The sequence below is a fragment of the Cucurbita pepo genome, chromosome LG01, assembly GCF_002806865.2.
Source record: "Cucurbita pepo subsp. pepo cultivar mu-cu-16 chromosome LG01, ASM280686v2, whole genome shotgun sequence".
Lineage (NCBI taxonomy): Eukaryota > Viridiplantae > Streptophyta > Magnoliopsida > Cucurbitales > Cucurbitaceae > Cucurbita > Cucurbita pepo.
The window spans coordinates 11066092-11138180 of record NC_036638.1 but is presented as its reverse complement, the minus strand read 5'-3'; the positions used below and the strand labels follow the sequence as shown (position 1 = coordinate 11138180).

At 37.9% G+C, this 72089-nt stretch overlaps 3 protein-coding genes and 1 pseudogene across 4 annotated transcripts in view; 2 read left to right on the top strand and 2 right to left on the bottom strand.

The window, feature by feature from the left end:
- The window catches only part of LOC111793006 (protein ABC transporter 1, mitochondrial), a 14308-nt gene extending 13998 nt beyond the window's left edge, over positions 1-310 (bottom strand). The window contains exon 1 of one of the 2 annotated variants that reach the window (XM_023674672.1): positions 120-310. The gene's annotated coding sequence lies outside the window, so the exon portion shown is untranslated. The remainder of the gene's footprint in view (positions 1-119) is intronic. The other variant, XM_023674680.1, reaches the window with a different exon arrangement.
- Positions 311-6764: 6454 nt separating this feature from the next.
- LOC111778118 lies at positions 6765-10667 on the top strand (annotated as a pseudogene).
- An 11292-nt stretch (positions 10668-21959) lies between these two features.
- LOC111792853 (putative potassium transporter 12) lies at positions 21960-28004 on the top strand. The gene is made up of 10 exons (XM_023674457.1): positions 21960-22271; positions 22398-22721; positions 23074-23302; positions 23373-23621; positions 24699-24749; positions 24969-25229; positions 25435-25487; positions 25631-25745; positions 25867-26121; positions 26738-28004. Exons 2-10 carry the CDS (start codon positions 22461-22463, stop codon positions 27781-27783), a joined length of 2520 nt encoding a protein of 839 aa, XP_023530225.1. The 5' UTR covers positions 21960-22271; positions 22398-22460; the 3' UTR covers positions 27784-28004.
- A 22190-nt stretch (positions 28005-50194) lies between these two features.
- LOC111793173 (calmodulin-2/4-like) lies at positions 50195-50674 on the bottom strand. The gene has a single exon (XM_023674949.1). It carries the CDS (start codon positions 50654-50656, stop codon positions 50198-50200), a length of 459 nt encoding a protein of 152 aa, XP_023530717.1. The 5' UTR covers positions 50657-50674; the 3' UTR covers positions 50195-50197.
- Between the last annotated feature and the right edge of the window lie 21415 nt (positions 50675-72089).

The following is a 72089-nucleotide window of genomic DNA, read 5'->3' as shown; positions in this document are numbered from 1 at the left end:
CAAAACATTTCGTTCCAAAAATGAAAAGAATGTATGAATGAATACATTAAAATTAAAATACTCGTAATTTAATTGAAATAAAATTTGGAAACTAAAATTTCTAAGATCTTGCTTGTTACCTTACGTGTAGTAATTTCGTGTTTCTTCAAGAAAACATTGATTTCTGATGGAAAAAGAGAGGTAATATATATAGTTCATGAGAATTATGAACTCTCATATTTTTGTTTGAATTTCAATTGATGCATTTTATTCCAAAGATATGATCTTTGAAAATATTGGAACATGGGTTTTTTGTTCCTGCCGAACACCATGTGGTCGTTTTTTTACCATAAATTCTTGTGGCTAATGCATCAGGGAAAACAAAAAAGAAAAAAAAAAATTAGGGTTTTCTTCACACCAAAATTGGTGATAATAAATGCAAAAAAAAAAAAAAAAAAAAAAAAAAAAAAAAAANTACATGGAGTTCTTTTAATGTGTTGTCATGAATCCAATCCAATCGTTCTTGGCTCAATAGAGGTCGATATCTTCACTTTTTTTTTCTTTTTTTTTACCTTAAATTTGGATTCCATGATTGTTCCCGAAGATCATCATTGTTTGAAGATCAACGATCACCATTTATTTTGTTGCTCGTTCCTTTGTCAATTCGTCTTCCATCTTGAGCCTCACCACTCATGTTCTTAGGGATAGTTTTATCTCATAAATGTAATATGAGATCAATTGCCTTGAATCGCTAATAAACCCTCAATTAGACACACGAAGAAGAAATAGTCCAAGTCGGTTTGATCTAGGTTCAAGCGCAATTCAACGTGTTGGCTCTAGTTCATTTAAGTTTAAGGTTATTTTAGAGTTGATTCAACAGTTAAGACTAGTTGAGGGCATTTTAGACGAGTTCAAGCTTCAAGTCGATTCAGACTTGTTTAATTAAGGCATTCTTGGTCCAATTCAAGATATTCAGGTTAGTTCACCATTTTTTAGCCAGTTTATGAGTTCGTTCTAGGATTAATTAGGTGTTTGTAGGAAGCTAGATAAATTTTAAGATGAATTCGAAGGTGATTGATGCTATTGAACTGAAACTACTATTAACTAATAAGGATTAAGATGATGAAGCTTGGTTGGATGCATATGTTAATATATAAATAACACATACCTTTGATCCACCGTCTCCATTTTGCGTTGTTTCTAGCACGATGATTGTGAGTCTGAGATAGGTTGATCTTTATCTCTTTTCTGCCAACTAAAATCGATGTGCTTGCTTGGCCAATGCCTCAAATGAAGAAAATACCTCAAACATCATCACTTTTGAGCATCAAAAACGAAAATGGAGGAACTCTAATTCATCTTATTTCAGCTCGTCCCATGCTGTGGAATAAAAGAGAAATGGTAATGTGTAAATGCTAATTATTAAACAACACACCTTACTCATACTTAACTTTTAGTTCTCAAGAGTTAGAGAATTCATTAGAACTCTACGTGGAACCGATAATTTACTTGTTACTTTGTGGTTGTGTAGTGAATTTTTACTTCATTTTTGTCACAACTCAATGTTTAACCTCAAGTCGTGACTCAAAATGACTATGACGTGTAGTGTGTATGCATAAAATTCAAAGGAAAACATCACTTCAAAAAATCAATCATATATTTCATAAGAAAAGCGTTTCAACACAAAGAATCCATATATGACTAGTTTTATTTTGACAATGGAAGAAAACATGAAGGACAAAATATACTAATAGGTAAGAACGGACTGACGCCCTGAGACATGCTTTCCTATGTGACAATCCACATCCCTCAATGCACCCTCTCTTGACCCAACACCTCATGTACCTGAAAGAAGATATAACAAGGATGAGTATAAAATTATACTCAATAAGTCACCTACTTGTAGGCTCTTATCACATCCTAATCTTATCTTAACAAACTTCCACTATTTTTTCTTTGGCTCTAGAGAATCTAGTTCTCGTCTTAGCTCTTTTGGGCTTCTTTGGTTCTTTGTCCTTTCATTTAATTCTTAAGAGTTCCCTTACACCAACTTGTGTTTGACTGGTACCCTGCGAGTAACTATCTCACATTGGCTATGAGACTACCCGGTGTCTTACCTAGGAAGTGAGCTGTAATCCCCTACTCCCATGGTAATCTCCCTATTTTGGGGAGGGCTACCTCCCCCTGTCCCATCCAGCTAAATGGTCAGTTACGACATAGGTCTCCCATTCCCCAAGCTAAAATGGCTGGTCTCCCATGAAGCTATAACACCAATCACACACAAGTAACCTAAGGGTACTCTAGAGGTGATTTGTATGTCGTGGTAGTTTCTTAGGCTCCTAGGGGAGGGTTAGGTCTATACTTAGTAACTTGTCACTCTAATCACAGAACCCTAGACTTATCGTTACATTGGTTCATGAAAACTAACTCAGTGTGCAAGCAGCTATATCTAGTATCATCATACATAATTCATGCAAAAATAAACGAACATGCTCAACGGGGTGATAACATCTATCAAGCTCCCGGAGCGCAGAGTTCACAAGTTCTCATCTTCATTTCAGCATAATTACACATATACATATACATAGCGGAAGCCTAAAAAAGAATTGCAATACTCAAATAATTCTCATAATACTTTACATAATACATCCAATACTAAGATAATTCTCATAATATTTGACATAATACATCCATACTCTTAACAGTCAAATTACCTACATCCAATCGTAGAAAGCTGCCACTTAAGGTAATTAAACTAGCATGCATGCATAACCAAGCGACTCCTACAAGTATAAGTTCCATGTGGCAACATACTTGGACGACGCGTGCCCTTACATTAGCGTTTCTACACAATAAACGTGTCCAAAAATACTAATTTTCCTCAATTAGATCCTATTTCATATAAAAATAGGGTTAGAATTGGATTCGGAAGGAAAAGAGGGAAAACAGGAGTCGAACAGACGAAAACGAGCTTACACGCGCTAGCCACGCGCGGGGACAAGCTCACTCGCAAGTTCCACGTTTCTGTAACCACGATCGTCGGTTCAGTTCGGGTGTGGTGGTTCGGGTGGACCGTGGGTACCGGGTTGACTGAGGACGCGGATCGGGTTGATGCTACCATGGACGCGTGTCACTAGAAGGTTGGAATTGCGTCGCTCCAGGCGACGTTCGACGCGTGTCTGGTGGTTATCAGAGCACGAGAGACCTCTCGCTGGTTGACACGTGGCACGTCGTCACCTTATCTCTCCTCCTAACAAAAAAGTGGGTTTCCGATTAGTTTTCTAACGTACTTCTTATTTTTTTATCTCCCGATTTCTAATCTAAACTGAAATGATTTCTTCATCAAAGTTTTAGATCGTTCTACAAACTATGTGCTAGTATTTTTTTTCTTGATTTTTGCTTAAACATACGACGAGTTATGAGCGTCTGAAGGAGGTTCGTTAACATCCTTACCGTTCTTGGAAAAATTCTCAAATCTCAATGTTCCGTTCGATTTTCTTCACGAAATCAGCCGCGAATCTTCTCTCGATGAAGATAACAAATTTTAGCACTCTATTTCCAAAGGAAGATTTCAGATCTGAAGAGGAACGTTCAAGATCTTATCTTGCAGATTTCTCTTGGATCTTAACGGAAGATGGAACCTCAACTACACGAGTCCTCCTTTTCTTCAAGAAGACGTTCCACTAGGTAAGTCTTGGTCGAGAGTGAACTTTGATGATGGTTCTCCGATGAGAAGTCTGGCGGTTTACTTTTTCCTCTCAAGTTAACTTTCCTTCTCACATTTTTCTCTTTTGCAATTTCTTTGTGTAAAATCCTCAAGACCCCTATAATAGGCTGAGGAGAAAAATGTCCCTTCTGCCCCTTTGACTTTGACCAACTTTTTTAATTTTATTTTTATAGCGTTACAAACTCTCCCCTCCTTATAAACTTTCGTCTCCGAAAGTTAGTATCTCTTGGAAGAGTTCGGGATAGGCTCTCCTTACCTCATCTTCCTATTCCCAGGTCGCCTCCTCATCTCGATGGTTACCCCATGCAACCTTCACCAAGAGAATGACTTTGTTGCTCAGTCGCCTCCTCATCTCGATGGTTACCCCATGCAACCTTCACCAAGGGAATGACTTTGTTGCTCAGTCGCCTAGTGTCTCGAGCCAAAATTCTACTAAGTCTTTCCTCGTAGGACAGATCTTCTCGAAGAGGAAGCATTTCGTGTTCGATCACATGAGTAGGGTATGGGGTGTACTTTTGCAGCATAGACACATGGAACACATTGTGAACAACGGTGAGGTTTGGTGGTAGAGCAATCCTATAAGCCACGGCCTCAACTCTCTCTAAATTCTCGAAAGGGCCTATAAACCTTGGGCTTAACTTTTCTTCTTTCCAAACCTCATCACCCCCTCATAGGGGCTACCTTCAGGAACACATGGTCACCCACCTCAAACTCGAGGTTCCTTCTACGCAAATTTGCATAGCTCTTTTGTCGGCTCTGTGCGGTGAGAATTCTTTGCTTAATTTTCTGTACTGCTGCATCGGTGACCTAAACCAACTCTGGTCCCAATAGTTGTTGCGTGCCTACTTCTTCCCAAAATATTGGTCGCCCATATAGTGCCTCAAAAGGGGTCATCTAGATAGTCACTTGATAACTGTTATGGTAAGCAAATTCTATCAGAGGTAGATGTTCATCCCAGCACCCAGCAAAATCCATGACACAGGCTCGCAACATATTTTCTAAGATTTGGTTCAGTTTTTCAGTCTGTCCTTCCGTCTGAGGATGAAATGTTGTACTAAACCTTAACTAAGTTCCCAATGTTTTTTGAAGGCTTTCCCAAAACTGAGAGGTGAACCTGGTGTCCCGATCAGATACTATGGACATCGGTACACCATGCAGGCGTACTATCTCTCTGATATACAGTTGAGCCCACCAATCCACACGATATGTGGATTTTCCTAGGATGAAGTGAGCCGTCCTGGTAAGCTTGTCAACAACTACCCAGATTACGTTGAAATTCTGTTTGATTTTGGGCAAACCTGAGATAAAATCCATACAAACTGCTTCCCATTTCCACTAAGGAACCTTCAAGGGCTGTAGCAATCCTGCTGGGCGCTGTCTCGGGGCCTTCACTTACTAGCAGGTCAAGCATCGACTTACGAAATCTGTTATGTCCTTCTTCATCCCTAGCCACCAATAACATCCCTTAAGATTCTTATACATCTTTCTACTTCCAGGGTGGAACTTGTAAGAAGTATCATGGGCTTCCGTCATAATATCCTTTAGGATTTTCTTGTCATGGGGAACACACCGGCGGTTTTTCACAGTAGGCCCCCGTCTGAGGAGATAGAGTACCCTACTGGTCTTTTTGTCTCTGTCTGACTCCACACTTTCCTAACGTGTTCATCAGACTTCTGGGTGTTAATAACTCATTTTCACAGTGTGGGTTGCATAGTCATCTGTGTTATCTGGGTAGTACCACCTCTAATTACAATATCGATTCCAACCCTCTTCATCTGATCTTGTATTTTTTCCTGCTTGATGATCATCGCGGAAGTATGAACAACCTTTCTACTCAATGCGTCCGCTACAACATTGGCCTTGCCTGGATGATACAGGATCTCGATGTCCTAATTCTTTACTAGTTCCAACCATCTCCTCTGTCTCATATTAAGCTCCTTCTGCGTAAATAGGTACTTGAGGCTCTTGTGATCAGTGAATACTTGAATTTTCTCTCCATACAGATAATGCCACCATGTTTTTAATGCAAACACCACTGCTGCTAACTCGAGATCATGAGTGGGATAGTTTCGTTCATATTCCTTCAGTTGTCTAGAAGTGTAAGCTATCACCTTACCCTTCTGCATGAGCACGCACTGATATGAACCACGACCAAGGAATTTCCATACCTCAAGGTCCAATTACAAGAAAGAGAGCCAAGAAGCTACAACAAACCTTATCAAAGAAAATTCTAGAAGACGTTGGAGACCTTTCTTATATGTTGTGCAAAGTTGAGCTTCAAGAAAATGATGAATTAAATGCACTTTAAGTTGCATTTAATGAACTCCGCTGAATTTATGAAACTAGTCCAAGGATGACTAATAAGCACATTTCATTCATTGCACTATTTAATTATAACTATTTGCTTGTCATATTTAAGCTAGTTTTAAATATAGGAGTTGGTTATATTGTAACCCACATAGGTTACCATATTCCATCATTAACTAGTCATTTTAATATGGAGGTTATGGGTATTTCTCATTTACTAGCCCATTTAATTTGGGAGTTGTGTATCACATCCTTTAAGGTTGTAAAGGCTATATAAAACCTTCTTTTCTTTGATTAGACATCAGATTTTGGAATTAAGAATAGAATTTCTATTTTAGCTTACTTCTTGGAGTGTAATTTGTGTGTGCTCAATTGTGAGGGTGCGTTTGTAAGGAAGTGATACATTGATTCGAATGTTGAGTGCTAAACACGAGTGAACTACATTTACGAGTGAACACACGTGAGGGAGCGCTTGTGAGGTCCTTTTTTTTTTCTTTTAACTTTCTTTTGTAGCATGGCAAATCCAGACGACAATCCTAACATTATTGATGCACGATTGAGAGAAGCACAACAACGAACCATGGAAAGACTAATCCGAGGAATAGAAGAGTTGATCGATTGAATAGGAAGATTGGAGATTCAAAATCAAGCTCGACAGAGGATTCCACTACATGCGCCCTCAACCGATAAATATGAGGGCGACAATTCTAATCACCACGAGCATAATCCACATACGGTTGGTTGTGGCTTGATGCGAGGGAGAGACCATGGAAGAAGGTATCATAATTTACAACAACGCGTTCCTTATGATGATAGAATTGATCGTAACGTGGGGAGCATCAAATTAAAACTTCTCAAGTTTTATGGCAAAACCGATCCAGAGGAGTACCTTGAATGGGAGAAAACGGTGGAGTCGGTGTTCAACTGTCATAATTTTAGTGATGAAAAGAAGGTACTGTTATGCATTGCTCAATTCAAACAATATGCTCAAATTTTGTGGGATAAATTGATGTCAAGTAGGAGAAGAAACCTTGAAGCACCAATTGATTCATGGTACGAATTCAAAGAGTCCATGAGGAAGCGTTTTGTTCCACAATATTTTGGACGGGACATGGCGCAAAAGCTTCAAGCATTGAAACAAGGACGCAAATCTGTGGAGGATTATTACAAGGAGATGGATACATTGATGGATCGACTTGATCTTGATGAGGACATGGAGGCTTTTATGGCGCAGTTTCTTAATGGGTTAAACACAGAGATTGCAGACAAGACTGATTTACAGCCTTATTCTAATATCGAGGAGTTTTTGCACATTGCAATTAAGATCGAGAGACAAATCCAACGAAGGTCTCAATGGTATTCTTCTAAAACTTTTCCCAATTCTACTTCTACATAGAAAAAGGAAAGTAAGAACATTGATTATAAGCATAGAAATCAAGAGATTAATGAGAAGCCTCAAGCTAAATTTGAGAAAGGTGAGAGTTCTAGAACAGGGAAAGAAAAAGTAGAAAAGTCAAATGTTCGAAATAGGGATTTAAAGTGTTGGAGATGTAAGGGGTAGGACACTATAGTAGAGATTGCCCAAATGCAAAAATTATGACCATCAAGGAGGGCAAGATTGTTACGGAAGATGAGGCACATGACGACATAAATGAGGAAACTAATGAGAGTGGGGAGTTTAGTAAAGAGGACCCTACACATATATCTTTGGTTACCCGATGAGCTCTAAACACCCATATTAAGGAGGACAGTCTAGACCAACGGGAGAACTTATTTCAAACTCAATGTCTTGTTCAATCTGTACCTTGTAGTGTTGTCATTGATAGCGGTAGTTGCAACAATGTTATGAGTTCCATTCTGGTCAAAAGACTTGATTTAAAGACAACCACATCCACGACCCTACAAGCTTCAATGGTTGAATGATCATGGGGAAGTACGGGTAACTCAACAAGCTCTTGTTTCTTTTACTATTGGAAAATATGTTGACGATGTTTTATGTGATGTTGTATCCATGCATGTTGGAGATTTACTACTGGGGAGACCTTGACAATTTGATCGTCGAGTAATGTATGATGGGTATGCAAATCGATACTCTTTTACTCACAATGGTAGAAAAACTACTCTTGTTCCATTGTCTCCAAAAGATGTATTTATTGATCATTGCAAACTTGAAAAGAAAAGGCAAGAGGCTGATGCAAAAGCAGAGATTGAAAAAGAATCAAGTGAAAAAATGAGCTTGAGTGAAAAGCAAGAGAGTAACACTCAGCCTAGAGAAAAAAAAGAGAGAAAAGCCAAATCAGTAAGCTTGTATGTTAGATCAAGTGAGGCTAGGAATGTTTTGCTCTCTAACCAGACTATTCTTGTACTTATGTGCAAGGGGTCTTGTTACTTTACTAACATGCTTAACCCTTCTTTGCCTAGTGATTTTGTTGTGCTTTTGCAAGAGTTTGAAGATTTATTTTCTGAGGAGATGCCTAGTAGTTTGCCACCACTTAGAGGGATTGAACACAAGATTGACTTCATTCCTGGCGCGCCCATTCCAAACCGACCAGCATATAGGACTAATCCAAAGGAGGCTGAAGAGATACAAAGGCAAGTAAGTGAACTCCTTGCTAAAGGGTATGTACGTGAAAGTTTGAGTCCTTGTTCTGTTCCAGTTATTCTTGTACCTAAGAAAGATGGTTCTTGGCGTATGTGTGTTGATTGTAGGGCTATAAACAAGATAACTATAAAGTATAGGCATCCAATTCCTAGATTAGATGATATGCTTGATGAATTGCATGGATGTAGTCTTTTTACTAAGATTGATTTAAAATCGGGTTATCATCAAATTCACATGCATATTGGGGATGAGTGGAAAACAGCTTTTAAAACCAAGTATGGTCTTTATGAATGGTTGGTTATGCCTTTTGGATTAACTAATGCACCTAGTACATTCATGAGACTAATGAATCATGTCTTACGAGAATACTTTGGTAAGTTTGTGGTTGTTTATTTTGATGACATCCTTGTTTACTCTAAATCTTTAGATGATCATATTACCCATGTACGCAATTTTTTTGACTACTTTAAGAAACGAATGTTTAAATGTAAATTTAAAGAAATGTAGCTTTTGCATGGACAAAGTTAACTTTCTTGGGTCTGTAGTTTCATCTAATGGTGTTGAGGTTGATGAGGAGAAAGTGAAGGCTATAAAAGATTGGCCTACACCTAAAAATGTAAATGAGGTAAGAAGTTTTCATGATCTTGCAAGTTTCTACCGTAGGTTCATTAAGAATTTTAGTACAACTGCTTCACCCTTGAATGAACTTTTTAAGAAGAATGTATCCTTTATATGGGAAAAATATCAAGATCTTGCTTTTAATACTTTGAAAGAAAAATTGAGTTCTGCTCTCTTGCTTGCATTACCTAATTTTGAGTCAACTTTTGAAATTGAATGTGATGCTAGTGGAGTAGGGATAGGTGCTGTATTAATGCAAATTCAAAAACCTTTAATGTTCTTTAGTGAGAAGTTGACTAGTGCATCTTTNTAAAAGATCTTTAATGTTCTTTAGTAAGAAGTTGACTGGTGCATCTTTGATGTATCCAACTTATGACAAAGAGCTCTATGCTTTGGTTCGTGCATTGCAAACCTGGCAACATTATCTTTGGCATAAGGAGTTCGTTATTCATATGGATCATGAAAGTTTAAAGCATTTTAGAGTACAAAATAAACTCAACATAGGACATGCTAAGTGGTTANTGTTGCAGATGCTTTATCATAAAGGTATGTTCTCCTCAATACTTTGAATGCTAAGTTGTTGGGTTTTGAACACATAAAGGATTTGTATCAACATGACATATTCTTAGCTCCTTTTGTTGAATCTTNACATAAAGGATTTGTATCAACATGACATGTTCTTTGCTCCTTTTGTTGAATCTTGTGAAAAAGGACTCATTGTGGATAATTACTTGTTGTTAGAATGGGTTTTGTTCCGAAAATGCAAACTTTGCATACCATCTTGTTCCATACGTGAGCTACTTGTGAGGGAAGCTCATGGAGGTGGTTTAATGGCACACCATGGAGTTTCTAAAACTTATGAAATGCTCTCTGAACATTTTTTTTNCAACCACATGGTTTATACTCCTCATTACCGGTTCCTAATAGTCCTTGGATTGATATATCAATGGATTTTGTTTTAGGTTTACCTAGGACTAGTAAAGGTTATGATAGCATCTTTGTTGTGATTGATCGATTTAATAAAATGACTCATTTTATTCCTTGTCACAAAATTGATGATACAAAACATATTGCTGACTTGTTCTTTAGGGAAGTTGTACAATTGCATGGCATTCTTAAAAGCATCGTTAGTGATCGTGATGTAAAATTTTTAAGCCACTTTTGGCGTGTTTTATGGGGTAAGTTAGGAACTAAGCTAGTATATTCAACTATTTGTCATCCTCAAACGGATGGACAAATTGAAGTTGTTAACAGAACCATGACTGTTATGCTTAGGGCTATTATTGATAAGAATCTTAAGACTTGGGAGGATTGCTTGCCATTATAGAATTTGCATATAATAGGGTTGTTCATAGCACTACTAAATGCACATCTTTTGAAATTGTTTATGGCTTTAATCCTTTAACCCCCATTGACTTGTTACCTATACCGTAGTTTGTGAATTTTGATGTAAATGCTAAGGTTGAGTTTGTTCATAAACTGCACAAGCAAGTGAAATAACAAATTGAGAAATAAAATTCCAAGGTTGTCACCCGAATTAATAAAGGACGTAAGATTGTCATCTTCAAGCCAGGAGATTGGGTTTGGGTGCATTTCCGAAAAGAAAGATTTCCTACTCAAAGAAAATCTAATCCGAAAAAATTTCGTACTTCTGTGACTATGGTCGGCCTTGGCCACTTCATCACTGCCTCTATCTTAGTTGGGTCTACTGTGATTCCTCTTCTTGACACCACATGACCCAAAAACGCTACCTCAGATAGCCAAAACTCGCACTTGGAAAACTTGGCGTACAGTCGCTGCATTCTAAATACGGTCAAAACTTTCCTCAAATGCTCTTCGTGCTCTGCCTCTGACTTAGAGTACACCTGAATGTCGTCAATAAACACTATAACAAAAGTGTCTAAGAATTCCTTAAACACCCTGTTCATTAGTTCCATGAAGACGGCTGGGGCATTGGTAAGGCCAAAGGACATGACGAGAAACTCGTAATGTCCATAGCAACTTTTGAAGATCGTTTTGGGTATATCTTCTTCTCTTATTCTCAATAGATGATAACCTGACCTCAAGTCAATTTTGGAGAAAATCGTTGCTCCCTGTAATTGATCAAACAAGTCGTCAATTCTTGGGAGAGGTATTTATTCTTTATGGTGACCTTGTTCAACTCTCTATAGTCTATACACAAACATAGGGATCTATTCTTCTTCTTGACAAACAGAACAAGAGCTCCCCAGGGCGATACACTAGGTCGTATGAAACCCTTATCCAATAGCTCCTGTAATTGTTCCTTCAATTCCTTGAGTTCTACAGGTGCCATTTTGTAGGGTGCCTTGGAGATCGGTGCAGTTCTTGGTTCTAGGTCGATCCTGAAGTCAACTTCCCTAACTAGGGGCAAACTTGGTAAATCCTCTGGGAAAACATCAACGAACTCCCTAACAATGTGTACTGACGAGATTATCTATTCATTACTGCTGTCTAGGGTCAAACTAGTTAAAAATGCACTTGCACCATTGCGGATATCTTCCTAGCCGTTAGTGCGGTTATGACGCTTGAGGTTCTTTTGGGAGTGACTCCCTTATATGTAAAACTATCCCTTGACGTGAGTTTGAGAGTAACTATTCAAGTTTCACAATCTATTAGAGCNTCGTGGATGATTTGAATCACTAGTTTAGAAACGAGATTTCTTGTAATAGCCCAAAAATAAATAAACAAATAAACAAATAAAAATAATTAGAAAAATAGTTAAAATAATAATAATCATCATTAATTAATTAATTAATTAATTAATTAAAAAAACAACAACCTTCCCAAACAACAATGGTCAGATTTGAGAAGTAAAATGGTTTTCAAACATAGGCAGACGTCAGATTTAGAGATTTTGGTCCATTATTACAGTAAAATCCTATTTCTTTATAGTTATGGTTATAANCACCTAGCCAATCTATACCCAAAATGACATCAAAGTCTTGCATACTTAACACTATTAAAGAAGCTTCTATGACACGTCCTATCACTGCCACACTACCTCCCTTAACCCTATGAGTAGCCATCAATAGCTTGTGAGCCAGGATGTTCTCTAACAGTTCTTTTTCTAGGTGCGCTAACTCAACGAATTCCTAAGACACAAACGAGTGTGTAGAACCCGAATCAAATAATACAAAAGTCAAATGACCAAAGACGGGTAGTGTACCTATAACAACTACATCAGGCATGTCGACTTGCCTGCCTGTGGTTGCATGGGCTACAGCTCGCCCCTGCTACTGTTGGGCACCCCGACCCCTTTGATTCTTTATTGTAGATCAGTTAGTGTTATCATCTCTCCTTTGAGGACAGTTTGCTGCAAAGTGTCTTGTTTGGCCACAAGTGTAGCATACATCAGTTCCTAGTCGACATTCCCCCAGGTGAGAGCACTGACACTTAGAACATAGATTCCTGTTCAGTCTTGGGGCTCTTCCTCAATTAATAATTCCAACACGGGGCAACCTGCCAATTCTGGGAAGGTTCCAGTTTATCTTTTTTCCTTGGGCTACGGTGTGGGGTGTTTGGGCTGATCCTAACTGTAATTTGTCAATACAAGGCATATCAATTAGGGTCGACATTTTGAGGGCTTCTGTATAATTTGTGGATGCTTGAGATGCCACATAACCTCTAATGTCTCCCTTAAACAGCGATAAAATGTTCAGCCTTCAGCTCTTTAGTGCTGACAAATATTGGGGAAAATCTTGCCAATCTATTGAAGTTCAAATCATAATCCTCCAGGGATTTGCACCCTGCTTGAGTTCCAGGAACGCTGACTTCGATTTCATTCTGTAACCGGATAGTATTTGCAGAGGTAGGCTTCTTTGAACAGACACCGAGTGATAGACTCTCCCTGCGGTGCAATAATTCTTTGAGCGCCCTTTTATCAGATATGCGCCTCTCACTTTAACATATAAGTTCCGTAATGGACCTGATAGTCCAGCGGATAGTTCATGAAAAAGAAGGTTGTTTCCATAGCCTCGAGCCACGTTTCTGCTGCGACGGGATCTATTTTACCATCATCAAAGGAAGGCCAGAGTCTTTGACCCCTTGCAAAGTTGTCTATTGCGTTGTTCTCTATTGTATTGTCTATTGCATTGTTGTTTGGTTAGCCACCAATTTAGCATCATCTAAGTCATCTAAGTCTGATTTTCCATAGAGGTTAACATAAATGTCTGTCGCACATCAGTAGTGAGATTAATTGTTGGCTCGCTAAGTGGAACCTCTATATTATTGGTGGGCACCGGTGGAACCGCCTAAGGAAAAGGAGTAGTAGAGTTTGCGTAAGGTAAGTATTGAGTCATCGCTCTCCTTCGACTCATTCCTGATCTTGATGCCCATGGTATAGAACTCTTGTACCATTGGGGCATTTCACCAACCTCCAATTGAGGTTCAGGTTCAGGTTGTTCCACCTCAGGTGATGGAACAGCAGTGTCCTGAGCAACTCTTCTTCTTCCCCTTTTGGGTCAAAGCCCGAGATAGGGTCCACGTCTCATTGGTGCCATTAGCTACCCCAATAGAAAAATTGCAGTTACAATTCATTCAAAGCACATCCTCTAGTAAATGTGCAATTATAACACAACAAACAGCCATGGTAAATTCTCTACACAACAACAACTTAGCTCTTGACTTCGAAATTCAAATCCTTGAGATTGTCTAGTCATGAGTGACACGTAATTGATGGGCGTGTCACAGACAATACGACTCTCTAATTTAAGTGTCTACGGGACCTATGCCCTGGTGCTCTGATACCAAATTTGTTAAGACTCAATATTTAACCTCAAGTCGTTACTCAAAATGACAATGACGTGTAGTGTGTATGCATGAAATTCAAAGGAAAACATCACTTCAAAAAATCAATCATATATTTCACAAGAAAAGCGTTTCAACACAAAGAATCCATATATGACTAGTTTTATTTTGACAATGGAAGAAAACATGAAGGACAAAATGTATTAACAGGTAAGACCGACTGACGCCCTGGGACATGCTTTCCTCTGTGAAAATCCACATCCCTCAACGTTACATTGGTTCATTGGTTCATGAAAACTACAAAACCCTATAATGACTTGTCACTCTAATCACGTAACCCTAGACTTATCGTTGCATTGGTTCATGAAAACTAATTGAGTGTGCAAGCAGCTATATCTAGCATCATCATACATAATTTATACAAAAATAAACGAACATGCTCAACGGGGCGATAACATCCATCAACCTCCCGGAGCGCAGAGTTCACAAGTTCCCATCCTCCTTTCAGCATGAATTAAACAGATACATATACATAGCGGAAGCTTAAAATAGAATTGCAATACTCAGATAATTCTCATAATACTTGACATAATACATTCAATACTAAGATAATTCCCATAATATTTGACATAATACATCCGTACTCTTAACAATCAAATTACCTACATTCAATCGTGGAAAGCTACCACTTAAGGTAATTAAACTAGCATGCATAACCAAGCGACTCTTACAAGTATTTCTTCCTAAAGTTCCATGTGGTGACTTACTTAGATGACGTGTGCCCTTACGTTAGCGTTTCTACACAATAAGCGTGTCCAAAAAAATGATTTTCACCAATTAAATCCTATTTGATATAAAAATATGGTTAAAATTGGATTTAGAAGGAAAATAGGGAAAACAATAGTCGAACAGGACGAAAACGAGCTTACACACGCTTTCCACGCACTAGCCACGCGCCAGGACAAGCTCACTTGCAGGTTCCATGTGCGAGTGCCACGCGTGCGCACTTTTATGCAGTCGCAGTCGTCGGTTCGGTTCGGGTGCGGTGGTTTGGGTGGACTGTGGGTACCAGGTTGGCTGAGGACGCGGATCAGGGTGATGCTGTCGTGGACACGTGTCGCTAGAAGAAGGCTGGAATTGCATCGCTCTAGGCGGTGTTTGACGTGTGTCCGGTGGTTATGGGCCCACGGGAGACCTCTCGCCGGTTGACACGTGGAACGTCGTTGCCTTATCTCTCCTCCTATAGAAAAGTGGGTTTTCGATTAGTTTTTTTGATGTTCTTATCATTTTTTATCTCCCGATTTCTAATCCAAACTGAAATGATTTATTCATCAAAGTTTTAGATCGTTCTACAAAATCTGTGCTAGTATTTTTTTTTTCTTTATTTTTGTTGAACCATATGACGAGTTATGAGCGTCGGAAGGATGTTCATTAACATCCTTACCGTTCTTGGAAAAATTCTCAGATCTCAACGTTCCATCCGATTTTCTTCACGAAATTAGCCGCAGATCTTTCTAGATGTAGATAACAAACTTTAGCACTCTATTTCCAAAGGAAGATCTCAGATCTGAATAGGAACGTTCGAGATCTTACCTTGCAGATTTCTCTCGGATCTTGATGGAAGATGGACCCTTAACTACACGAGTCTTCCTTTTCTTCAAGAAGACGTTCCAGTGGGTAAGTCTTGGTCGAAAGTGAACTTTGATGATGATTTTTCGACGAGAAGTCTAGAGGTTTACTTTTCCCTCTCAAGTTTTTCTCTCAACTTTCTTTCTCACACTTTTCTCTTTTGCAGGTGCTATGTGGAAAATCATCAAGACCCCTATAATCGGCTGAGGGGCAAAGTGTCTCTTTTGCCCCTCTGACTTTGACCGACTTTTTTTTTTCAATTTTCTTTTTTTTTTGACCCCTATAATGGGCTAGGGATTGTGATATAATTTTTAAACCGTACAATAAGACCTAAAATTTACATACTAACTGATGTCCGTGATGACTCCCACTATAACTGTGTATCTCTCTAACACTCTCCTACCTTGACTCGCAGTCAACTAATACTTGAAAAAGAAATGTAGAATGAAGTGAGCACAAAAGTACTCGGCAAGCAACCTACTTGTAGGCTCTTGTCGCATCCAATTCTAGTAAGTTACCAGTGGCTTTTCTCTAAGCTCTAAGAAGTTCGGGCCTAAGCTCCAATTTGAGTTTTTAGAATCTCTTGGATCTGTGGTTGTAGGCATGAACACATCATAAAAAACTTCGTGGGGAAGAAAGGAGAGAGGTTGACAGAGAGGAAGGGGAGGAAAAAGAACGAGAAATGACGTACAAAGGAGAGAGAAACTCATCGAAGATTATCGCTCGAGTCGGGTGGAGAAGACGAAGTCCGTGGACTTCGGGTCTGGTCGAATCCTAACCGAATATCGTTTGCACAACTCGTAACTTCAATCTATTCTGCCTTGTAACCCAATCCACTGCCCTCAGCCCAACAGCACGCCTCAGCCCAGTCCACACATCCAACCCAACCTTATGCCTGCAGCCCAAACCGAGTACCTAGGCCCAATACATGCAGCCAGCCCAGAACCCAAATCAGTCTACAACAGCTTGCGACTCGTACATCTGCGCGCGTCCCACGCCTCGACCCAAATTCGCATGCACATGTGTCGGCCTCCTATTGTGCTATGTGGCACACCTGTAGCGCTCTTATGTTAAGTAGAAAATTTAAGTTCGTTATATTGTATTTCATTCATGTATTTTAAGACTTTTTATTTACTTTAAAGTTACTCGTGGCTAATTATAGTCTTAAAGTATACACAGTGGCTAATTATAGTCATAAAGTATACACCGTGGCTAATTATGGTCACAAATTATGAAAGTTAGAAACTATTGAAATGTCTCATGTAAGATCAGTCGTTTCATTTTGAGGCTATATAAAGACATGTTATTTTGTAAAATAGGCTTGGAAAAGGTAGTAAAAGAAGCATTTGTGCTCTCCTTTAGCCAATAGCTAAGTTTCTTTGCAATTCTATATAGTTTAGATTACATGTAGAATTATTCAAGCTTGACATGATCAATCTTGCTTGTGGAGTGATTTGAATCTCAAACAAGTGTTTTTGTCTTAAGATATTTGAACAATAAGGTAATCTAAATTTTACTTTCACTTGGAGTGATTCTTTATTATTAAGGCTAAGTGTTCTTACCTTTCATTTGCAATTCTATGTAGTTTAGATTGCATGTTTAGAATCATTCAAACTAGGCATGATCGATCTTACTTGTAGAGTGATTCAAATTTCAAATAAGTGTTTTTTTACTTGAGATATTCGATCAACAAGGTAATCTGAATCTTACTTCCCTTGTAATGATTTCTTATCATTTGGCACCAGAGCTTTCCCTTGGGTTGATTTCTTATCCTTTGGTATCAGAGCTTTCCCTTGGGTTGACTCCTTATCCCTAATGCTAATGATAGATCAGAGGAGATAAGGGGCACAAGGTATGGTAACCCTATTCACATTACTACTAGGCCACTTAATATTTTTTATTCATCCTTGGCACAGAGATTTACTAGATTATTAGGGTGTCTAGGTGGTTTAAATTCCAACTCACATTTCCAAGACGTTAGGAACTAGCTCCTCAAAGGTTAATCCAATTTTTTGGAGCATTATGGTCTTAACAATTGATCATCGCTCATGATTCGAAGGTGCCCAATCTATTGAAAACATACTGACCTAGGTCAACGTGAAAGCGTCCTAGCTCTAACGCCCTAACCTTAACTTAGTACATTCATGCATGTTTTATTAGGGAGATATTCCTATCAATCACATAAAACATGAAATACATTATCTAAACATTCATGCAAGTTCGACGGAAAAATAATATTCATCAATCACCTAGAGCACATATCACAACATCTCATCCTCCTTTCTAGCATAGCAGAATACATGAGTAACAATATACATCTTAATAAATCTCATCTTAGGGCATTTGAGTAACTTACCACATCATGCATTGCATTCTCATCCAAATTGTCTTTCTAAAGTCTTACTCATTCACAATCTAACCACCTACGGCAAGATATGCTCGCATACTAGCATGTCTGACCGATTCATACAAATACAGCTCAAAGAATGACTAAATGATGGTCATGCATGCTTTCTCCGCTTATGTTTCTTGCTCGCTCGATTCTCCAAATCTCCAAAAATTTCATTGGTTGGTCCTAATTCAAATCATATTAGGCTTTGTATCAAAATCGGACCAGAAAGTAGTCAAACAAGGTCAAACAAAAGGAAAATAGCTCACCTCACGTCCCACACACGTTTCTTTCTCGTGCAGACCCATGTACGTGCCTTCTTTTTCTATTAAAATTTCAAGTTAGACAACTGGGTTCGATCTCCTTGCATATGAATTTCGAAAGAATTTGAAGAGTTCCTCCGTTTTCACGATTTTCTTATTTTCTTTATAATTTTACAACTTTTTCAAAAACTTTGATTCAATATGGTTTCAATCTACCCCTCCAAACAAACATTTTCATATAATTTTGTCAACTATGGAAAACATTAATCTCATTTAAAGTAATTGTTTCTTAAAATCTTCTTGTTTTTGGACCTCAAATGAAAACCGGTCTTCCATGCGTATTCACACCTAGATTTATTCACAAGAGTTGTTCCAAATAATCTCCTAAATAGAATAAATGCTTTTCAAAAGCATTCCTACACTAAAAAAAATTAATTTTAACCGAAAAAATGAAAACTCTACAACTTTAGTCATGGAACCGAGTGGAAATGAGTTAGGTAGAAATAGATACAAAAATTTAAAGAAATTAGGAATAAGTCAGAAATCGTGATCCAATTCTAGAAATTAATTGGTGAAAAATTGTGTGCAATATGCATTGGGGAAGATGAACACGTGGCCGCAGAAAAATAATAAGAAATCATGTGTCACGCAGGGTGTCATGGTCATACTTTTTCAACCGTGTGGCATCGTGATTTTGACACGCTCACAACTAACCTTGAGGAAAACCCAAACCTCATAAATTTATGAGTTACGGGCTTAGGACATTATGCCTACTAGTGGAGAAAGCATCATTGAACTTAAGGAAGGCTAGCCACCATACTAGAACTTGTAGAGAGTTCTCTAGGATCCCATACAATTATCGAGGAGGTTGATGTACTCGAATGAACTAATAATGAGTTATAACCACGAAAGTAGTCTCAACTAGGTCAGCCACGAGGTAACATGGGAGCCACCTGGAGTGAACACCATAAGGTTCAGAAAAAAATTGGCTACTCGCTATAACCGTACCCCTACTAAACTTAGATGAATAATAGTACTCCAATCTGTAACGTGTTAGGGTGTCACGCAAAGACGAGTGTCGAGGTTACAAATGATCTAACTTATGAACAACATGCATTAGAGAACAAAAATACTTGTACTATAAACTTGAAAGCTCTAAAGTATACGCTTGGTAGGTGTGAAAGTTATCTATTTATAATCAAATAAATTACAAGATACGGAAAAGGCAAATATCGAGATATTTGCCTTATAATAAAATATCAAATATGATATATATGGTAAACTATAATTTAGTACTAAATATTCTTAACACCCCTCGCAAGCTAAGCGTCAGATTTGAACGAAGCTTGGATCTGAAAAATTCAAAGAGAGGTTGAGAAACACTTTTCGTGAAGATGTCAACAACCTGGTTCGGAGGAGGCGTAGAGAAACACTTTCTTGGCCATCGAAAACTGCAGAGGGATCGTTGCTCAGTGACAATGCTACCTTGGCTTCAGTGAGAACTTGTCTAACCCATTAAGAGAGATCGTCGCTCAACGACGATGTTGCCGTGGCTCCAGTGAGAATATGTCAACCCAAGAAGTAGAAGGGGAAACCTAGAGCAAGGGACAAAGACAATGTTGAAGCTGGAAGAGTCGCCATAGTCGATGAAGGAGCCAATTTTGGCTAGAAGGGCGGTGGTGACTTGGTTGACGAAGAGGCTAGTGCGGCGCCTAGATTCCAAAGGTAAATCTTTGCAGAAGGTTGATGGGCTATCAAGATTCCGTATATTTCCAAAGAGAACGCTGATGAGGATCCTAAGATTAGGGTTTCTGTGAAGGATGAAGAGTTGATTGGGAAGAAAATGAGAGAGGCTATGTTGGCTAAGGAAAAGCCGATTGGATTGAAAAATGTGAGGTTGTATGTATAGAGTATGGCAAAGGGTGATTTGGAAGTCGATAGGGTAGAGCCGAAAAATAATCAATCGGCTCCACCTGCGGCAACCATGGTGACTGAACCAGGAGAAGAATAGCAGAGGATTTAGAAGTCATTGAAAAGAAAGGATAGGGTTGTTAAACCGAAAGGGCTCTAATACCATGAGAATGTTTGTTTAATCCACCACACCTAAATTGCATGAAAGTTATCTATTTATAATCAAATAAATTACAAAGATATGAAAAAGACAAATGTCTAGATATTTGCTTTATAATAAAATATCAAATAGGATATATACCGTAAACTATAATTTAATATTAAATATCATTGAGACCCGGCTTAAAACATAATTCAAACTCACTAACTTCTCAGTTAGTTAGTTACTCTCTTTTCTAATAGACAAACACTCAAAATGAGAAAGCTTACTCGAAATAAGAGGCACAACAAGATAACCGACAACAAGAGAAATGAAAGGAAACCCCATGACCACATAAAGACCTTTAGCCTTTCCAAGGGTCATATCGTACATCCTATAAGTAGTCCCATACAAGAGGAGGTTGATACAAGACAAGGTTTCATATTTTGTCTTAGACTTCAAATTAAACCATCCCAGGATAATATCTTCGTAAATGAAAAGAAACACTAAAGATTTGCTCAAAAGGTTTAAATTTAGTGAAGGTAAAATTGTAAAACTCCCGTGAGCTCATCCACTAAACTTAACAAGGATGATAAACGTAAATGCGTGAACATAAAAACTTATCTAGGTATGATTAAATCTTTACTTTATTTAATTGCTAATAGACCTGATATAGTGTTTTGTGTATGTCTTCGTCCAATATTTCAATCTTATCATAAAAAATCTCCTTTATATACTGTTAAAAATATTTGCAGATTTTATCGAAAGCTTACTTACCGTTATTTGTATGATAACAAAAGAATATTTAAATATTTGTAGATTTTGCTGGAAGCTTACTTAGGTAAAAGTTCGAGAGAGATTTATTAATTTCTTGATAGTTCATAACCAAAGCATAATATATGCTGTTGCTAATTTTTGTGCTCAATTTTTTTTTTTTTTGATGAAACAAACTATAAGTGAAAATTTAATAGTATGACTTATCTACTTTTTTTTAAGTATCACGAACATGTATAAAACAGATATATTATTCTTGATTTTGTAAACTCAATTATTCTTTGCCTTCAGGATTTATTAATTATTGCTGGATTATTGTTTCCTAATTTATTGATGCATGAAAATTAAGAGAGCTAGCCTTAGAGTGAAATTTAAGTATAGACTTTATGCTGATATGCTCGTGTATATTAGTATTACCTTTTTGCGAATTTTAAGTTAATTTTGTTTGAAGTAGTTTGTCATCGCAAAAGAGGAAAGATGGTTACTTTCTTCGCCTTAACTTTAAATTAATTAATTAATATTTTGATGATGTTATAGGATCGACTGTTTCAAGCATATAGTTTATTTATGATAAGGAGTTCTCACATCCCAGAGAAAGTGTACAAGATATCATAGGGGCCCAATATCTCATTCGTGCAGGTCGCTACTTATGCGACAAGGAATTTTGCTACCTTAGGACAGTTAGAGTTACTGCCGCGGGTTCTTGGTAGGTTCCCGTTTGCCTGCCCCTCATAGTCCATTAGTGGGTAGGGTGGTAAATTTATAGAGCGCCCACCTCCTCTTTAACACGGGTTAATTAAATGGAGTATTTTGAAATATGATATATTAAAAAACTATGTGCACTACTTAGCATACCGATTCAACATATTAAAGCTTGAAGACAATCATCAAAATTTGGAAGAAGTACCGATGACAGAGTGACTTACCTTTTACAATACAAACCCTAATCCAGTTCAAACAAACAATTTTTGTTTGAATGTTTGAATGTTTGAATGTTTGATTAAATTAGAGATAATTTAAAGAGCTATCAATTCAATTATTGAGAGGCGTGGGTGGTGACGATGTGTGGCTTCATTCAATTATACTTCCAGGACGCAAGATCAGAATAATTGAGTGACCGTGGCAGTTCGCGGCGGGTAGGCCACTAGCCAGGAGAGGAGGCCAAGGTTAACTCCCATTGGAACCTTGATTTTTGTCATTTCCCTACTCTCGTCTCTATCTTCGCCTCGTTTTGCTAAATCCACCATTAGCATTTCCAACACTGCGCATTTCTTGCTGACTTCGGTTTTAAGGTAGCATAGGGAGGAATAGCTGCGGCGGAGGAAAGTCGAGGTCATCCAAGACTTGGTGGAAATATGGAGCAAGAAGATCGGATTGAAGAAGGTAGCTCCAGGTTGCTGCGGAGGAATAGCGTTACTGGCAGCAGTAACGATTACAGATGGGTTGATGGCAGTGAAGTGGACTCCGAGTCGCCTCCATGGTCGCTGTTTGAAGAAAGAGAAAGCGGAGATGGATATGGATCTATGAGAAGGAGGTTGGTTAAGAAGCCCAAGAGAGTCGATTCTTTTGACGTTGAAGCTATGGAGATTGCCGGTGCCAACTATCACCATTTAAAGGTATATCTTCTTTCTATCCTTCCAATCCACTTCTCTAACTTGCTCCTGTGAATAAATAGAGCATCGACATATTAAGATCAAATTACCGAGAAAGTATATATATTCATTGCTTTCTTCTTTTAGTTCTGTTAAAAATATCGTTTTAAGACTATGTTCATTAGAAGCTGTGGAGATTTGTGAACTTACTTGGTGCTAAACAGTGCAAACAACAATAGCTCTGAATCTTCCACCTGGATTGAGTGATAGCAAAATAACCTGTATGTGAATAAACTGTACTTGTAGCAGAAACTAAAAACAAAAAAGATGGAAATAAGCTAAAGCTCTTCAACTGAATTGTTTTGTGTTGAGGCAGGATGTTTCCATTTGGCAAACTATTGCTATAGCATTTCAAACACTTGGTGTTGTATATGGTGATATGGGTACAAGTCCATTATACGTCTTTGCTGATGTATTCAGCAAGGTGCATATTGAGGCAGATGTTGACGTCCTGGGGGCTCTATCCTTAGTGATTTACACAATTGCTCTTATTCCGTTGGCAAAATACGTTTTTGTAGTGCTCAAAGCCAACGACAATGGTGAAGGTATGAGCTCAGCAATAGTTTTGTTCCCCTTCCTATATTTCCTTATCATAACTTATTTTCTTCATTGTAGGAGGAACATTTGCATTGTATTCACTGATTTGTAGGTACGCCAAAGTTAACATGCTGCCAAACCGTCAGCCAGCTGATGAACATATCTCAAGTTTTAAGCTCAAACTACCAACTCCAGAGTTGGAAAGGGCCTTAAATATCAAAGAAACTCTCGAGAAGAGATCATCCTTGAAAACTCTTATATTGCTGCTGGTTCTGATGGGCACTTCAATGATTATTGGGGATGGTATTCTAACCCCAGCAATATCAGGTCTTCGATGATTGCCATCTCTTTTTTCCTTCCCGTAGTAAACCAAAAAATTATTTGTATATCAAAAGATACATAATAAACCATAAGATGAAATTTTTTTTTTTATAAAAAAACATCCTGTCTAATTCATGTGTTGACTAGGAAAAAGTCTCGTGCATGAATAGAAGAATTCTTTTACAATCTCACACCACTAAGAAGTTGATTAGATGTTTACCTTCCATGGTTTTATTATGGTTTTATCTCTATTGCATGTTATTAATTTATTTTTGTGTAAAAAAAATGTTGAGTATGATTGTTAATGTTGAGTATGTAAAGACCTGGTCAAATTCTAGACTCTTGAGGATGCTAAGATCACCCCTTAGGGCTTTAGAATAAGGTGAGTGTAATGTTCTCTATCGCCCTGTCATTCAAAATTTCTCTGGTTATTAAGTTCTAAAATTGTGAAGAAGCTGTAAAAAAACAAACAAGCAATGGTATTATCATGAGAAAAGCATATACAATGTTCGAACTTTGGTGTGAAGAGATTAGAGAAGTGTCCCCTGACCAAACATCTTCCATAATCATCTAGTCCTTTCCTCATTGTGGATTCGGAAGTGTTTGGAGGTATGTTTTTTTTTTTTTTTTTTTGATTTGGATCTAAAACTGATTGCTTCCTCCATCCCATAGTTGCAACAAATGAGTGCCACATTTACAAAAAAGAGCCATGTTATTCAATCAGATGCTTTCAGTAACTAGCCACCAAGATCCTTTAAATCTGTGATTACCCTCTGGTTCAACAAATGAGAGCCTCCTTTTGATTCTTCATACCCTTTCCCTTCATAAAGCTTTCATGTCCTTTTCCAAAAATGTTGCAATTTTGGCTTGAATTATGGGAAGATCTAGAAGATGGTGATATTTAAGATCAATTTCCCTCCCACCAAACTTAAGATGTGTTTACTGTATTTCCTTATTATTAAGTAAACTTTGTTTCACTTTTTTAATTGGACATAAGATCTACATTCCATTATCATTAATTAACTGGCATTGGAAGGTACTACACTGTAATCTTTTTAAAATTCTTTTAACTTTGTACTGCAGTGATGTCTGCTGTGAGTGGTCTGCAGGGACAGATAAAGTCATTCGATACAAGTTGGTACCTTTCTTTTCTTTCTTATTCATGTATCATTACTGTTCATTAATATTTTATTTGGCATGGCTCAAGTGGACTATTAAATTTTGATTTGGTGTCGTTTAGAGTCAATCTAAAGAAATATGTGGCTAGAATGCAAAAGGGTTCTTCTGCTTATTGAATTTTCACACTACATTATAGAAGTTTAATTATGTCCTCATAATTTCTCTTGTTTGCAGATGCTGTGGTCGTTGTTTCAATTATAATCCTTGTGGCCTTGTTCAGCATACAGAAATTTGGGACGGGGAAAGTAGGATTTATGTTTGCTCCTGTGCTTGCTTTGTGGTTTTTTAGCCTGGGATCTATTGGAATTTACAATTTAGTGAAGTATGATCTCACCGTTATAAGGGCTCTCAATCCCGCTTACATCTATTTATTCTTCAAGAAAAATTCTAATAACGCATGGTCAGCTCTTGGTGGTTGTGTTTTGTGCGTAACAGGTATGACTTGCCTTCTTCTACCCTCATGTTATCCATCGACTTTTAGTCTGCTCTTGTTTTTAATGTGTTACCTTCAGATGGGGTTCTTTTTTCTATTTATGCTACATACTGTTAATTATAATCTATTCAATGAGGAAGTTGAACTAGAAAAATATAGAGATGGCTCATCTTAACAGATGTAAAACGTTTTATAATGTCATTTTAGGAGCTGAAGCAATGTTTGCTGATCTAGGCCATTTCACCGTGCCAGCCATACAGGTAAACCATAACCACTCACCCCTACACCAAAAAAAAAAAAAAAAAAAAAAAAAAAAAAAAAAAAAAAAAAAAAAANCTGAATTTTTCCCCTTAATGAATCTGTATTGCTTAAAGCAACTTAAGTTTACGTATATTTTGGACAGATTGCTTTCACATGTGTTGTTTTCCCCTGCCTTCTCCTGGCGTACATGGGTCAGGCTGCATATCTCATGAAACATCCAGAATCTGCAGCAAGAATATTTTATGATTCTGTGCCAGGTGATAATTGTCAATGTGGAAGCATTCATTTACTTCAGTCCATTTATTTGGCTTACTTCGTTTTTGGCAAGTTCTCGTTTTAACTAGCCTGCTTTGGTGTCCTTGGTTTCTGAACAAACAGCAAGTCTTTTTTGGCCAGTCTTTGTGACAGCAGCACTTGCTGCTATGATTGCGAGCCAAGCAATGATATCCGCGACCTTTTCTTGTGTCAAACAATCTATGGCTCTTGGATGTTTTCCGAGAATGAAGATAGTTCACACATCTAAGAGACGAATGGGTCAAATTTACATCCCTATGATCAATTGGTTTTTGATGATAATGTGCATACTTGTTGTTGCAATATTTCGAAGGACTACAGACATCGCCAATGCTTATGGTTAGGTTCCTTCCTCCCCTTTTTTTTCTCTTATGGCACTACATACGCTTTGCATTTTTGTTGGAGGTGAATGCTATATTATAATCTGTTATCAACCCACGCCCTTGATTGCTCACAAGCAAGACTTTATGTTAAGCCTCCAACAACCAGAACTTCTGTAAGGAGGGGCAAAAATGGGAAACAAATGTCGAGTGAGTTAGAGGAAAGCAAGGCAAGTGTGGCGAGATTTATTGACTAAGTATTCAGATGTTGAGAGTTGGACCTCGTTTGATAATCTACGTTGTGGGGTAGCTTGTAGTAGGGGGCATTTCAATGAATTTTATCATCGGTTGGGATTTACGTCTAACACATTATTGATGATTACAAAACTTTGAACGCTCCTGATAAATGTGCACGGGCAATTTTATTCGTTGTTGATCCATGATGGCACTGTATATTTTGTATGAAATTCTTATCCTTCCATTACCCATGGACAAATGATTCCTTCATCTTGTAGAGACCTACTTAACTGATTTTTTGTTTGTTTTGTTTTTTAAACACAAAATATATATATTTTTTTCTGTTTGTATTTGTGATTCCACTTGATTTCAATGCTAATAATTACTTCCTGTTATAGGTATTGCTGAAGTTGGTGTGATGCTGGTGAGTACTGCCCTGGTGACCCTAGTAATGCTTCTGATCTGGCAGACAAATTTGTTTCTTGCGTTATGTTTCCCACTTGTATTTGGATCAGTGGAACTTATCTACTTATCTGCAGTTTTATCAAAAATCAGAGAAGGTGGGTGGTTGCCACTTGCTTTTGCGTCCGTTTTCCTCTCTGTGATGTACATATGGAACTATGGGAGTGTGTTGAAGTATCAAAGTGAGGTGAGAGAGAAGATATCAACGGATTTCTTGTTTGAACTGGGATCTACCCTCGGAACCGTAAGAGTTCCAGGAATTGGTCTCCTCTACAACGAGCTTGTCCAAGGCATTCCAGCAATTTTTGGGCAATTTCTTCTCACCCTTCCAGCCATCCATTCCACAATTGTGTTCGTGTGTATTAAATATGTTCCAATACCCGTGGTTCCGCAAGAGGAAAGATTTTTGTTCAGAAGGGTTGGTCCAAAAGACTACCATATATTTCGTTGCATCGCGAGATATGGCTACAAGGATGTGCGGAAGGAAGATCACCATGCATTTGAGCAGCTTCTGATGGAAAGCCTCGAGAAGTTCTTAAGAAAGGAGTCTGATGACCTTGCCCTGGAGAGCAATTTGAATGAGTTGGAATTTGATAATATTTCAGAGAGGTTGAGGGATTCTTCTCCAACCCCAGGTGGTATTGATGTGAATGAGGAGCTGAGAATTCCATTGATGGAAGAGGCAAGAACTACAAGCTCCGAAGAATCTCTTGGGGCGCGGTTGCCATCCAGCATCATGGCATCGGGTGACGACCCTAGTTTGGAGTATGAGCTATCAGCCCTTAGGGAAGCCATGGATTCAGGATTTACATATCTACTGGCACAGGGGGATGTCCGAGCAAAGAAAAACTCATTTTTTATTAAGAAGCTTGTTATAAACTATTTCTATGCGTTCCTAAGGAGGAACTGCAGGGGCGGTGCAGCAACAATGCGAGTTCCTCACATGAACATCATGCAAGTTGGGATGACTTACATGGTTTGAGGAAACATTATTTTTATTATTATTCTAAATCTCCACAATCTGCTCAGGAACAACTCCTGACTTGGAAAATATTTACAGATGGTTAGGCTGAATAAAAAAGTATGTAGCTTAGTTTTTATGTTGTTTATGAATGACCGACCTACTATTTATTAGGTTAGTTGTGGTTGTAATCTATAGATTTTAATGTCTCTTCTAAGTGTTCATTACGCTTTAGTTGTTTTTTTTTTTTTTTAAATTTATTGGGTATAGTTATCACACTAGACATTTCTGTCTGGGTTGGGCATGTTTTTTCTCTGTATGTAACAATTATAGCAATATAAATCCCTGTCAATAGAAAGGAAAAAAACAGAACAAAAAGAAAAGAAAAGTGGGAAACTGTAAACCTTCAGTTTAAATTTGCATTATTATATCTCCATGAACTATACTGAATTGTTGTATAACATGATTAAAAGTAAGCTAGTATGCATGTTATAAATTAGTGCTTGTTCATTAGACCTGACCCCATATACAAAGAAAAAGAGGTATTTTGTATCCCACCCTCCCATATTCTTGGACTCTTCAAGTTTATCAAATTCCACAAAATCTCATAAGCTCCAAACTTCATTTCTTTCTGTCTTTCTGTTACGCGACAGCATCACGGTTGTTACGGTCGGTGCTCTGCATTCATGATAATGGGGTGGACTTCCTTGATATTAAGGTGGGAAAGCAGTCGAGAATTAGCTGAGGAAGAGGAAGAACTTGAACTTTGATTATCTCTAGCTGTTGGAACAAGGACAGTCGAAGAAAGTTGTCTGAAGATTGGAATGATTAAAACATAAATGTATTAACTCTCACTCTATCCGTGCAAGCTTGTTTTGAAGGTCTTTTAGTGATTCATTATTATTTATTATTTATTTATTTTTATTAATTTTATTGCTATAATATTTATACTTTAATTGAAATGGGTAGTTACAGAGAATGGAGATGTTTTTGGATCATATGTTTGAAGTATGGGAGAGAGGAAGAATAAAGTTAGGAGGCGTAAAAAAAATGATTTTTTCTGTAAAAATATTTTTGAATTTATTTGAATATTAATAAAATTTTGAAAGTTGAAGAGTATGATTAAAATGAGGCACAAAGTTCAAAGGCATAAATAACGATTTCTATTTCATAAACCAACGATAAGACCATTTTTTAATCATATAATAATTTCTATTTAAGTGACATAGGGAAGGAATTTAAATTAATAAAACACAAACATATAATAATTAATTTTACGTGTACAAATTAAAACAATTTTACGGGATAGAATTTAAATAGAGAATAGGAAAAAGATACCAATTTCATAGTCTCCCTACACCTGCAGGGTTTCTGTAAACCAGCAACCTACGACTCATCTGAAAAATAAAAATTAGCAAGAATATATATAAAATAGTCTCTCGTCAAATCTTCTATTATTTATCTTCTTTAGGTTATATGTTCTACCAAGACCCTAGAGTTACCTAATTTCATGGCTTGAGTCAACTTAGCCCTATCAGGTTCGTAAGTCATTATACCTACATCACTCATATTCAGGTGATATATACCAAGACTAAGAAATTTGTATACCTCAAAGTTCAATTACAAGGACGAGAGTTAAGAAGTTACAACGAGCTTTGGTCACTTATATTCAAGCTATGGTAAACTTATTAAAAGAAATTCTAGAAGATGTTGGAGTCCTTCCCAACATGTCGTGCAAAGTTGAGCTTTAAGATACAGATACATTAAATGTATTTTAATTTGCAAAATCATAGTTGAATTTATGGAACTTAGTCCAAAAATGGTTACTAGATAATACATTTCTTGTATTGCATTATTTTAATTGTAATTTCAATATCGTTTAACATTAAGCTAGTTTTAATATGGAGTTAAGGTTTTAGTGTAACCCACATAGGTTATCATATTTCATCATTAACGAGTCATTTTAATACAGAGGTTATGTGTATATTTAACTCATCTTGTATTTCATCATTAACCTTTTGTAGGGTGATGTAAATCATGAATTTAGAAACCAGTTTTTTAAGTCGTTACACTATTTCAGGTTGAGTTGCCCTCATTAGTCATGGCTTTTTTTTCTTTCTTTCTATCTACATATTTATTGAGGGTTTGCTGAAACTTATCTAGTAAGCTCTTATTCCTATTCTATGCTATTTCAGACTCTTATTCCTATTCCTATGCTATTTCAGACTCTAAATAGTGTAAGACATATTTTTGAGAGCTTCTTCGATACTATCTACTAGTGTGCCACAAGTCTTTAAATGAGTGATATCACATTCTTCTATACTAAGTAGTCTCTCATTAATTGAGCAAGTTCACGATTAAGAGTTAACACTCTAACCATCCCTACATAGTACTAGTCAATTAACACCATCGTAAATGACCCTAAAATGGGGCTAAAGGACTAAAGTATAGTGAACATAGGCTAAGCCTCACTAATCATTCATACTTGGTCACATATAAAATAATCCAATAATCAATCAAGGGCATAACAGAATTTATTCATCATGCTAATCAACATGGTGTAGTCATAGACACAATGTTAGAATCCCAACAGGGTATTAAGAGTAATCAGAATCATATTTAGAGTAATGGAAATCCTATTTCATGCTTATGAGCTAAACCGGTCAGAATAAGCTTAGATATCTAATTTCTTACTCAAATCAATCATATTACATGTTTATAATCCTAATGCCCAAGTCCTAGTCAAACTACAAGTATTTCTATAAGAATAGTCTAAAATCTAAACTTCTTGAAATTTGTTGGAGAGATCCTAAAATGACTTTTTCGTGACAAGGAAAAAAAAAACATATGAGAATCGATAAGAAAAATGGTCGAACTGGTAAAAACATCTAACGTCACGGTCATATATCTTCAACCATGTGGCATCATGATCTTGACATGTTCAGGACAAGCCTTAAAGAGAATTCAAGCCTCATTCACATTTTTCACATGGATTTGTGGCTACATCAGACCTTAGGCGAGTTTCGCCTTCGCCAATTGAACATAACTTGTGTGAAATTCAAACTTGTTCGACCACACATGTTGTCCATGCATGCATGTTCAATACACTAGGCCAAGTCATTGGACTCGACCTTTCCAATTCTCTAGGTCAAGGTCTCTCATGTACAACGTCGCATCTTAGTCATCATCCTGGTTCCCAACAACACGACCATGCATAGTGATGCCATCCCATGTTTGAGACATCTCGATCATCTTGGCTTGCTCGGACATGTCTATCAAGATTGACCCATGTGTTGCTCATCTCATTGGGACATCTCAAACATCCATTCATCTGGATTCTCATTGGGACATGAAATCTCCTGTGTCAATGCCATGTCATTTATGGACTCCGTTCTAGATAAAGGTGCAAATCCAACCTTCAACACATGAGCTGGGATGTAATGTTGACACATTCGTTCTATCCAACACTATCATTGAAAGACCAATTTCAAAGGAAGACGCCCAAGACACTTGTTCCACAACGCTCGCCGACGCTGTGATACAGTATGTGCCGCAAGGTAGCTAACTTAGGTCACACTCAGGGGTGGTGGAGAGTATCACGGTCATGCTCGTCCAATGCATGTTGTCCATGGCCGTATGCCTATGACAAGCCAAACCCTTTATGTCTTTTCATATTCTAGTATTTTACTTTTATATTTCTTGGAAGTATGACGTTTCAGAAATATTATGTCTAGGCCTGTCAGACATAAAATGCCTCAGAATGTACTATAGGGGGATATGCCTAGTTGTCAACTTCTTCCTACCCAAGGTTATATACTGTGAGCCGTTGTTATTTCTCTCTTGCTTGCTTATATAACGTCTTTTTAAAAAATTTCTCTCTCGAAAATCTCTCTCTGCCCTCGTTTTCTAAAACCTTCTCTTAAAACCGAGGCCAGAGGCTCGAGCATACGTCGCTTGGCCGTAGGTGATGCAAGAACGAATTGACTTAGCTCACTTGTCGTTGGAAAGTGAGTGCCGCACAATCGCAAGTCCGCTGCCATCAAAAGTGCGATTGTGACAAGTGGTATAAGAGCTTTGTTAGCTCCGTGACTTAGCAAAGACTGAAAACATGTCGATGACAAAGTCGACACCCAAATCACAAGCCGACTGGCTTACTTTAATTGAGGAGAAAATGTTGTTCCTCAAAGAAGTCCCTAACACCATCTGCTTCCTAGAAGCACGGGTGACAGAATTGAATGGAAAAGTAGTAGAAATCGATGCAATGGGCAACCGAGGATGGGTTGCCAATCGCAGAACTAATGTTTGAGTGACCTCGCTAAAAAAAAAAAGTTGCTCTTACGAGCAGCTCAAGACCGTCTGGTAGCCTCGATAGCTCTGTCGTGCACAAGGAGGGACATGGCGAAGAGTTCGACGTGCTACAAAATACAATGATGATTTTGTTCAATGGATTAACTGACGAATTCAGAACAACAATCGATGACATCCAAGAAAAGATGGCCGTCATGAGCACTCGAATTGAGGTGACCATGAAGCCGTGGAGAACGTCACGACTGGGCAAACTAATACAGGTTCCAACAAACTGAAGTTCCCAGACCCTAGACCTTTCAAAGGGAATCGGGATGCCAAAGAGTTGGAGAACTTCATCTTTGATGTCGAACAGTACTTCAAAGCCACAACGGCTTGTACCGACGACATAAAGGTGACAGTAGCCTCGATGTATCTCATAGACGATGCCAAACTTTGGTGGCGTACGTAGGTGCAAGACATCGAGAATGAATTGTGCACCATCGACTCGTGGGAACACCTCAAGAGAGAGTTGAGGGATCAATTCTTCCCCCAAAACATAGAACATCTAGCAATGGAAAAACTAATAGCCCTTAAGCAAACTGGAAGCATAAGGGACTATGTTAGACAATTCTCGACCCTGATGCTAGATATCAGGGGCACATCAGAGAAGGACAAGGTATTCTTCTTTATAAATGGGTTACAACTATGGGCCAAAACAAAAATACACAAGAAAAAGGTCCAAGACCTAGCTACCGCAATTGCCAGCGCCGAGAGACTCCTAGACTATGGGAACGAAGCGGGTTACCAAAGAAGAACAACACTGGCCCCAAACACTAGGGGCAAAACATATAAACCTCCAGGTCATCGAAATGGAAGCCCCAATAGGCCAAACGAAAGTAACGACAGACCAAGCGGGTGGACAAATAGACCTCCTTAGAAAAACCAAGCGGGGACATCTCGAGGACCTTACCCTCAAAAGAACCACCCGACAACACCTTTACAATGCCTGTTGTGTAAATGCCTCCACAGACTGTCCTACTGTCCTCATCGGGCCTCTCTCAGTGCACTCCAAGTGTCCATCCAAGAGAGGAACAACGCAGGAGTCGGGGTGATGCCAGACAAGAAGGAAGATCAAGACAACCCCCGAATGGGCGCGCTCAATTTCTTGTCAAGTCCTCCAACGGAAGGTCGACCCAAAGGAGATAATAGAGAAAGGGCTCATGTTCGTAGATGCGACGATAAACTCTTGACCAAGCAAGAGCACCTTGATAGACTCAGGAGCGACCCACAACTTCATCGCCGATCAAGAAGCACGAAGATTGGGACTCACCATAGAAAAGGATCCCGAAAAAATGAAAGCTGTTAACTCCGAGGCCTTGCCTATTGTGGGAGTTTCCAAAAGAGTTCTCTTCTAATTAGGGGCTTGGACAGGAGAGTTGGACCTTGTCGTGGTTCGCATGGACGACTTCGACGTAGTACTTGGAATGGACTTCCTCCTAGAACACAAAGTTATCCCAATGCCACTAGCGAAATGCTTGGTGATCACCGACCGCAACCCCACAGTAATACCTGCAAGCATCAAGCAACCAGGTAATCTTAGAATGTTCTTGGCCATACAATTGAAAAGAGGACTCGCACGAGAGGAACCTACATTTATGGCTATACCACTGATGGAAGAAGTGACCACTGAGGAAACTATTCCAAGAGAAATCAAGGAGGTACTAGACAGTTATGCTGACATAATGCCAGAGAGCTTACCACAAACATTACCATCCCATCGAGGCATTGATCACAAAATTGAACTCCTCCCCGAGGTTAAACCCCCAGCGAAGAACGCATACCGGATGGCTCCCCCTAAGCTAGCCGAATTGAGGAAACAACTAGATGAGTTGTTAACGGCAGGATTCATTCGCCCGGCAAAGGCGCCTTACGGAGCCCCCGTACTATTTCAGAAAAAGAAGGATGAGACGTTGCATCCGTGCATAGATTATAGAGCCTTAAACAAGGTGACAGTACGCAACAAATACCTACTGCCGATAATATCCGACTTGTTTGACCAACTTCACGGGGTCAAATACTTCACGAAGTTGGACTTACGATCAGGGAACTACCAAGTACGTATTGCCGAAGGGGACGAGCCCAAGACGACGTGTGTAACAAGATATGAGGCCTTTGAGTTCCTAGTAATGCCCTTTGGCTTGACAAATGCCCCAGCTACGTTTTGCACGTTAATGAACCAGGTTTTCCACGAATACTTGGATCAGTTCATCATAGTATACCTCGACGACATAGTTGTATACAACACAACCCTAAAGGAACACAAGGTGCACCTGAAGCTAGTGTTTGACAAGCTGCAGCAGAATCAATTGTACGTCAAGAAAGAAAAACGTGCCTTCGCACAAACATGTATCAACTTCCTTGGACATGTAATTAGTTATGGACAAATAGGTATGGATAGCGATAAGATAAAAGCTATCCAAGAGTGGAAAATCCCTACTTCCGTATCCGATGTGCGATCCTTCCTAGGATTGGCAAACTACTATAGGCAGTTCGTCGAAGGGTTTTCACAACGAGCCGCCCCATTAAGAGAGCTCCTGAAGAAAGACCACCCTTGGTCGTGGTCAAATAAATGTCAAATGACCTTTGAAGATTTGAAGGCAACCATGACGAGGGGTTCTGTCCTCGGGTTAGTAGATGTTACAAAGCAATTTGAAATAGAGACAGATGCTTCCGACTTTTCCCTAGGCGGTGTCCTTATTCAAGAAGGCCACCCCATCGCTTATGAAAGTCGAAAGCTCAACGATGCTGAAAGGAGATACATTGTCTCCAAAAAAGAAGTGCTGGCTGTGGTCCATTACCTACGAGTCTGGAGACAGTATCTCTTGGGATCACAGTTCGTAGTGAAGACAGATAACAGCGCCATTTGCCACTTCTTCGATCAACCAAAATTGATGGCAAAACAAGCCCGGTGGCAGGAGTTGTTAGCTGAATTCGACTTCAAATTTGAACACAAGGCAGGAAAGAGTAATCAAGCAGCTGACACACTGAGTTGGAAGGGCGAACATGCTGCCCTGTGCATGTTAGCCCATATTCACTCAAGTAAGATCGATGGATCGATGCGCGACATCATCAAAGAACATTTACATAAAGACCCATTGGCCAAAGCCGTCATCGAACTAGCTAAAGCTGGGAAAACACAACAGTTTTGGGTCGAGGGAGATCTTCTAATGACTAAAGGAAACAGATTATACGTCCCAAGAACGGGAGAACTGAGGAAGAAGCTCATTCAAGAATGTCACAATACTTTATGGGCCGAACACCCTGGGTGACAAAGAACATATGCCCTAATAAAAAAGAGGTACTTCTGGCCAAATATGCGGGACGACATCATGCAGTACACCAAGACGTGCCTCATCTGCCAACAGGACAAAGTCGAGAAAGCCAAAGTCTCGGGACTCTTTGAACCTCTACCTGTGCCAACAAGGCCTTAGGAAAGTGTGTCTCTGGACTTCATAACACACCTCCCAAAAGTCGGGGAGTATGGCGCCATCTTGGTTATTGTAGACCGATTCTCGAAATATGCGACGTTCGTCCCCACTCCCAAATTATGCTCGGCTGAACTAACAGCCCAACTATTTTTCAAACACGTTGTAAAGTTATGGCGCATTTCGTCGAGCATCATCAGTGATAGGGATGGTAGATTCATTGGCACATTCTAGACTAAATTATTCGCCTTCTTGGGAACGAATTTAAACATCTCCTCGAGCTATCATCCTCAAACCGATGGACAGATAGAACGGTTCAACTTCTTGCTCGAAGAATACTTACGTCACTTCTGATGGTGTTAATATAACACATGTGGAAGCAATTTGGATCTTAGGCACTTTTAGAACATCAATTATTGTAAATGACTAGCATGTTCATAAGTATTAAAACTTAATGAGTTTAAATACTAACCTTTTGTAGTTCAAACTCCTTTTGCCTCACGAACCGATTTCGAACCACCACTAGTGTCTTCTCCACTATTCTCCGGCCTTAGAACGGGATTGTGGAATCCGGTGAGTGACTAAACTTGGGAGGGATTTTGTATACGTGAAAGAGAGTGCTTGTGAGAGGTTTTTCATCAAGATGAAGAATCCCTTCCAAGTATCATGATCACTCTATTTAAAGAGTCAAGTTTGCATGTTCATGCAAACTTGAGATCACCAAATCTTGACACTTAAAATTCCACTCAAATGTTTGAGATTATGTGGCAAGCATGCATGTTTGAGTTAACCAAATTTTGACACTCAAAATTCCACTCAAACTTGTGGGGTTTATTTGGCAAACATGCAAGTTTGGTTAAACCAAATTTTGACACCTCAAAATTCCACTAACATGATTTTTCCATTAGATGAAAGTCAACATTTTGACTTTCTTCATTTTAATTAGATGAAAGTCAACATTTTGACTTTCTTCATTTTAATTCAACAATTAATTTGAATAATGAATTTCAAATTAAAGTAACATTAAATAATTAATTAAACTATTTAATTAATATTTAATATTAATTCAAATGCCAATCCCAGTCAATTCCGACACATAATTGATTAAGATATTTAAATCTTATTTAAATATCTCAGATTCTCTCTTTTCGTTTATTTCGTAAATAAAATAAAATTGCGGTTAAATATATCGTATATATGTAACGCATATTCCCTAATTTGAATTCGAACACTTCGAACTCACTCGTCACACTGTTCTATGGTTTAGTCCGATATGAGCTAGCAGAGGGACCTAATGGACCTATAGATCATGGGCTCCAACGATTCAAGATTAACCGATTAAACTCATTAACCTGGTTAACCAACATTCGTTAACTACTAGGACACTCCACTATAGCCTAGTAGTTGCACTCCCCTCACTATAGATATATTTCTGTCCATCTGATATAACCATGATTAGTAAGTCGATCCTTCACAGGTTGTTCGTAACTAGAGCTGGGTCAATTTACCGTTTTACCCCTAAAGTTACTTCTTGTTCCTTATGTCTCACTGATCCTCTAATGAACAATTGGTTTGTGGTCCAACCAGTAAACCGAATCCCTCTCAGGCCAATGAGAGGGTGGGGCCCCTTGTTCAAGACCTGGAGTCAGTGCTTAAGGGAACTACCTTTCTTCTATCCCTAAAAGTGGGTAGGAGTGAATTCCATCTTGCACCCCACGTCCCCAGCCATTCACCCAGTCTTACCCCTGAAATGGGAGGCCTATTGAGTCGGCGAACTAGAGCCACTCTCACCCATGCAAATCTAAGGATAATTCCGAATAAACAGGAGTTCATGGTTAGCTCAGGATTAAAACCGAGTTACCTAGGTTATCGAATGAAAAGAAAATCAGTCTCAACAGTAAACGACATTATAAAGTGAGAGTGGTTTTCTTCATGGTCCGATCTTATGCAATACTCATTGCATAGGACGCCCCCACTCACATGTCTCCACATGTACAATTTAGTGATCACATTGTTTATATCATATACAAAAGTGGGCCGCATCCATAGTGTCCCCAGAATAAGGTACTCAGCCTTATCCTTATACTATAGATCATTTTGACTATATACTTGAACTTGATCCACTCTTATGTCTCTACATATAGTTCAAGTAATCATACTATAGCCAGAGTGTTCTTAGTTTATTGGATTTAGATTAATGATCGTAAAGTTCACTTTATTCAATAACAATTTTTAGTGAATAAACATCAATAATAACTTTATTCAAAATAGAATATATCTTTGTTTACAAACTATGAGTTTTAGAACATAAAACCCAACAACTTCATCGACGTTCTCGAGAAAAACTGGATGCAACTGCTAGATGTCGCCCAATTTTGTTTCAGTTGTCAAACAAGCTTGACTACGGGAAAGAGTCCCTTCGAAATTGTAAGTGGATGACAACCAGCCTTGCCCCATATTATTGATCATCCTTATGCAGGAAAAAACCCTCAAGCTCAAAACTTCACAAGAGAATGAAAGCAGACAATAGATATAGCCCGGGCCTATTTAGAGAAAGCTTTCAAGCATATGAAGAAGTGGGCGGACAAGAACCGTCACCCCCTCCAATTCCGAGCTGAAGATCAAGTCCTCATCAAGTTGAGACCAGAACAGATCAGATTTCATAGCCGAAAGGACCAGAGACTAGTTCGAAAATATGAAGGCCCGGTTGAAGTCCTTAAAAAGATCGGGGCTACCTCCTACAGAGTTGCGCTACCCACATGGATGAAAATCCATCTAGTAATTCATGTGAGCAACTTGAAGCCCTATCCCCCTGACCTAGACGACGATCAACGAAATGTTATCACGAGACCGAGCATCGATCTGAAACAAAGAGACAGCAAAGAAATAGAGGATATCCTAGCTGACAGGGTTAGGAAGATTGGAAGACCTGTACGGACGATTCGTGAATTCCTTGTCAAATGGAAGAATCTCCCTATGGTGGAAACCAGCTGGGAATGCGTCAAAAATCTGGACTCCGCCGCCACCCACATCGCCAGGTTTGAAAGTAGTCGGTTGACAGGGACGTCAACCAATTAGGTGGGGGAGGATGTCACGGTCATGTTTGTCCAAGGCATGTTGCCCATGGTCGCATGCCCATGACAAGCCAAACCCTTTATGTCTTTTCATATTCTAGTATTTTACTTTTGTATTTCTTGGAAGTATGACGTTTCAGAAATATCATGTCTAGGCCTGTCATGTCTCAGAATGTACTATAGGGGGATACAACTAGTTGTCAACTTCTCCCTACCCAAGGTTATATACTGTGAGCCGTTGTTATTTCTCTCTTGCTTACTTATATAACGTCTCTTTCAAAACTCTCTCTTTCGAAAATCTCTCTCTGCCCTCGTTTTCTAAAACCTTCTCTTAAAACCGAGGCCCAAGGGTCGAGCATACGTCGCTTGGCTGTAGGCGACGCAAGAACGAATNGTGGAAACCAGCTGGGAATGCGTCAAAAATCTGGACTCCGCCGCCACCCACATCGCCAGGTTTGAAAGTAGTCGGTTGACAGGGACGTCAACCAATTAGGTGGGGGAGGATGTCACGGTCATGTTTGTCCAAGGCATGTTGCCCATGGTCGCATGCCCATGACAAGCCAAACCCTTTATGTCTTTTCATATTCTAGTATTTTACTTTTGTATTTCTTGGAAGTATGACGTTTCAGAAATATCATGTCTAGGCCTGTCATGTCTCAGAATGTACTATAGGGGGATACAACTAGTTGTCAACTTCTCCCTACCCAAGGTTATATACTGTGAGCCGTTGTTATTTCTCTCTTGCTTACTTATATAACGTCTCTTTCAAAACTCTCTCTTTCGAAAATCTCTCTCTGCCCTCGTTTTCTAAAACCTTCTCTTAAAACCGAGGCCCAAGGGTCGAGCATACGTCGCTTGGCTGTAGGCGACGCAAGAACGAATTGGCTTAGCTCACTTGTCGTTGGAAAGTAAGTGCCGCACAATCGCAAGTCCGCTACCATCAAAAGTGCGATTGTGACAGAGAGCTGATGCCATGCCTCCCCCTATAGTACATTTTGTGGTATTTCTCATCATTCTAAAGTAGATGTCATTTTAGCGAGCCGTATACGACCCCATGGAGCATCCATCGAGTATACGATTGACACCAAATTTGGTGAGTTTTTATCTTTCATATGGACAAACTTAACTCCATAGCTGCATGTGAAATTCATATCGAAACTCTGGCTTCTAAGGTTATGGCTCACGTCCACTTATTTTTCAAACTTGTCTTATTTCGGGAAGTTAAGGGTTTGAAAGAGAGAGAGAGTAGAAACAAAAAGTCTAATTATGCTCCAAACAGCCGTTTGGGCCAACTTCCTTCACAAGAATTTCTCATTGGCTTTGGGAGTGATTTTGGATGCTTGATTTGTTCAAATTCATCCAGAATCAAGGAATAACTATTTTAGATTCTTGATTCCACTTTTTTTTTTTTTTTTTTTTTTTTTTTTTTTTTTTTTTTTTTGTTTTTTTGTTTTTTTTGTTTTTGTTTTGTTCTGTTCAAATTCGAGAGCTTTTCTTGGAATTAATTTATGAATGGTAGTATGTTGACATTAGAGAGACTTCGCATAAATTTTATAAACAAAGTCAGAGTTGATTCAAGCCAGAAGATGGCGTTTCGATAAACGTCAAGATACTAAAAATTTTGGTAAGTTTTCAGTTTTCGACAATCTTTGGACTCGATTAATTCTTGATGTGATTGACTAAAAATTATGAGAAAAATATTTTTGTAAAGATGGATTAAAAGTCTTAAGTTTCGCGAAGAAGTTAAGTTAATTCAAGTTGGGTAGAGAAAGTTATGAAAAAAAAAAAAAACTTGTTTGGAAATCTAGAAATTTTGATGGAGGAGTTGAATGTGCAAGTGACAACGTGTGGGGGAGATTTGAGGAATTTTAGAGCTCATAACATAAGAAAAAGTTAGCTTGGGAAGGCATGTGTCATCCAAGTAAGTAACCACTTAGACTATAGGCAAGTAATACTTGTAGAAATCGCTAGCACGTGCTAGCATACGAATAAAATTTACCTTTAGTGGTTAGAATATGCATGACTAGGACTTAAAATGAGCAATTTGGATGAATATGACACGTATGTTATAAAATTATGACATTGCCCTTAGAACAAAGAAATTTGAGAAGCATGCATGATTCAATGTCTTTCGCTGTGGTACACTGGAGGAAGGGATACTCTGATATGTGCTCTGAGTGATTGATGGATATCTACCCGTTGAGATTGTTTGATTGTGTGTATGATTTATACCTTATGATTTTCATGCATTAAGGGGTTGGTAGGAATATCTTCTTAATAAACATTTTTGAAAGGGTAGACACATTCTATGTTTTATCGACAATCGATAGATATATTTTCCTTGTAAAGCATGATAGATATATTTTCCTTGTAAAGCATGCTGCATCAAGAACTCAGTTAAGATTAAGGCGCCTTAGCTAGTGCGGATTACATGTAGAACCAGGTCAGTATGCTCCAATAGACCTCACACTTCAGGATCGTGAGCGATCGGAAGTTAAACCTGTGTGCAACCAGGGATTGGTTTAGCCAAGGGGCTAACCCCAAACATCTTGGAATTGAGAACTAAAGTTTAAACCACCTGAACACCCCTAAGAACCTTATAGACCTCAATGGTGTAAGTAGCTTATAGAGTGATGAAACTAGCTGAATTACTAGTGAGTGTAGAGTCGGGTCAGGGTCGACCCCGTGATCCCGTTAAATCGGTTATTGAGAAGAACTAGGGACTATGTAGGTAGTTAGCTCAACATATAGACTCATATTGAGTGTAGAATCAGGCGAACTTATAAAGCAGTCCTGGTTGGACTAGGGACTACACGGGTAGGTGTTAGGATGAGAGCCTCTATTGTGTGTAGGAACAAGTCAAGGCCGATGCTGTGACTCTGTAAACCAATCTTGGAAGAGATTAAGGACTATGCAAGTAGCTAGTTGAGGATGAACACTTCTATTGAGTGTAGGAACGGGTTGAGGCTGATCCATGACGCGGTAAACCAGTCTCGAAAAGGGACTAGAGGCTACACATGTAAATGATTAATGAGGAATCAATTGGAATTTCGAGACCTACACAGTAGCTTAGAGCGCTTTAAAGGGTAAGCCCAAACTTCCTAAAGACCAAAGGAAAGCCGTAGGAACGTACTTGGAGATGGAAGTGATGAGAGCCTACAAGTAGGTTGCTTACTAACCATATTTTTATACTCACCCCTTTTCCCTTTCTTTTATAGATATTCATGGGTTGCTGGTCAAGGTGGATGAGCGTTTGAGAGTTGTGCAGTCACAATGAAGGTTATTTCGGAATGTCAGTCTATTTTTACGTTTGGAGTTTTTTGTATTTTTCCTTTATAATTGTATTCGGTGTTTGTAGTATTTTGAATAACATCCCTCTTAGAATTGGATTTAATTTTGGCCTTGCTCTTTTTTTTCTTCTCATTTAAATTCTATTGAATTTTTATCTTTTTATTTTATTTTTGTTTGTTTTAAATTTTTTATTCTCATCCCATTCGAAGCCTCCAAAATTGACAAGTTATTAGAGAGATATTCCTATTAATCCTCTAAATATCCAAAAAAATCATGTAAACATTCATGTAAGTTTTCAACGTGGAAATAATATCCGTCAGTCATTCGAAGTCATTCGAATAGTAGATCACAATATTCCATTCTCATGTATAGCATGATAAAAAGTATTAAAATGACATACATCTTAAATCTTCATCCGTAAGGACATTTCATTAACTTTATGTAACATATATATAATTCTCATCCAAATTTTTTTTTTCTAGAGTCCTTATCATGTATTGTAACCACTTAAAACAAGATATGCTCATATATGCTAGCACGTTTGAGTGGTCCTATAAGTATTTCTGGAAGAGAGTTTGAATGACTATTTACTTGGATGACACATGCCTTACCTGTACTACTTCTTTTTTTTTTATTTGTTAGGGGCTTCAATTTCTTGAAATTTCTCATGTAGATCTCAATTCAAGTTAAATTAAGGTTAGTATTAAAATAAAGACAAAAAGTAGAAAAACGGGAGTCGAAACGGACAAAAAAGACATTCTCACACATTCCCATATGCTGCCACACACAGTTTATAAGCTTTCACTCACGCAACTCATGCACGAATATTCCACGCGCTTAGGAAGGATACTCACACTCATGGCTTGACACGTTTTACCTGCACGTTGGCTCCTTGAGTCTCGTGGCGTTTGAGTCTTCATTTTCTTCCTATTTTCTTTAGATTTTTGTATCTTTTTCTATTGAACTTAATTCAATTTGATTCCTTCGACCAAATTTGAAGAGTTTTCTATCAACTTTTAGAAAAAATTCTTTTTATCATATTTCGTTAAGTATACAAAGAAAAAACGTGCGTCTAAAACTGGTTAAAAATTAACTTATTATAGTTCTTACCGATTGTAATATCTGAGGTTTACAAGCCCAATATTAAGCACAAAATAGGGTTTAACTAAGTTGTATAAGGTGTAGGAAGTTTGTGTCTTGTCTCTGGTGCTATGTGAGTATCTTAGGTGTATTGAACTTCTGAATGATACTTTAGCTACTAACAGACCCATCCAAGGTACGAAGGGGTGATTCACCCATTTCTGGCGCCATAGGTTTTCTAGGAGAAAAATCTCATCTATGGATAGAACTAATTTTTTTTTTCTTAGACTTAGGTAGCTTACCGTACTTATGCAATGAATGACCAATCATCTATTGGAACAATATGAAATCTGCTAGTCTAAACATTTTCTATGGGAGTTTAGTTGGCATACGCTCCCACGTGACCAGTCACTAAAGCTGTGGGGGAGTGACACCCACATGATACTTTTAGCTACTAACAGACCCCCTCTAAAGAACGAATTTACCGCACAAAGACCCTATTTAGGAGACTATTGACCATTTTAACATTGTTGGGGTACCTAGTCATCTCAACGCATCTCTCCTGTTTGGCCTATGCCTACCTCGATAGTATGAGTACTTGAGTGAAAGCATGACGGATCGGGTACTGAAGTGGATAAGTAATAAAGACTCTGACGATATTGTGACATTACTATTAGCCTGAAGAGCTACCTTTGTTGCCCTTGGTTGTCATGGTCTACTAGGTTCTTAGGGCTTCTAAGCTGTTTAATTTGATCTAGGTCAACGTATAAACTGCACTAGTTTTAGCGTCTTAATCTTAATTAGACTCTCTCATGCATACTTTTCTAGGGAGATATACCTATAGATCACCTAAGCATGTAACCCATAATTTAAAGTTCACCTTAATCGTATTTGGAAATTGAGGAGGCCTGTTTGATTTAAGGCGACTAGGTGGCTTAACGCGAACTTCTGGCTCCAAATTGCTCTATTCTGACTCCTCAAGTCTTTCTTTGTCAGGGAGCACTAGTGTCTTAGACTCTCTGATCGTCTCTCACGATCCTAAGGAGCTAAGTCTGCTAGAGGCATCCTCACCTATGTCATTGTCTAGCCAACCTAACTCTAATGACCTAGCTCTGTGCAGATAAACACTCTCTACAAAGAGATACACAATTAAAAACTTGGAGCTAAAACATACTATATCATGCAAATATACAAGAAAACAAGCTCAACGAGGAGATAACATCCATCAATCATCCGGAGCACATATCACAATAGCCCATCCTTCTTTCTAACACAACGGAAATCATACGAAACTACATTCATCACAAATCTCATTATACATTTTGGTAATTTCTTATATCGTACATAACATGCTCATCCATATTGTCGAACTCATATTCTAGTCATGCATATTCTCTTTTCATCTATACATAATACATAAAATAGCATGCTATTCAGAAATCTCAACCTAGGGACATAAGATAATTTTACTATAACATACATATAGTACATACTCATCAAAAAACGCTCTTCCGAAGTCATTAAAAATGCATTATCTAACCACCTAAGGTATGGAATGCTTGCATGCTAGCACATCCCAGCAATCCCAAGTATTACTTGTCCAAGGTTCGTGTGGTTACTTACGTGGATGACATATGCCTTCCTAAGCTAGCTTTTCTATGTGTTAGGTGGTCCAAATTTCTGTAGTAGGTTCTAGTTAAGTAAAATTACGGTTAATATCGAAATTGGAACTAAAAACTGATAAATGGAGATCCAACGGAGTATCAAGAGGTCACTCACGTGTCTACACGCATGAAAGAACACTCCTTATCCGTGCCTACAAACAAGCCTAAAAGGAGTACAGACGTGCCCTCAAATGGACACATGGCAAAACCCTCAAATCGACATAGGGTCAGAAAAGCGGGTCATACATGGGTCTTGAGTGAGCTGGCGCACATTTGAGTCCTACATAATGTAGATTAATTCTGATTTTCCCTCGGCTTGTCTACGCTCAACACGTGGTGATGTCGCAGTTGGCCGTGTTTTGCGGTGTCCGTCTGAGCATGTCATTCTGCTTAGCTTCTCTTTATTCTTTCACATACGTTTTTTTCTCTTTTAACTTTTTTATTAGCAACAACCAGAAATAATGAAGTTGAAAATTGGTCATAATTCAAAACTTTCCATTTCTTGACATTCGTTGAAACACCACCTTCCGTTTCGAATCAACTAGCTTTCTTCATGAATCTTCTGTGAAATTTGTTCAATATCACCCTACTAAAAATTGAGCACTTAATTTAAAAAAGAAACCAAAATCAAGAACATGAATACTTACCTTCCATTCTTTCATGATTTTGGTTAGATTTGATCAAATAAAAAATTCAGAATGGTATTCCCAATGCCTTTGAGCATTCCTTCTGCCTTAATACTACAGCTTGGAACGGATTTCAACTCTCTCTCTAAAGACTCTAAAACTCCATTTTCTTTGGCTCTTTCTTTTTCCACATCATCCCAGTATGATGAGAACTAATCTAGACCTCGAGGTAGGAATAAAGTGCCAAAATGACGCATTTACCCTTCCGGGTTGATTTTGATTAATTCTGATAAATTTTTTCTCTCTGGTCTCATCTCAAAATTTAGCCTCTAAAGTCTTTAAGAAAATCTCAAACTTTTTTCATATGAAAAAATAAAAGAAAATTTTTTAAATTGTAATGTATTTTATTTAGGTGAGATTTAAAGTAGCGATTTTAGCAAATCTATTATAATTAAAAAAAAAGTAGTTTATTTCAAAACTGCATACTAAATAAAGTGATTTTTAATAGTCAAAGTACAAAATTAATTATTAACTCAAAAGAATATATTTGTTCTTTTGGGACACTTTGTTCTCTTCACTTTAATGCAAAAATTGGTATCAAAGTGTCACTCATGTTTTTAGAAAGAAATAATAGAGCAAAAAAAACAAGTATAATATGTGCAGAATAATGTTTGACATGATGTATGTTAGTTTTATTTATATTTCTAACTTTTTACAACAAAAAAATATTGAAATTCAAAATACTTTTTATAAGGAGTGAGAATATTAGTAACATTTAATTATATGACTTTGTAGAAAATAAGGAATTAAAAAAAAAAAAAAAACATGGATACCTACGAAATAGCTAGTTTGAAGAAAGATTCATGGACAAAACTAATTTATTGTTTACCTAATAGGAACTAGAATGTACTTGAATCAAAATCTATTTTAATCAAGATAGAGCTCATCCATTCAACTAGTTGTCCACGATAAAAGCTCTAAAAAATTTGAGCCTAGTTTCTACTGTTATCTAAGCATCTAGGGAAGCCTCGAAGTTTTGAGCAGATCTATGTACTATATCTAGGTCTATACAAAGTTTTCAACCTTTAGTACCTTGTTTTACTTGAGTAATGAATGACTAGAATTTTGGGTTGAGGCGCTACCTCATAATCATGTGATAGGACGATATGATGTTTGCTAGACTAAATATCATCTATAGGAGGTTAGCTGGCGAACTCTCCTATAAAATCATAATATCGTGCCTTCTATCGAGATAAGTTTTATTGCCAGTAGCCCCATTTAGGAGTCTACTAGTCTTTTCCTCTAGGTAAGGGCACTTGATTACCTCATGCACTATACTATCTAGCCTAGGCTTGACTTATGATACCTATACTATTACCGCTTGGTAGGATGTTGCTAATGCTAAGGGCGTACTAGAGGAGATAAGAGGCGGAGACTCTGGTGACACCATCATACTGTAAACTGTCTAGTAAGCTATTTTAGTCATTCTTGGATGTCATTGAAGTCTACTAGATTCTTAGGGACATTTAGGTAGTTTAAATCATATCTCGCATTTCTAAGACACTCGGGACTAGCTCCTTAAGGCTAATCCAATCTCAGGGTGCAATCAAGTCTGGACCTCTGATTGCCACTCACAATCCTGAGGTAACGGTTAACTGGAAACGTAAAGACCTGGTCAACTAGTAAATCATTCTAGCTATAGCTCCCTAGTCTTAACTTGGTTCACCCACTTGGTTCACTAATGTATGCTTTGTTAAAGAGATACTATCGGTTACCTAAAGTACATAACAAATATTCTGAACATCAACTTTGTCATCTGCGGGTGCTGAGGAGATCTACTAGGATCCTAAGGGGGCTAGGTAGCTTATTGTAGACTTTCAATTCTACAAAAAGCTAAACATAATATATTTAGATTCATACAAACTCAAGAAAGAGATAATATCCAACGATCGCTTGAAGTACAGACCAAAATATCCCATCCTTTTTTGTAACATAGTGAAAAACATTTAAGTTAGCATGCATCATAAACTCTCAATCTGAGAGGTATTTCAATAACTATAATATACATTGCATTAATCTCATTCAGAAAATTTCCCTTTTTAGGTCTTAAACATGCATATTCTAACCATCAAAGGTTAGATACACTTGCATGCTAGCACAGCCTAGCAATCCTTCGGGTATTACTTGAGAAAAGTTCGAATAGCTACTTATATAGATGATGTGTGCTTTCCTGAACTAGTTTTTCCGTATGTTAGAACATCAAAATTTTTTAAAATTTTTCTAGAAGGTCCTACTTCAAGTTATAATAAAGTCAAGTTTAAAATTGATATGAAAAAGGCGAACAGAGGTCGAATGGGATGAAAACATCACGTCATGCGCCCTCACGTGCTGCCACATGTAGCTGAGATGGTTCCATATCACAGTCCACATGCAAGTACAAACGCACCTATGGGGGAAGTAATTGTGCTCTTGCTACGCCATGTGTTGCTCATTGACTTGCACTTTTGTATCGAGTCAGATCGAGACGTGTGCAGTTGGTTCTGTCACGGCTCGAATTTTTAGATTTCAAAAATCAAATTGAGACCAATTGACTATGCAATGAAAATATGTATGAATGAAATTAATGAAAATTACGATAAAGTTTCACGCAATTTAAAATCAACTCACATCACACTAAAACCATTCTAAAATGTTTACAAGTACATATATATTAACATGTTTACAAAGAAGGGGGAACAACATCGGGATATAAAAATATATGATGTGACACCCTACGGAATTCAGACACAATAGATGCCCAGGGTCAACACCCCATTTTGGTTGTAGCTCCCAAGCACCTTTTCACTTCGACCAACAACATCATTTGCCTGAAAAACAAAGGTAGGAATGCGTAAGCATAAATTTATAGATAGTAAGCAACCTACTTATAGGCTCTCATCGCATCCTTTACCTAGCAGGTAACCACAAGTTTTTCTTTAGGCTTTAATTGTATAACCTTTGTTACTCATAAGCTGAGCTTGCTTAGCATATGCAACAATTAATTTTGTCCTAGGTTAAGACGTTATCTCATAGAACTCTCTCTTTTGGAAATAGTATGGTGTGTGCTAGCATGCTCATCATTCATGGGAGGTTAGTTGACGAACTCTTCTCATTGGACCATATAGTCACTTGAGGTTGAGGAGTGGCCCTCTATGTGGACCAACTCCTATGATTACCACATGAATCCATGTCTCTTCATAGGTTGGATCTGTTGTGCACTTTTAGGTCACATAACCCTAAATAGCATATGCTTGGCTTGACAATACTGAAACCAGAGTGGAAAGGGAAGTGGAAGCTTCGTAGACACTGTACCAACTACTAATGACCTAGAAGGCTACCTTTGTCTTTTTGGGTTGTCTTAGTGGTCTACTAGATCTCTAGGGTGGTTTGACGGCTTTTTCATGGATTCACATCTTCAGGTTTCTCTATTTTGACTCCTTGAGCCTAGCTTGGTTTGAATCACTAGAGACCAGACTCTCTTGTTGTCGCCCACAATCCTAAGGGGCTCGAACTACTAGAGCGTTTTGAATTAGGTCTTCGCCTAGCTAAACTATCTCTAATGCCCTGGTCCTATCTTGTTATTGCTAACACTCTATAAGGAGAACACACATTCAATTATTTGGAGCTAATGTATATTAATTCATGGAAATAGTCACACATGCACAAAGGAGCAATAACATCTACCAAACACTTGGAGCGCAATTCACAAAATTTCAATCTTCCTCTCTTGCATAATTATGTATTAAGCATCCCATAACAACATTGAAGGTATAGTTCTGAAATGCCTCCATAAAATGAGACTAATCACTTTAAGCTCTAATCATTCTAAGACCATCCAAGCGATCCTATAAGAATTACTTGTCTAAAATCTGTGTGACTACTTACATGGTTATCACATGCTTTCTCGAGTTCCCTTTTTTGCTTGTGGGAGGCTCCAAATTTTCTAAAAACTTACTAGTAGGTCTTAAATAAAATAGAATTAAGGTAAGTATCGAAATAGGGATGAAAAATAGTCAAATAGGAGCCAAAACGGACGAAAAACATGCTTATGTGCCTCACATGCCCTCACACGCGGTTTGTGTTGTTTCCATGCACACAACAATGCATAAAGGCTCACGTGTGGGCAGGAGGAGAGTGACAACTTCAGCCCCAACGAGCGTGGCAATCACTACAAATTTTCTAATCGTGACACGTGACAATCACTAATAGGTGGTTCAAGTTCGGTGAATTCTTGATTGTCGGATCGAGTCATGGGTACTAAATCGGGTTGTGTGCGGGTTGATGAGTCATGATTTTGGGTCGGATTAAGTCAGGTTCAAGGTAATGAATTTCCAATGGAAGTCCGACGAGTTGCTTCCGCCGATAGCAACATGTGTCCACACATAGACTAGATAAATTGCTCCATTCTGCTTGCGACATGTGTTGATGGCGTCTTTCAATGCGCTCACCAGCCGGACAATTGACATATGTTAGTGCATCTTCTTCCTTGCGATGGATTTCTAGAAAAGTTGATGAGTTTTTCAATCTCTCCTATTTTCTTTACATCTTTCTAACTTTTGGTTCGTAAACTAAAAAAAATTGGTTCACCAAAGCGGTAGATCTCCCTCCCTACTTTCCAAATATAATTTTCTGGTAGACTTAAAAGAACTCTCTAACGCATTCAAATGCTTAATGTAAATGTGATCGAGTCGATCATGTCAAGTACTAAAAGAACGATTAATAGAAGAAGTAATATTTTTCAAAGAAAAAAATTACAAGCAATTTTCTCTTCACAATTACTAAAATAAAAAGGAAAATAAATTATTTATTTCAAAAATACATTTTTTTTTGGTGTCATATACGACAATTACCTTTCATACATGAAATAAAAGGGTAGGTATTCTAGAAGCTCATTTCTTCTTCACAAATTTCTGAGCATAATCAATGAGTTTGTCAAGTTCAGCCTCGCTGATAAGGCCATCTTTATTTGCATCCGCATATGTCATGCCATAGGAAGCTTTCTCAAATGGAATAATTGAGCCTAGAAAAGCAAAAGCTTTAGTTAGCTCCCTTAAATTGAGAAAACCATCCTTATCGCTATCATGATATCTAAAGATCTCCTTCATCTGCTCTCGACTAAATTGCAACTTAGATGTCTTTGGGTGAGCATTTGAACTAAGCTTGAGCCCAACATTCTTGTTATCTTTTAGGATTTCTGGTATCTTGCCTTGATTGTTGAGTTGAGTTGAATCTCGAGCAATGCCACTGAAAGATTTTAGTTGAACATCATCACCATTTCTTGGATACTTCTTGATCAACTCACTTGCTTCATACTTAGCCATGGAAGCTTGAAGTTTGGAGATGAACATTGTTATACCAATGCTATATTTGTTTGTATGGAAAGATTGAAGATGAACAAACCTCAACCCCATATTTAGTCTTTTATACTCATCAAACTTTGTTTGCGTTTACCCTCTTATTCCCTTATTCGTGTTTCAGGTGCATGAAAAATACTGTTATTTTAAAATTAGAATAACCTTTTGAAAATATTGTTATTTTATTATATAGCTTTATATATGAAATTAAAAACGTGTTTTATAGAAGAAAGGAAAAAAAAAAAAAAAAGAAAAAAAAAAAGCTATATTTGGATGAGATTTGAAGTAGTGATTTCAAAACTATTCTAATTTAATAAAAAATGTATATTAACAAATATTTGGTTTAGTCAAACTATAAGATTAATTTAGTTAAAAGAATATTTTTGTTCTTTTCTAGTACTTTATTCTCTTTAACTTTAATGCAAAAAAAACTCATATCAAACGTCACTCCAGCGTCATTCATTTTTTTGTATAAAGAAATAAAATACTTAAAAATAATGTCTAAGATAGATGAATTATAGAAGTTTCCTCACAGAAATCTATATCTTTAATAAAGCTTAAGAGTTTTTTCGAATGTTATTAGGTTAGGATTAAACTTACATTAATGTTGAAAAAAAAAAAATTTAACAGAAAATATAGACACAAGAAAGATTATTTATTAAGCTCATTTAAATAAAATAAAGTTTGGTCAGGACGAAAAAGTCACTCGAATGGAAATAAAAATAAGAAAACAATTAATAGTCTTAGTTTTTTTTTTTTTTTTTGGTTCTTAATTGTTTTGGAACTTTGCACTTATGTCTCAGTCTATGAACTTACCCAAGGCAATCCTCACCAAAATGGAAAGATTTAGCACAAGAATATTTCATGCAAGACTGGCGATACTAATCGAATGAAAGGTGTAAGTGAGGTCGGACATAAGATGTTATAAGATGTTACACAAGTAAATACTTAAGTGAAATAGAGAGCACATACATTTATCCAATTAAAAGTTTAGTGAACGCAAGGGGTAATAAAACTTGGGTCAAGTATGATCACATAATTTCATTCTAAATATCTAACTCAAATCGAAACAAAACTTTATAACTAGTACTTAGTTAATGCGACAAGAGAGAAAAAAAAAAATGGAAGCATCCAAAGAAATAATCAATGAATAAGAACATGCATATCGAGACAACTCGTGCCATATATGAATAGTAGTTCAAAAGAAGCTAGTTTAGATTTGAGTAATCAGTTCCTTTTAAACTCTTTTAACTTGTATGCTGAGACACTTGAGTTCGGATAAGAACAATTTTTTTTTTCTTTTGTTTTAAATTTTAACTTCAAAGATTTTATTGGGGTTTTAGAAGCCAAATTTCAATGGGTAGAAGAGAATAATTGTTGCGACCTAATTTCGAAAACCATACAGTGATGAAAAAGATGAAAGCAAAAACACATAAAAGAAAAAGTGAAATAAAATAAAAGATGAAAAAGTGTGTTGTTCAATATATTACAAACGGAAAAATGAGTTTGGGATAAAATCATAAATGAAATACAAAAGACTCGAAAATATAAAAACGGACTGACACTTTGTAACGGTCCGCTCTGTGACTGCACAACTCTTGAATGCTCCTCCACCTCGACTGACGATTTGAGAAAACATAAAAAAGAAAGGGGAAAAGGGTGAATAAAAAAACACACTCAGTAAGCAACCTACTTGTAGACTAGCATTGCATCCATGACTAGACAGATGACCATGAGCTTTTACTCTAGGCTTTAGGTGTATTGCTCTTACTGTACACAATCTTAAATAGCTGCTTAACCTACGCAATAGTAACCGTTATCCGAAGATGAGGCGCTACATCCATAGACTCCGTACTAAGTAGGGACAAAAGGGTGAGTGNTAAGAACATGCATATCGAGACAACTCGTGCCATATATGAATAGTAGTTCAAAAGAAGCTAGTTTAGATTTGAGTAATCAGTTCCTTTTAAACTCTTTTAACTTGTATGCTGAGACACTTGAGTTCGGATAAGAACAATTTTTTTTTTCTTTTGTTTTAAATTTTAACTTCAAAGATTTTATTGGGGTTTTAGAAGCCAAATTTCAATGGGTAGAAGAGAATAATTGTTGCGACCTAATTTCGAAAACCATACAGTGATGAAAAAGATGAAAGCAAAAACACATAAAAGAAAAAGTGAAATAAAATAAAAGATGAAAAAGTGTGTTGTTCAATATATTACAAACGGAAAAATGAGTTTGGGATAAAATCATAAATGAAATACAAAAGACTCGAAAATATAAAAACGGACTGACACTTTGTAACGGTCCGCTCTGTGACTGCACAACTCTTGAATGCTCCTCCACCTCGACTGACGATTTGAGAAAACATAAAAAAGAAAGGGGAAAAGGGTGAATAAAAAAACACACTCAGTAAGCAACCTACTTGTAGACTAGCATTGCATCCATGACTAGACAGATGACCATGAGCTTTTACTCTAGGCTTTAGGTGTATTGCTCTTACTGTACACAATCTTAAATAGCTGCTTAACCTACGCAATAGTAACCGTTATCCGAAGATGAGGCGCTACATCCATAGACTCCGTACTAAGTAGGGACAAAAGGGTGAGTGCTAGACTACTCGTCATCCACGGGAGATTAGCTAGCGAACCTATCCCACAAACTATGAAGTTGTCCAAGGTAGGGGGCGTTAGCCCCTAGTACATGCCAACTCAACCGGCTACTCGCATGATTAACGCCCTATCACAGGATGAATCCATCCTGCAGGGCAATCCATCAAACTGCTGAGTTACACATCCGTGACCAACCTCATATTTAGCTCAACAGTACCGTATCGAAGTGGAAAGGAAAGTGGGGGGCCTCCGACACTATACCAACTCTTATCGGCCTACTGCTACTTTTATTTTGTCTAAGGTTGTCGTGGTGGTCTTCTAGATATTTAAGTGTAATACCCAAAGAAATAGAAAAAGAAAGAAAAATAAAATAAATTAAAATAAAGTCAACAGAGGGGCAAATAGGTCNTAACGGTCCGCTCTGTGACTGCACAACTCTTGAATGCTCCTCCACCTCGACTGACGATTTGAGAAAACATAAAAAAGAAAGGGGAAAAGGGTGAATAAAAAAACACACTCAGTAAGCAACCTACTTGTAGACTAGCATTGCATCCATGACTAGACAGATGACCATGAGCTTTTACTCTAGGCTTTAGGTGTATTGCTCTTACTGTACACAATCTTAAATAGCTGCTTAACCTACGCAATAGTAACCGTTATCCGAAGATGAGGCGCTACATCCATAGACTCCGTACTAAGTAGGGACAAAAGGGTGAGTGCTAGACTACTCGTCATCCACGGGAGATTAGCTAGCGAACCTATCCCACAAACTATGAAGTTGTCCAAGGTAGGGGGCGTTAGCCCCTAGTACATGCCAACTCAACCGGCTACTCGCATGATTAACGCCCTATCACAGGATGAATCCATCCTGCAGGGCAATCCATCAAACTGCTGAGTTACACATCCGTGACCAACCTCATATTTAGCTCAACAGTACCGTATCGAAGTGGAAAGGAAAGTGGGGGGCCTCCGACACTATACCAACTCTTATCGGCCTACTGCTACTTTTATTTTGTCTAAGGTTGTCGTGGTGGTCTTCTAGATATTTAAGTGTAATACCCAAAGAAATAGAAAAAGAAAGAAAAATAAAATAAATTAAAATAAAGTCAACAGAGGGGCAAATAGGTCATTTTGCCCCTCCAACCATTATAGGGGTCCTCGAAACCCTAGCCAACACCTACAAAGAGAGAAAAAAGAGTGAGAGAAAAGTTGAGAGGAGAAAGGAGTCGTTGGAATTCTCATCGGACCACTGTGGAAGTCATCTCGAGCCACGATCTAGTAGCAAGGACTCCTTGGAAGGAAGTAGAGGATTTTGGTGATTGGAGCACGCGTCAACCAAACTCCACGTTTCGGGCACTTGAGGGATGACATCGCCCTATTGAGTGTAAACTCCACTTTTCGGGTGCTTGATGGAGGCTATTGCCCCGTTTAGTATGCAAGTCTAATTTGCATTAATTATGTATGATGATGTTAGACGATGGTTGCATGCACACTCTGTTATTTTCCATGACCCATTACTATGAGGAACCTAGGGATTTGTAGTTATGAGCTTCAAGTCCCTCAGTCTAGATATAACCTCCCTTCTAGGAACCTAACAGATTACCACGATGAAGAAGTACCTTATGAGTGTTCTTAAGCTGTTAGTTGTGTGAACGGCAGCCATAGATTCATGGGAGGACTAGGGGTTCCTGTTCTTACTGCTCTTAGCCATTTCGTATGGAAAATGTGACCCTACATCGTACAACCCATAGCTACATGGGATGGGTTGGGTCATGCATAAGGGGACTATATGGGCTTAGGAGGTACTTAGCACACCCCTAGGCTAGATACCATGTAGCATCAGATAGCCATGCAGAGGTAGCGCCTCAAGAGAGATACTGATCATTACAGCCCGCCATAAGGAGCCCTTCAGTATCAAATGAATGGATGGAGAACCAGTGAAACTCCAAGGAGCAAGCTCCAAAGAGAAAGTCCCAAGGGACTAAGACAAGAACTAGACGTCCTAGAGCCAATTACAGACCTAGAATATTCTGTTAAGTTTAAGATGCGATGAGAGCCTACATGTAGGTGGCTTACTGAGTATAATTTTTATCTCATCCCAGTTTTCCTATTTTTTTCAGGTTTTCGCAGGCTGTCGGTTGAAGTGAAGGAGCGTTTGAGAGTTGTGCGGTCACAGAGGGGGTCGTTCCGGAGTGTTAATCCCTTTTTGGTCTTTTGGAGTCTTTTGTAAATTCATTTTTTATTATTATTATTATTATTATTATTTATTTATTATTTTTTTTTTTTGTAAATTTGAATCCTCTTGTGAAATATTTGAAAATTACACTTCCCCTTCTTCTATTTTAATTTTATTGGATTTTAATTTTTTTTTAATCTTGTACTCTTCTTTTCTTTTCTTTTTGTTTGTTTTCGATTTCTTCTTTTGGGTCATGTTCGAGTTTCGAATCCTAAAAAATCGGGTCATGATAGATTAGTATTAGAGGAGTCGGGTTTTAGATTCTGTAGACTTTTTCTAGGATAGAGAGTTGTACACCTCTATGACTCAGCTCGACGACATGCCTCATCACAAATAGGTATACAGTCTAACCCTATTTAGTAGGCTATGATATGTTGTAAGTCTATAACAACTTGATGTTTGTCTTGGGTTAAGTGGTAACAATGATTACGCCTTAGGGTGTTTAATAGTGAACATTCATTCTATATGTCCATGCTAGATTCGAGTTATTGTGAGGAGGTTGAGAGGAGTTTAGTTATAGCTTACTGGCCTTAGGGGATAGGGAGGTGACTCTGCAGAGTGCGTGACACCCCCCATATAGATGTACATAAGACTTTCTAATGTCTAGTAAGAGATGGTATACCTATGGCACAACCTCCCATGACCATAATTCTAGATGTCAAGCATGCCTCCGTTGTGACCATATTGTAGGCCTAGGCAGTATAGAGCATGCTTTAGTACAAACCACATAGTAGACCTAGACAAAGTTCTTACAGACAAGGGTGACCACTATAGAAATTATGCACCCCTCAAGAAAACCAATTTCACAAGTGAGTTTGGTTAAGTTGAAGGTCGGGAAATAAGATTCACCAACAGTGAGAGTGAAGCTATAGAGGTCATGGCTTCAAGGTCGATTGGAATCTTCACGAGCTAAGTTTTAGTTATGGTCTTCCAAAAGCATGATGTGCGCTTTATGTCACTAATGAGATATGGGGTGTAGGATATTTCTATTGATGGATCACCTAATAGATAACAAGTCGCTTTGGACCTTGGTGGAGAGGACCAAGTCCAAATGCAGCACGTGGTTGTTAGGACCATAAAACGAGTTCTAAACTATCCTTTGGTTAGGACAAGCATGCTCACAAAGTAATGGACGTAGAACCGTCAAGGTAGTTCGGTGAACCTCGGGGTCGAGAAGAGTAGGAAAAGAGGTCAAGCTCTTGCCACACTATCGCCGTCTGGAGAGAGAAAGTCTAGATGCGTGTGTTAGTAAGAACCTACCCTCGTATAGGTCACCTCGATTACAAAGAGTAGAATTCTAGCTACACTCGAGTGTGACGCCGTACTTGTGAAGCATGCTCAGACAAAGGTAGAACTCCTAGACAACGTGATGCTGAAGACCACTGAGGGTAGTAAGATGGTGACATGTAAACAAATAAGACTAACAGAGACATGATACATCTTAAAAGAAGACACTGACGTAGTATCCTCAAAGTTTGAGGGAGGCTAGCTACCAAATAAGAGTTTTCAGAGAGTTCCCTAGGATATAGTACAAGAACTTGAAAGGTTCACGTGCTCGAAACAGCCAGTGATGAGATATCATTACGAGAGGAGATGTGACTAGCTCAGTCATAATGATACTACATGAGCTAGCCTGGGTGAATGCAAAGGACTCATGCAAGGATTCCTTACTTTCAAAAGAGCCCGTACATAGCTCAAATTAGTATTAATATTCAAGCAAACTACGTGACAGAGAGTCTTGCTATGAGGAAAGACTTGTGTTAACCAAATGAGATACAATTATGAGGCCATTTTTGGTGAAGCAGTAAGGAATGTAAGGGTCTCAACAAGGTTAGAATACCTCCTATGAGGATCAAAGAGAGGGAAATGTCGAGGACTGCCTTCAAGAGTCATGAGGAAGGTGAGTTTACTGATAAACCCTTTTGGCCTAATCAATGTCTTGTGAAAGTTTAAGTTTAGACAAATCAAAGGTCCATGAGACTTTCTTGCTATCATCATTGTAGTCGCCCTTGATGATATGACAGCGAACACTTGAGGACGGTTTTGGTGGTGTTATGTACACATCAATTGTACGCGAAGTTCTTCAAGTGCAAGTTTTGGTTGTCCAAGGCAGTTATGAGGTGGCCAAGGCTGACCATAGTCACTGAGGTACGAAGTTCCTAAAATTTTTTCAAAAGTTTCGTACAAGATATTTCCAGGATTTTGCAGCGCCTACACAGTTAACCAAGGAGGGCAAGCCCTTTGATTGGATACTAGTAGGCGAACAAAGTTTCTAAGAACTTAAGTAAAGGTTAGTGACTGCATCAATTCTAGATGAGTGAGACAACCTTGTAACGTATAGAGACGCCTCATGTAAGGGCTTAGGGTGTGTGCTTATGTAGAAGGGTAAGACAGTAGCTTACGCTTCAAGGCAACTGAAGGAGCATGAACGAAATTAACCTACCCATGACCCTGAATTAGGAACAGCCGTACTTGCCACGGAGACATGACAACATTATGGCATGGAGAAAAGTGCAAGCATACACTGACTACCGGGAGAATACAGGGTCAAACATCTGGAGCTAAGACATATTGTATCATGCACACATACAAGCAAACAATCTCAATGGAGAGATAACAATAGTCCATCCTTCTTTCGAACACAGCGGGAAGCATATAAAATAACATTAATCACAAAATCCATCATAGGCGCATTTTTTGTAATTTCTTACATGATGCATACCACACTCATCTATATTGCCAACCTCGTATTCTAGACATGCATATTCTCTTTCTAGCTTTGCATATTATATAAATCAGCATGCTTCTCGAAAATCTCAACCTGGGGCATAACTGTAATTTTACCATGACAAACGTACCATACATACTCATCAAAAACACCCTTAGGAAGTCCTTAACATGAATTTTCTAACTACCTAAGGCTAGAAATGCTCACAAACTAGCACATCCCAGCGATTCCTACAAGTATTACTGATAAGATAAGGAATCAATTACAAGGGGAATAAGATTCGNAAAATACAATAACTCTAAATTACTCTATATTGCAACCCACCCAAAATTTATAACCATCAAACTTCATTCCTCTTCAATGTGACATGAATTGCAACCTCTTTTGATAATTTTGACAACATTTTCTTCACATCTTCATTGAAGTATATTATATGAATGATGTCTCTTGGTTCATATCAATTACTTTCTAGAATCCGTGTGGTTATTTACTTGGATGAGTGCCATCTCGAGCTAGCTTTTTTGCATGTTAAAAACTCCAAAATTCTTGAAATCTTTTATGAAATCACCTATATTACACAAAAATAACATAAATGTTGAAATCGAGACAAAGAACCATTGAACAAAGGTCGAATGGTGCGGAAAGGTACTCACATGCGACAATTATGTACTAGGAAGGCGAAATACGAAAACTTCCACACTCAATTCGCACGCGCGCACTTGACCGATCAGACGCATTCATAAGTTAACACATAGCGCACTTCCAGAGGTCCATATATCGGGTTGGTTGGGTCAGTGGGTTAGAATCTTGTATTCGGGTTGCATGAACCTTGGGTCGGTTTGGATTGGGTCGGTCAACTAGAGACACGTGTCATGACCAAAAGTTAAACGTGTTTCGCTGTCCAACGCGCGACAGGTGTCCTCCTCTACACCGACCGCGTTCCGCCTTACGTCTTCGACGCGTGTTGTCGTGTTCCTCCACTTGCACTCGAATTTTCAGACGCGATGATAAAATCCAAAGATCGTCCAAAACTAAAACTTACCAATCTCACAGTTTCTTGACGATCGTCCAAAACTAGAGCAATTTTAAGTCGACCCAATACTTTTCTAGTAGATAGAGCACCTTAAGATTGTTGGGATTTGTGTCCTAAAGCTCGTAGTATTTTGTAATTGAACATTTTCTCATTCATGAATTAAGTAATTTGTTATTATGTGAAACATTATCCAATAATCATATAAGATCTAAGGTTATTATGGTAAACTTGAATAGTATGGAGTTGACATATAGAAGGATCATGTTCAAGTAATAAAGAAAAAAGTCTATAGTATATGGATAAGTTTAGGTGCCTTATCTTGGTAACACTATTGATACGGTCCACTTTGTAATTGTTACAAATGATTTGATCCAAATCATTCATGTGGAGACATGTGAGTGGAGGTATCCTATACAATGAGTTTGTATAAGACTGAACCTCAAAATATTTAATCTCTATTTGTAAATCCGTTAATTAAGAAGATTAATATTTCACAGGATGATCATGTGCGACTCGATCTTAATCAGGAGTGAGTTATGAACTCTTGTCTATGAGGACTTGTCTTTTGATTTGGTGAGAATGACTTTTGTAGCCAATTCAATATGCCTACCATTTTGGGGACTTGACCAAATATGGAGCTGGGAACATAACCTCACAAGATGGAATTCACTCATTCCCGTATAGGGTAAGTAGATGAGTAATTCTCTTAAGTGTTGATTTCGAGACTTGAACAATGGGGTCCCACCCTCTCACTGGCCCAAGAGGGACTCAGTTTATGATTGGATCATAAACGAATTGTTTATTAGAGAATCAGTGGTACCTAAGGTACAAGATGTAATTACGGGGGTAAAACAGACTTTTGACCCAACTGTAGTTACGAATAACTCGTGAAGGATCGACTTGTCTTTAATGATAACCCATGGACATAACTTGTCCTACAGTACATAAGAGTTCAACTATAGGTCTATAGTGGAGTGACCTATAGTTAATGAATGAAAATTAATTAATTAAAGAGTTTAGTTAATTAATTTGATGTCATTGGAGCTTATAACCGGTAGGTCCATAAGGCCTCCATGCTAGTTTGTAATAACATAAAAACGTAAATTTAGTTGAAAGAATAAATTTGAAATATTCAAGTTAATATATTTGATATATTATATTAAAGGAGAAAAATAGATTTAATTTGAATAGTTGAAATTAGAAAAGTATATTTATGGTATTGGGTGTATATATTTGAAAATGGAATGATATTTCCCATGTATTTTTATAGATTGTGATATTTAAAAATGGTTTAAATAAAATATTGTTTCCAAATATGTAAGATAATGGAATATATTATTTGGCAAAATACTCTTACAAAGTCCTTATAAATAGGGTTCTAGTCTTGAGTCAATAATATGGTTTTTACCCAATCTCTGTCAGAATTGTCCTATTATTCTAAAAGGTTCCCACAAGCCAATTTACTCGTGTTAGAGTCATAGTGTGGAAGATTTTGTGGAAGAGCTTCGTTGTTAAAATCGAGAATCGTAATCTACGATCTCTACAAAAGTATGAGTTATTGCTTTCCTATTTATTGCTTACGTTTTAATTCCTATTAAAAATCAAACGGTTCCCAATGCTTCCGCTACGTGGATGAAGAGTTCATTCCCTTCAAAGATCATGAGATTAGAGGTTTAGACTTGTGTGCACCCAGAGTATGGACTAGTTGAGGGGTTAGTCCTAAACGTCCTAGAAACCATAGTTGAGAATTTAATTACCTAGACACCTCTGAGAACCTCGTAAACCTCCACAACATTCATGGATGACCAAGATAGCACACCTGTCTATATGTAGTGTGAATGGTGTCATCCATCTCTTCGCTATCCTTTTCACTCCTGAATAGGGCCACTATGGTGTAGACTGACCTTAGTAGCTTGCTAGCACACGGGGTTCGCATCCCCCAAACTTCGGCAACTTTATGGTCTTGTGAGAGGGCCGGCCAACAATCCATGGATGATATTTAGATTTATCTCACACCATACTACCCCTTTTATAAGGTAGTGCCTCAATCCAGGTCATCACTCACTCATTGCATAAACAAAGCAACCTACCTAAGTCAAGGAACAAAAAAGTAGTTCACCCAAAAGATGGGACTTTTCACTCGACAGATCTATGACGTTAGAAAAGGGTGAACCACCTTCTCCAAACATAGAATGGGTTTGAGAGGAACTAGAGTATTACACAAAACTTCGAGGCACTCTAGTTGCTTAGATAATAGTAGAGATTTGACCCGAACTTCCTAGAGCTCAAAGTAAAACTTGTGGATACTTAAGATGTTTAGGATGTAATGAAAGCCTATAAGTAGGTTTCTTACTGAGTATTTTTATACTCACCCCTTTCTCATTTTTTTTAAGGTACCAGTTGAGGTGGGGAGGTGCCTGGGAGCTGCGTTGTCACAGAGAGGTGTCCACCCAGAACGTTAGTTTAGATTGTATTTTTGTGGGTTGTCATTTATATTCATTTTGTATCCCCATTGGTAAATAATTTGAAAAACAATTTTTTTATATTGATTTGGTTTTGAATTTTGACATTTGTGTTGAATGACTTCAAATTGAATGAAATTTTACCCATTTTATTTTATATTTTACTTATATTTACTTTTATCTTATCTTTTAATCACGGTTTGAGATTCAGAGTCTCGTTAATCAAGTCATGACATAACTTCATCAAATATCGCTACTTCAATAAACTCTTACATGGAACATATCCCCTTACATGGTTTAAAATAGATCCATTAAAAGAAAGATACAATCCTCACATATAGATTAAGACATAGATAGAAGCCAGCGATGAGATAATATTTAAAAAATTGAAAACATGAGAAACTCAAAGTCAAAGATAAACGGTAATTCGAACATAAAAATTATTTAAAGATACAAAACTACAACTATAAAATCACATCAAAAAAGGTATCTTTTTCGGTTAAGGACAAACTAAACCAGCCATAATCAACCTTGAGAGACTTAAAAGAGAACTCTCTCACGCAGTTAAATGCTTAATATAATGGTGATCGAGTTGATCATGTCAAGTACTATTAAGAGAAGAAGTATTATTTTTTATATCAATGAAAAAAATTACAAACAATTTTCTCATGCCAATTACTAAATAAAAGGGAAAATAAGTTCTTTATTTCAAATATACATTTTTTAATGTGATTTTCTCATGTCAAGCACTATTAAGGGGCATTTAGGTAGTTTAAATCATATTTCGCATTTCCAGGACACTCGGGACTAGCTCCTTAAGGCTAATCCAATCTCAGGGTGCAATCATGTCTTGACCTCTCTGATTGCCGCTCACAATCCTAAGGTGATAGTTAATTGGAAACATAAAGACCTGGTCAACTAGTAAATCGTTCTAGCTATAGCTCTCTAGGCTTAACTTGGTTCACTAATGTATGCTTTGTTAAAGAGATACTATCGGTTACCTAAAGTAGGTAACAAATATTCTAAACATCAACTTTGTCATCTGCGGGCGCCGAGGAGATCTACTAGAATCCTAAGGCGGCTAGGTACCTTAATGTACACTTTTACAAAAAGCTACATAATATATTGTGCACTCATACAAATTCAACAAGGAGATAATATCCATCAATCGCTCGTCTCATCCTCTTATGTAACATAGCGAAAAACATTAAAGTTAGCATGCATCATAAACTCTCATCCTAGAGGTATTTCAATAATTATAACATACATTGCATTTTCATCCAAAATATTTTCCTTTTTAGGTCTTAAACATGCATATTCTAACCATCAAAGGTTAGATACACTCCCATGGTAGTACAGCCTAACAATCCTACTAGTATTACTTGAGAAAAGTTTGAATAGCTACTTATATGGATGTTGTGCCTTCTTGAACTAGTTTTTCCTTATGTTAGAACAAATTTTTTTTAAATTTTTCTAAAAGGTCCTACTTCAAGTTATAATAAGGTCAAGTTTTAAATTGATATGAAAAAGGCGTACGGAGGTCAAATGGGATGAAAACATCACCTCATGCGCCTTCACGTGCTGCCACATGTAGCTGAGATGGTTCCATATCGCAATCCACATGCAAGTACAAACGCACCTATGGGGAAGTAATTGTTCTCTTGCTATGCCACGTGTTGCTCGTTGACTTGCACTTTTGTATCGAGTTAGGTCGAGGCGTCTGCAATTGGTTCTATCACGACTCGAATTTTTAGATTTCATAAATCAAATTGAGACCAATTGACTATGCAATGAAAACATGTATGAATGAAATTAATGAAAATTACCATAAAGTTTCACGCAATTTAAAACCAACTCACATCACATTAAAACCATTATGAAATGTTTACAAGTACATATGTATTAAGATGTTTACAAAGAAGGGGGAACAACATCGGGATAAGAATATATGATGTGACACCCTATGGAATTCAGACACAATAGATGCCTTGGGTCAACACCCCATAGCTCTCAAGCACCCTTTCACCTCGACCAATAACATCAATTACCAACAAATGTAGGAATGCCTGAGTATAAATTTATAGATAGTAAGCAACCTATTTATAGTCTCTAATTGCATCCTTTACCTAGCAGGTGACCACAAGCTTTTTTTAAGCTTTAATTGTATAACATTTGTTACTCACAAGCTTGTGTAGCTTGCTTAGCCTATGCAACAATTAATTAGTGTCCTAGGTTAAGGCACTACCTCATAGAACTCTTTCTTGTGGGGATAGTAGGGTGTGTGCTAGCCTGCTCATCCTTCATGGGAGGTTAGCTGATGAGCTCTTCTCATTGAACCATATAGTCACTTGAAGTTGAGGAGTGGCCCTCTGTGTGGATCAACTCCTATGACTACCATATGAATCCACGTCTCTCCATAGGTTGGATCTGTTGTGCATGGTAATTGAATTTAACTGTTAGGTCACACAACCCTAAGAGGCATACGCTTGGCTCGACAATACTGAAACCAGAGTGGAAAGGGAAGTGGAAGCTTCGTAGACACCGTACCAACTACTAATAACTTAGAAGGCTACCTTTGTCTTTTGGGTTGTCATAGTGGTCCGCTAAAACTCTAGGGTGGTTTGACGGCTTTGTCATGGATCACATCTCCAGGTTTCTTTATTTTGACTCCTTGAGCCTAGCTTGGTTCAAAGCACTAAAGACCAGACTCTCTTGTCGTTGCCCACAATCTTAAGGGGCTCGAATTACTATAGCGTTTTAAACNTGAAATTAATGAAAATTACCATAAAGTTTCACGCAATTTAAAACCAACTCACATCACATTAAAACCATTATGAAATGTTTACAAGTACATATGTATTAAGATGTTTACAAAGAAGGGGGAACAACATCGGGATAAGAATATATGATGTGACACCCTATGGAATTCAGACACAATAGATGCCTTGGGTCAACACCCCATAGCTCTCAAGCACCCTTTCACCTCGACCAATAACATCAATTACCAACAAATGTAGGAATGCCTGAGTATAAATTTATAGATAGTAAGCAACCTATTTATAGTCTCTAATTGCATCCTTTACCTAGCAGGTGACCACAAGCTTTTTTTAAGCTTTAATTGTATAACATTTGTTACTCACAAGCTTGTGTAGCTTGCTTAGCCTATGCAACAATTAATTAGTGTCCTAGGTTAAGGCACTACCTCATAGAACTCTTTCTTGTGGGGATAGTAGGGTGTGTGCTAGCCTGCTCATCCTTCATGGGAGGTTAGCTGATGAGCTCTTCTCATTGAACCATATAGTCACTTGAAGTTGAGGAGTGGCCCTCTGTGTGGATCAACTCCTATGACTACCATATGAATCCACGTCTCTCCATAGGTTGGATCTGTTGTGCATGGTAATTGAATTTAACTGTTAGGTCACACAACCCTAAGAGGCATACGCTTGGCTCGACAATACTGAAACCAGAGTGGAAAGGGAAGTGGAAGCTTCGTAGACACCGTACCAACTACTAATAACTTAGAAGGCTACCTTTGTCTTTTGGGTTGTCATAGTGGTCCGCTAAAACTCTAGGGTGGTTTGACGGCTTTGTCATGGATCACATCTCCAGGTTTCTTTATTTTGACTCCTTGAGCCTAGCTTGGTTCAAAGCACTAAAGACCAGACTCTCTTGTCGTTGCCCACAATCTTAAGGGGCTCGAATTACTATAGCGTTTTAAACTAGGTCTTCGCCTAGCTAAACTATCTCTAATGCCCTGGTCCTATCTCGTTATTGCTAACACTCTATAAGAAGAGCACACATTCAATTATTTGGAGCTAATGTACATTATTTCATGGAAATAGTCACACATTCTCAAAGGGGCAATAACATCCACCGAACACTTGGAGCGCAATTCACAAAATTTCAATCCTCCTCTCTAGCATTATTATGTATTAAGCATCCCATAACAACNGGGTGTGTGCTAGCCTGCTCATCCTTCATGGGAGGTTAGCTGATGAGCTCTTCTCATTGAACCATATAGTCACTTGAAGTTGAGGAGTGGCCCTCTGTGTGGATCAACTCCTATGACTACCATATGAATCCACGTCTCTCCATAGGTTGGATCTGTTGTGCATGGTAATTGAATTTAACTGTTAGGTCACACAACCCTAAGAGGCATACGCTTGGCTCGACAATACTGAAACCAGAGTGGAAAGGGAAGTGGAAGCTTCGTAGACACCGTACCAACTACTAATAACTTAGAAGGCTACCTTTGTCTTTTGGGTTGTCATAGTGGTCCGCTAAAACTCTAGGGTGGTTTGACGGCTTTGTCATGGATCACATCTCCAGGTTTCTTTATTTTGACTCCTTGAGCCTAGCTTGGTTCAAAGCACTAAAGACCAGACTCTCTTGTCGTTGCCCACAATCTTAAGGGGCTCGAATTACTATAGCGTTTTAAACTAGGTCTTCGCCTAGCTAAACTATCTCTAATGCCCTGGTCCTATCTCGTTATTGCTAACACTCTATAAGAAGAGCACACATTCAATTATTTGGAGCTAATGTACATTATTTCATGGAAATAGTCACACATTCTCAAAGGGGCAATAACATCCACCGAACACTTGGAGCGCAATTCACAAAATTTCAATCCTCCTCTCTAGCATTATTATGTATTAAGCATCCCATAACAACAGTTCTGAAATGCCTCCATCAAGTGTGACTAATCACAAGCTTAACTAATCACTTTAAGCTCTAATCATTCTAAGACCATCCAAGGAATCCCATAAGTATTACTTGCCTAAAATTNCCTATGACTACCATATGAATCCACGTCTCTCCATAGGTTGGATCTGTTGTGCATGGTAATTGAATTTAACTGTTAGGTCACACAACCCTAAGAGGCATACGCTTGGCTCGACAATACTGAAACCAGAGTGGAAAGGGAAGTGGAAGCTTCGTAGACACCGTACCAACTACTAATAACTTAGAAGGCTACCTTTGTCTTTTGGGTTGTCATAGTGGTCCGCTAAAACTCTAGGGTGGTTTGACGGCTTTGTCATGGATCACATCTCCAGGTTTCTTTATTTTGACTCCTTGAGCCTAGCTTGGTTCAAAGCACTAAAGACCAGACTCTCTTGTCGTTGCCCACAATCTTAAGGGGCTCGAATTACTATAGCGTTTTAAACTAGGTCTTCGCCTAGCTAAACTATCTCTAATGCCCTGGTCCTATCTCGTTATTGCTAACACTCTATAAGAAGAGCACACATTCAATTATTTGGAGCTAATGTACATTATTTCATGGAAATAGTCACACATTCTCAAAGGGGCAATAACATCCACCGAACACTTGGAGCGCAATTCACAAAATTTCAATCCTCCTCTCTAGCATTATTATGTATTAAGCATCCCATAACAACAGTTCTGAAATGCCTCCATCAAGTGTGACTAATCACAAGCTTAACTAATCACTTTAAGCTCTAATCATTCTAAGACCATCCAAGGAATCCCATAAGTATTACTTGCCTAAAATTTGTGTGATTACTTACATGGTTATCGCATGTCTTCCCGAGTTCCCTTTTTCGCTTGTGAGAGAGGCTCCAAATTTCCTAAAAACTTATTATTTGGTCTTAAATAAAATAGAATTAAGGTAAGTATCCAAGTAGGGATGAAAAATAGTCAAATAGGAGTCAAAACGAACGAAAAAAATGCTCATGTGCCCCACATGCCCTCACGCGCCCTCATGTTGTTTCCACGCACGCAACAATGCATAGAGGCTCACGTGTGGGCAGGCAAAGTGTGGAAGCATCAAGCCCCAACGAGCATGAAAATCACTACAAATTTTCTAATCGTGACACATGACACTTACTAATAGGTGGTTCAAGTTTGGTCAATTCTTGATTGTCGGATCGAGTCACGGATACTAAATCGGGTTGTGTACGGGTTGACAAGTCATGATTTTGGGTCAGATTGAGACAAGTCAAGGTAATGAATCTCCAATGGAAGTCGGACGCGTTTCTTCTGCGGATAGCGACATGTGTCCACACATAGACTAGATAAATTGCTCCATTCTGCTTGGGACATGTGTTGATGGCATCTTTCAATGCGCTCACCAGCCGGACAATTGACATATGTTAGTGCATCTTCTTCCTTGCGATGGATTTCTAGAAAAGTTGAGTTTTTCAATCTCTCATATTTTCTTTACATTTTTCTAACTTTTGGTTCGTAAACTAAAAAAAAATGGTTCACCAAAGCTGTACACTTCCCTCCCTACTTTCCAAATATAATTTTCTTGTACTTTATTGAGAGACTTAAAATAACTCTCTAACACATTCAAATGCTTAATATAAAAGTGATGGAGTTGATCATGCTAGGTACTAAAAGAACGATTAAAAGAAGAATTATTATTCTTTAATGAAAAAAATTGCAAACACTTTTCTCTTGACTACTAAAATAAAAAGGAAAATAAATTATTTATTTCAAAAATACTTTTTTTTTTTTTTTTTTTGGTATCATATACTACAATTACCTTTATACATGAAATACAAGGGTATGTAGTCTAGAAGCTCATTTCTTCTTCACAAATTTCTGGGCATAATCAATGAGTTTGTCAAGTTCAACCTAGCTGATAAGGCCATCTTTATTTGCATCGGCATATGCCATGCCATACGAAGCTTTCTCAAATGGAATAATTGAGCCTAGAAAAGCAAAAGCTTTTGTTAGCTCCCTTAAATTGAGAAAACCATCCTTGTCGCTATCATGATATCTAAAGATCTCCGTCAGCTGCTCTCGACTAAATTGCAACTTAGATGTCTTTGAGTGAGTATTTGAACTAAGCTTGGGTCCAACATTCTTGTTATCTTTTAGGATTTCTGGTACCATGTCTTGATTGTTGAGTTGAGTTGAACTTAGAACAATGTCACCAAAAGCTTTTAGTTGAACATTATCACCATTTCTAGTACACTTCTTAGATCCTCTCACTTGCTTCATACTTAGCCCTGGAAGCTTGAAGTTTGGGATAAAACATTGCTATACCAATGCTTGTAAGGAAAGATTGAAGATGAACAAACCTCAACCCCATATTTAGTCTTTTATACTAATCAAACTTGGTTTGCCTTTACTCTCTTATTCCCTTATTCCCGTTATTCCCGTTTCAGGTGCATTGAAGACAAGGAAAAATAGACTGTTATTTTAAAATATAGCTTTATATATAAAATTGAAAACGTGTTTCATAGAAAAAAAATAAAAAATAAAATAGAAGGTTGTATTTGGATGAGATTTGAAGTAGTGATTTCCAAACTATTATAATTTAATTAAAAAAATGTAAATGAACAAATATTTGGTTTAGTCAAACTAAGATTAATTATTTAGTTAAAAGAATATTTTTATTCTTTTCTAATACTTTATTCTCTTTAACTTTAATGCAAAAAAAGAAACTCATATCAAACATCACTTAAGCGTCACCCATTTTTTTTTATAAAGAAATAAAATACTTAAAAATAATGTCTAAGACGGATGAATTACAAAAATTTTCTCAAAAAAATCTATATCTTTAATAAAGTTTAATGTAACATAAAGTTCATAAAAATTTAAATTTTTTTCACATGTTATATGTTATTAGGTTAGGATTAAACATACAGTGCTGTATCCAATTGAAAATATAGATACCAGAAAGACTATTTATTAAGCTCTTTTAAATAAGATAAAGTTAGGCCATAATGAAAAAGTCAATGGAAACAAAAATAATTAATTATCTTAGTTTTAACTCAAATCCAAACAATACAACCAAACTTTATAACTAGTACTTAGTTAATGCGACTAGAGAGGAAAAAAATTTGGAAACATCGGAAGAAATAAACAATGAATAAGAACATGCATATTTGGCTCAACTCGTGCCATATCTGAATAGTAGTTCAAAAGAAGCTAGTTTAGATTTGAGTAATCCGTTCCTTTTAAACTCTTTTAACTGATATGCTGTAACACTTGAGTTCCCGTGAGAACAATTTCCTTTTTCTTTTGTTTTAAAATTTTAACTTCAAAGATTTTATTGGGATTTTAGAAGTCAAACTTCAGTGGGTAGAAGAGAATAATTGTTGCGACCCAATTTTCGAGGCTTCGAAAACCATACCGTGATGAAAAAGAGGAAAGCTTACAAATAAAAGAAAAAGTGAAATAAAATAAAAATTGAAAATTCGATAAAGTTTAAATCAACATAAAGACAAAATCACCAAAATTAATAGTGTTGTTCAATGTATTACAAATGGGAAAACGAGTTTGGGATAAAATCATAAAATGAAATACAAAAGACTCGAAAATATAAAAATGGACTGACACTTTATAACAACCCGCTCTGTGACTGCACAATTTTCGAATTCTCCTCCACCTCGACTAACGGTCTGCGAAAACATAAAAAAGAAAGGGAAAAAGATTGAATAAAAAAACACATTTAGTAAGCAACCTACTTGTAGACTCTCATTGGATCCATGACTAGACAGATGACCATGAGCTTTTACTCTAGGCTTTAGGTGTATTGTTCTTGCTGTACACAATCTTGGATAGCGGCTTAACCTACGCAACAGTAACCGTTATTCGAAGATGAGGCGCTACATCTACAGATTCCGTACTAAGTAGGGACAAAAGGGTGAGTGCTAGCCTACTCATCATCCACGGGAGATTAGCTAGCGAATCTATCCCACAAACCATGAAGCCGTCCAAGGTAGGGGCCCCTAGTATGTGCCAACTCAATCGGCTACTCGCATGTTCAACGCCCTACCACAGGACGGATCCATCCTGTAGGGTAATCCATCAAACTATTGAGTTACACATCCCTAACCAACCTCATATCTAGCTCAGTAGTACCAGGAAAGGAAAGTGGGGGTCCTCAAACACTATACCAATTGTTATCGGCCTACAGCTACTTTTATTTTCTCTAAGGTTGTCATGGTGGTCTTCTAGGTCTTTAGGTGTAATACCCGAAGAAATATAAAAAGAACGAAAAATAAAATAAAGTCAATAGAGGGGCAAATAGGTCATTTTGCCCCTCTAACCATTATAAGGGTCCTTGAACCCCTAGCCAACACCTGCAAAGAGAGAAAAAAGAGTGTGAGAGAAAAGTTGAGAGGAAAAGGAAGTCGTTGGAAATCTCATCGGACCACAATGGAAGTCATCTCTAACCACGATCTAGTGGCAAGGACTCCTTCTTGGAAGGAATAAGAGGATTTTGGTGATCGGAGCACGCATCAACCAAACTCCGCGTTTTGGGCACTTGAGGGATGACATCGCCCTGTTGAGTGCAAACTCCACTTTCCACGTGCTTGATGGAGGCCATCGCCCCGTTGAGTATGCAAGTCTAATTTGCATGAATTATGTATTATGATGTTAGGCGATGGTTGCATGCATACTCTTATTATTTTCCATGACTCATTACTATGAGGAGCCTAGGGATTTGTAGTTAGAAGCGTCAAGTCACTTAGTCTAGATACAACCTCCCCCCTAGGAACCTAACAGATTACCACGGCGAAGAAGTACCTTATGAGTGTTCTTAAGCTGCTAGTTGTGTGAACGGTATCCAAAGCTTCGTGGGAGGACCAGGGGTTCCTGATCAATTTTTACTTCTTTTAACCATTTCGCATGGGAAATGTGTCCCCACGTCGTACAGTCCATTAGCTGCACGGGAACAGGTTGGGTCGCGCCCTCCTAATGGGGCTATATGGACTTATGAGGTACTCAGCAGTCTAGGCTAGTACCATGTTGCCTCAGATAGCCATGCAGAGGTAGCGCTTCAAGAGAGATACCGATCATTACAGCCTGCCATAAGGAACCCTTAAGTATCAAATGAATGAATGGAGAACCAGTGAAACTCCAAGAAACAAGCTCCAAAGAGCAAGTCCCAAGGGGCTAAGACAAGAATAGATGTCCTAGAGTCACTTACAGACCGTGAGAATTTTGTTAAGTTTAGGATGCGATGATAGCCTACAAGTAGGTGTCTTACTGAGTATACTTTTTATACTCATCCCAGTTTGTCGGTCAAAGTAAAAGAGTGTTTGAGAGCTGTGTGGTCATAGAGGGGGTCGTTCCGGAGCATTAATTCCTTTTTGGTCTTTTAGAGTATTTTGTAAATTCTGTGGTAAATTTGAATCATGTTTTGAAATATTTGAAAATTACACTTTCCTTTCTTCTATTTTAATTTTATTGGATTTTCATATATATATATATATATATATATATATATATATTTTCTTTTAACTCTTATTTTCTTTTCTTTTTGTTTGTTTTCGATTTTGTCTTTTGGGTCACGATTTGAGTTTCGAAACCTTGAAAATCGGGTTGTGATAGATTGGTATTAGAGCAGTTGAGTTTTAGATTATGTAGATTTTTCTAGGA

Excerpts from the sequence above, each read along its gene's own strand:
- LOC111792853 (XM_023674457.1), top strand. The coding sequence starts at position 22,461 with ATGGAGCAAGAAGATCGGATTGAAGAAGGTAGCTCCAGGTTGCTGCGG. Across the intron at positions 23,622-24,698 it reads TCTAACCCCAGCAATATCAG|TGATGTCTGCTGTGAGTGGT; the intron begins GTCTTCGATGAT and ends TTTGTACTGCAG. Across the intron at positions 26,122-26,737 it reads AGACATCGCCAATGCTTATG|GTATTGCTGAAGTTGGTGTG; the intron begins GTTAGGTTCCTT and ends TTCCTGTTATAG.
- LOC111793173 (XM_023674949.1), bottom strand. The coding sequence starts at position 50,656 with ATGTTCATCTCCAAACTTCAAGCTTCCATGGCTAAGTATGAAGCAAGT.